Genomic DNA, 72,089 nt, shown 5'->3' on the forward strand with positions numbered 1-72,089 from the left:
GTCAGTCCTAGTTTTCCTCCTGACCTGCTTCTATTTTGCACTGTGTGCTGGATGTGTTCATGGGGAAGCATTCAAATATGTAAGGTCATTTCATGCCATACACTTACAGCACTATGATTTCACTTGAACTGCCATAGTTTCATCTTATGGAATCCTAAAATCTGCAGTTTAGGGAGGGCTATTTTCAATCAGATAGTGCTGTAGGACCTTTCCAGACTACATATCCCAGGATTCCATAAAATGTAGACAAAGCAATTAAAGTACAATGTAGCACTTTAATTGTGTAATGTGTAGAGCCTGTAGTCTGTCTTCCCATTTCTGTACCTGATGTAATACAGTTGAAAATCCTGCTTGCTACAGTTCTTCTGAGGGCATAAATTGCACTCTCTCTTGTCTTTTTATTTTTAAAAGGGCTGGCTGTACAATTTCTTGCTGATCTGTGGTAAGTAGGCTTGGCTCAGAAGACCAGATATAGCTGTTTTCATAGTAATTGCCTCTTTTATCACCTCCACCTTTCTTCTTTGGGAGCAGACAGTTCTGTACAAAACACAGTTTCCCATTGTCACTGTCTGCAATGAGTAAAACAACCAGGATGTCCTAGTTTCATGTCCCTAATTTACACCTCATGCCCCAGGTTAAACTAGGTTGCACTGTGTGTGATCTGTTTGTTCGGTATTTGCTGACTGCAATGAGAATTCCAATGTATTGCCTGGTATAAAAATGTCCAAAAAAGTGTTTATGTGAGCAGAATCATGTGTGTCTCATTCAAGCACTGAGAGCCAGAAAATGCAAATTAGAATACACAATTAAAATTAGTAACAATTTTCTGGGACCATGGTCTTCACTTCCTAGACAGAAGACCATTGGCTACAGATGGGCTGCACTTCACAAAGACTAGGAAGAATGTCTTTGGTAGTGACATGGCAGGTTTGATCAAGAGGACTTTAAACTAAGGAGACAGCTCCATGCCCAGATCATTACCATCCCATCTTTCTCTCGTCCCTGGCTAAAAATACTTCTTTTCCATCACTGGAAGCACTCCCATTGGGGACAGGATGATAACGATCTGGGCACAGAGCTGTGCAATAGCACATCTTCACAGTCCTGTCTCAACCCGTGTCCAGATCGGGAAAAAGGCAATGCAATAATCTCCTAAATCTGTTTAGTATTTCAGTGTTTGAAAAGACTGAAATTCTGGACCATGTCAACAACTATCAGGTCAGAATGCACAGGGAAGCCATTGAAAGCCACAAACACCTGGACAACATCAACAGGAAAGAAGAAACCCTTAACGTGAACAAAGTTTGGCTACCAGTCCTGAGAAACAGCAAAATTAAGACTCCGCAAATGCAAATGAAAAACCACCCAAGGTCAGGGGTTTCTCAGCAGACAATGATCACTAGTTAGACAGTAATCCTCTTTGCATCTCCTCCCACCCTGAGGCCTTACCATCAACAACAGAACAATACACAGATTAACATGGAAATCACTCCTCCTTACCCAGGGTCACACAGTGTGTGTGTGTGCGCGCACACACACAAACAAACACAAACACCCTACTTTCTTCCATGCCAGTCTGCTCTGAAGATGCCAGCCACAGATGCTGGTAAAACGTCAGGAATAAACTCTTCTAGAGCATGGCCACATAGCTTGAAAACCCCACAAAAATATATCTCCTAAATCCTTGAGGGGTTGGAGATGATAGCTTAAACATCAGCTCAAAGGCAAGTTCTAAACACAAAGATGTGAATTCTAGAGGAGAAGCTGAAAGAGAGATATGATCCACAAAAATGACAGTAAATTAATAGGTGAGGACAAACAAAGCTTTGAATGTCTATCCACCAATGCACACGGTAAGGGAAACAAACAAGATGAGCTTAAGTCCTAGTGCAGGAAGGTAAATACAGTATGACTTTATAGGCATAACAGAGACTTGGTAGGGTGACTTGGTGGAATGTTACAGTTGAAGGGTTTAACCTATTCAAGAACAATAGATGTGGCAGAAAAGAGGGAAGTAGCGTTATATGTCAAAGTTAAATTCAGTTGTACAGAAATCCATCATAGTGATCAGAGTGGATGAGCAGAGAACATTTGGGTAAAAATAAATAGAGCAATAAAATAAATACATTCAGTATTCTGGCAAGAGTTTACTACAGGACACAAAACCAAGAAGAGGTGGTAGATGATGCTTTTCAGAAACAAATATAAAAAATCTCAAAGATGCAAGAATCAGTAGTTATGGCAAACTTCAGTTACCCTGACATCTGTTGGGAGATTAACTCTGTTAAGTATGGGCTCTCCCAACAAATTCCTGATGTGACTTGCAGATAGTTTCCTGTTTTAAAAACTGGAAGAACAAACCAGGAGATCAGCAATCCTGGATTTGATTTTAACCAACAGGGAGGGGTTGTTCACTGGAATCAAAATAGTTGGTAGTGGCTATGTGGAAAATGACCATGTGAAGTTAGAATTCACAATTGTGGGATAGGACAAAAAAAGTGTATAGTTAAACATGGACCCTGGATTTCAAGAAAGCAATACATGTTCAAGAAATACAAGTTCATGTGGAACTCCATGGCTAGACATGCTAAAGGAAAAAGGCACCCGACAAGGTGCTTTTCCTTTTTCCAGAGAACAGCTACAAAGATGATAAGAGGTATGGAGGAAATATAGGAGGAAAGGCTGAAGGAATTAGGCATGTTCAGCTTGGTGAAGAGAAGATTGAGGGTTGACACAATGGTACTCTTTAAATACCTCATGGCCAGGCACAGAGAGGAGGGGGCAGGCCTATTCTCTGCTGTCTCAGAAGGTAGAACCTGGTCTAATGGTTTGAAATTACACTATGGTAGATTTTGTTGGAACATTAGAAGAAACATCTTGACATTAAGAGCAGCTTGACAATGGAACCAACTGCCTAAAGAGGTGGTGGGGGTCTCCTTTGGTCTTGGATGTCTTCGAAAAGAGGTTGGATAGCTACCTGCTGATGATGATTTAGCTGAAGATCCTACATGAAGCAGAAGGTTGGATTTGATGGCCCATGCAGCCCTTCCAGGTCTATGATTCTATGGTTCTATAATACAATATATATTTCTTATTTTGTGCAGTATGTCCTTACTTCAATGAATTCTGGAACAAAAAAGGATGTTTTGCCCAATGACAAAAATCAACACAAGTTTTGAGGCATTGTTGATGGAGAGTATGGTGGGATACAGACCGCCCCTTTGTGCCATGTATTGGGGCCAGGGCAGCCACAGTGGCAGCCCAAAGGCCCCAATCTGGCACTTTTCAGGACCAGGGAGAGCGGCAAAATGCAGCTTCTCTCTGGTCCCAAAAAGGGGTGTCCTTGAGGCTTCATGCCCCAGGACACCCTGGGAAGCCGAAGCCAGGAAAGAAAGGGGCTGCTTGGCCCCTTTCCCCGGCTTCATTCCTGCACCTGTTTGGTGACTGTGGGAACGAGGCGCTCCCCAAGAAGGAGCTCAGTTTCAGAGCTCCTTCCGGCACCAGTATTAGGCCGCCAAAAGCGGCCTGATGCGGTGCAAAGACATCATGCCTGCGCTGTTTGGACACGGCGTGGCCATGATGTCATAATGGCGGTACCTGTGTACATAGGGCACCACCATTATGGCGGTGGCAGTACGTATTAGGGTTAGGGAGCATGTAGATGGTGCGTGCTCCCTAACCCTAATATTGGCGCTGGTGCACCGCTTTTTGGCAGTCTGTACCACACCTATGTTTCTGCTAGCAATTCTGATTAAGGGGAAAAGACACCACTGGCTAAAGAAACAAACTTAAGCTTTTATTGTAAAAATTCCATTAAGGATAGAAATGCTCTCTAAGGGTGCTAAGCGAACATTGGACTAAGCTAGTTTTTGCAGTTTTGATAGAAGGGAGAGAATAAGGGGAAGAGAGGTGGAAAGATTAGTTTGCAGAAAAGTTAAACCTCTCCAAGGATTGTTGAATAAGTGATGAGGGGATTTTGGATCCCTGGAAAATACTTGACACTGCTGCTCTTGTTTATACACTTTAAAGTCTTTAAATGCTGAGATGTTGTTGTATTTCAAACAATTATTTGTCTCTGGTAGTTTTTTTCTTTTTTCTTTTTTGGCTGTTTATTTAATTTAATTTTTTAAAAAACAGAATACAAGGCAAGTGACTTTGGAGACATCCTTTACCACTGAGCAAGTGACCTATATTGTAGATCCATGTCTGGACATATTCTCTGACAAAATGGAACTCTGGGTGACTAAAACGTTCCCTGAGGGCCAGTAGTATTGTGAATGGACCTTTGAATGGCCAGGTGTATTAGCAGAGAAGGAAAGATAACATTCAGTTGGGTGTCTTGTATTTGCAAGTCTTGAACTGACTCATTGAAATATAGCCATTAACAAAGGGTTCAGAAATGGTATATAAATGCAGGGCTAACAACACAAACAAGAAGATCCTCCTTCAGTCTTCCTTCAGCAAGAATTCAATGAGCAGGTAACAATGTCGGGATCAATGGAGGCTGATTGCTGTGATGCCATTGGAATTGCGAATCTGCTCTAGATTTTTGTCTGCACTCTAAAGGAAGTTTTCTAGATGGGGAAATAGTTTTAGGTTCAGCAGATTAGATAACTCCTTTAAAGTCAGGGCTGGGAATCATGACTGGATTTGCTGGCTCACAGAAATCAAAACCACCCTCCACTCTTTAGGATGTCTGTTCTTCGGAAATCTCTTTAAATCCTTCAAATTGACTACAGAAGCAAGATGTAAACAATGATGGTGTTGATGCTATAAATGCAACATGCATTTCATTTATACGCTAGCAGCTACAACATATCATGGCCAGTATGTTGTTAGTACCAGGCACAAGTATGAGTTCACCTTATGCATGCATGTCTTTTTTAATCATTGAGATGGTTGGTATTCTTTTTCATTCTTCACAACAATGAAAGCCTCCTCCTCAGTTTTGCTATGATAGACCCCTGAATGGCCATTCTATGGCTAGTGGAAAACATGGGGAATCAAAGAAGCATCTGATAGATCTCAACAGAAGATGTCATTGGTCTGCATCTGTTTATGGGGCATAGCCAGATGCTCTTCTGATCACCAGTACGCTCTACCATTCATGGAATACCACTGTGAATCCTGGTGAGGAGGGAACCACAACAGAGCTCTACCTGTGGAACTCGTATGCCACACTACAAGGAGCCTGGTATTTTCCACATGTTCAGATTGGAAGACTCTCATAATGCGACTTGTAATCCAATATTTCACCAGATTGAGAAAGGCTGATTTAACTTGAGACATTTCTATCAAAATCCCACTGAATATAGTTAACTGAGGCCTGATACAGACAGCCAAAATAAAGCTGCTTCGTCACGCTCCAGTCCTAAGGACTGGAGTGCAGCTTTGGTGCAGCTTCCAGACTCTTAGGACGCATGCATCATTGAAACACCATACCTCCAAAGTGACTCGAAGAAGCTTTATTTTGGCTGTCTGTACAGGGCCATATAAAATATGTAAGTTAGCAGTTAAATGTACAAGCACAATCAGGAGCCAATGTGCTATACTGATTAGAGTGTTGGTTTTTGACTGGGAGATCCAGGTAAAGCTTTTGAGGCTGACTAAATCAGTAAACTCACTTCTTGGACCAGTCACTCTTTCTCATTCTTACTCATCTCTCAGGTGGTAGAATTCAAAGAGATAGCTGTGTTAGTCTGTAGAATCAGTATGTAGAGAGATCTTGTAGCACCTTTGAGACTAACTGAAAGAAAGAAATTGGCAGCATGAGATTTTGTATACTTCAGTCTACTTCCTCAGATGCATTAATGTATAAATGTATCTGAGGAAGTAGATTGAAGTCTACTAAAGTTCATGCTGCCAATTTCTTTTTTTCAGTTAGTCTCAAAGGTGCTACATCATCTCACAGGATCATTGTAAGAACAAAGATGGGGAGGAAAAGAGCAATTAAACGAAAAGTGGGATATAAATTTAACAAAAACTAATAAATAAAACTAACTAGTAAATGTAATTTGCAATATACATTAAGAGTATGTTAAATGCTGATAGTGAGGGTTGTCATAAGTCAGAAAGACTTAAAGGCAAACAAAAAGAACAAATGGGAGACTAACAAACCTGCTAGAAGCATTTGAGGGCAATATCTTGTGGGTTTTTTTCCTCAGTGGGGGAATGTTTTGAGAACCCTTGGGGGCACAAAATAACATTTGAAAAACTGTATTTTTCCTTATGAATCTGTCCATGTTTTGAGATATGAGTTTTGAGAGTGTGTGATCAAAATGGTGAAAGGACTGGAGATCATGCCCTGTGAGGAGTGGCTTTGGGAGGGGAGCTGGGTATGTTTAGCCTGGAGAAGAGAATGTTAAGGAATGACATGATAGCCCTGTTTAAATATTTAAACAGATGTCATATTAAGGATGGAGCAAGCTTGTTTTCTGCCACTCCAGAGGCTAGTACACGGAGCAATGGATTCAAGCTACAGGAAAAGAGATTCCAGCTAAACATTAGGAAGAACTTCCTGACAGTAAGAACTACTTGTTGTGGAAGTTTTTAAACAGAGGCTGGATGGCCATCTATTGGACGTGCTTTGATTGTGGCTTCCTGCACTGCAGCGAGTTGGACTGGATGGCTCTTGTGGTTTCTTTCAACTCTATGATTCTATGAGTCCCAAACTGGGAAAAATAAGAGAAACAATAACAGCAAAAGTAACATCACTAACAATAAAGAGGGTATATGTGGCCTCTGAAGCACACTTTCCTCACTCCTGTTGTAGGGAAAGTGTGGGCAATCTCCTTCAGCCTGAGGACCATATTCAATGGATTCAAGCTACAGAAAACATTATCTTTAAAAGAAGTTCATAGGGGCCACATTGCAGTGATGGCAAAGCAAAATTTAACTGAGAGTTCTTATGAGAACCAATAACTAACCTGAGGAGAGGCATTTCAACCTTTTAGAAGGGCAGTGGAGGGAGGGAGAACATACAAAAGCTGAGAAAACACTAAACCATAGTGTCATATGGAAGAAAACTGGCTAGGACATGAAGCAATGGATTCAAGCTACAGGAAAAGAGGTTACACATAAACGTTTTTGGAGAAGATCAAGTGTAGGCCTCCAGACACCACTGTTGCTCACTTTAGCAGCCTTTGGACTTTATCACACATGGTTTTAAAACTGCTGTACAAGTTGAATAATAGCACCTTTGGTGATCCCTGTCATATGATGCTGTCTCCCTCTTGGTGCTGCTTTGTCCTCCAAGCATGGTTAGTCCACATCTTGCCATTGACAGGGAAAATCTGTCAATAAGCTCCCAATTGGACTGATATACAATATAGTCTTCCAGTGTGGAAAGTTGTTCCTGTGGCAATTCTGGCATTGGACTGTCAGGTGGTGCCAGTGTCGTCTCCTTTCCTCTGTCTGAGTCCCCTTGACTATTCAACAACAGTTTGTTTTGTTTTTGTATTTTTCTTTTATTTCTTGTTTTTTCCCCTTAAACTGCTTTAGCATAACTCCAGAAGTGTGTTAAAAAAAATACAGAGACACAAATGGAAGGTATGCTGGGCAGAGAGGCAGGGCTGAGGCTGGAAGAGAGTCAGCAACAAGTCGGTTGTGCTATTGGAGGGAAGTGCAATAGGAAGTGTTCCCAAATGGTATGTATGCACTTCCTTTCATTAATATGATCATGGCAAGAATGGGGGTCATATGATAATTTCTTTTGTGTTCTTGAGTCTCCTGCTTACTCCATTCCACAGGTGAAAGTAACCCACTGATAACCTTAACAGTTTTAGCTAGCTTCCTTCTGGCCTCCCTATGTTCCTTTGGTCCCTCTGGTAGCAGGATATCTGGAAAGCCAATGTTATCCCATCAGCTTTCCTGGAGGCTGTGTGTTTGCATGTGATTCATGCAGCTTTAGCAGACTCCAGGATGTTGCTTGCCATTTTCCACATAAAGGAGATACATTGCATTACGGAAATCCTGACAGAACCCCATGATGTACAAAATACCTCTCTGATATGTGATAATACCTCTATAAGCGTTCCCTAATAACTCTTTCTCCATCCCATTTAAGCAACACAGAGATGTACTGTCCAGCAACTTGACAACAGACCTATTGCCACATAATCAAATCCAAAAACACTTTCTTTGTCAGCCTAATCCTTTCCGGGTACATTTGGTTTGTGGGTACTGGCATGCTTCTCTCCAATGTTTCCAAATGATTGAAACAGTTTCAGTGCAGGAGAAGATGGGTGGGGTGCTAGGAGGCCAGTGTGTGGGAAACCTGGAAGATATCTGGTGGAAAGGAAAGGTAAATAATCAAAGAGGCAACACAGGTTGGTAGAGACTAATTTGTATGTAATACGGGATGAGTCTCCCTTAACCGAAATGCTTGAGACCAGAAGTGTTTGGAATTTCATATTTGTTTGAATTATGGAAGATTTGCATGTTTATAATGAGATATCTTGGAGATGGTACCCAAGTTTTAACGTGAAACTCATTTATGTTCATTTATATTTTGTGTACACCTTATATGCATACCATAAAGGCAATTTTGTACATAATATTTTAAATAATTTTGTGCATGAAACAAAGTTTGTGTAAACTGAACCATCAGAAAGCAAAGGTGTGACAATAATAATAATAATAATAATAATAATAATAATAATAATAATAATTTTTATTTATATACCGCTTTTCCACTATCTCAGCCACCCATGTGGACAATTTTGCATTTTGGAGTATTTCAGATTTTGGAATTCCAGATAATGATAGAATCATAGAGTTGGAAGAGACTACAAGGGCCATCCAGTCCAACCCCCTGTCATGCAGGAAATCTCAATCAAAGCATCCCCAACAGATGTCCATCCTGCCTCTGTTTAAAGTTCTCCAAAGAAGGAGACTCCACAACTCTCCGAGGGAGTGTCTTACACTGTTGAACAGCTCTCACTGTCAAGAGGTTCCTCCTAATGTAGAAGTAAAGGAGACAGCTTTTATCTAAAGCATCACCTGTCTTCATGTTCATTTTTTAGATCTTTCAATTTTTACAAGAGACCTTTTCCCCCTCAAATGGCCACTCACCAGGCCAGATGTGGTGGGTGGTTACTGGAGAAGGAGTCTTTTCAGTGGTGGAACATTGTGTTGGGTCCAAAACACACTGCAGAAATAATCCAGTCTGAGACCACTTTAACTGCCCTGGCTCAGTGCTAGGGAATCCTGGGAACTATAGTTTATTGTGGCACCAGTGTTCTCTGCCAGATAAAGCTAAATGAAACAAAACTAAATGAAACAAAACTGCAATTCCCAGAATTCCCTAACATTGAGCCAGGGCAGTTTAAGTGGTGTCATACTGGAATATTTATGCAGTATATTTTGGACCTTGGAACTGCTTTTTCTGCAAAGAGGCTAATATGGGGGCAGGGTGGTATAATGATTAGATTGCTAGGTTGGGATTTGGGAGATCCAGGTTATCTGTTGGGTAATCTTGGATCAGTAGGGTTGCCAAAGTGAAAACTGGATATGCTTTCTGTCTCTTTAACAGATGTGTAGAAGAAGGAGTTTCAGGTGTTGCTTGTCATGCAGCCAGGTAACAAGGAACATCTGTTCAATTTCCCTCTTTTATAGTCATTAAAGGGGCAAGAGTTGTCTCCAGTTTTCATACCAGCAACTCTCTGGGACAGACACATTATCTGTCAAACTGACCTTGGCCTGTTCCGCATGGACATATAGTACGCGCTCTGCGTGTACTAGGGTTAGAAAGGGGCGTCACTTCCGGATGCCCCTAACCCTAATATGGACCGAATCCGTACAAAATGGTGGCGCCCATTCCACACAGGCGCCGCCATCTTGACGTAGCGGACGTGTTGTGTCCACACGTCGCGTGGCACATATGATGCCACGAGTGTGCCATTGGCGCCTCGTGGCGTCATTAGCACGCCACAAAGAGAAGCACCATTTTGGCGCTTCTTTTTTGCAGTGCGGGGGCGTGCAGTTTGGCTGCTGCAGCTTCCTCATGGAGCAACTGGCAGCGCTGGTAGACCGCCGCTTCTCGGAGCTCTGTAACGCGCCATACTCTCACAGGTGAAGGTGAAGGAGAGCCCTGTATGCTGAGCTGAGCTCAATGGAAGAAAGATAGGATAAAAATGGGATTTTAAAACAGATTTTGATTGAGCACGAGTTACAAGATACCCCTGACCAGGCTTGTAATATGTTTTAGCTTCAAATCTGTTTTTCATCTCTGTCACTGTGCGGTTTTTATGATGCTTGAATGTATTTTGTTGTTAATATATTTTTATTTTTAAAAATATACTTTAAGCATTTTTGCATTCCTTGGTGGTGGAATAATTAGTTGGATGGTGGGAGAGAGAAAAAGAATATGATGGTTGAGGAGGAAACTCAATGGCAGAAGAGGAAAAATTTGGTGTGCTTCAGGCTTTAAATTTTTGCAAATTTATTTGTTCATTTAGGTTGTTCAAGCTAATATGTGGAGGCCTTAATCCCAACCAGTCCCCTTCAGTTTATAACCAAATACCCCCTCCTGCACTCCCAGTATATAACTCAGACAACATTTTCTACTCAAAATTAAATGTCAGAGTTCTGAAGCAGTATCATAGACTGTGTCACATCTTATTTTTGCTGGAGAATTACATTTTTGTAAGCTTCTTATGTTATAAATTTTCCACTAGTACAGAACTAATGGGGAAATAGAATGAGATGGGGGTAGAATCATTCTCCTGAATGTATATTTGGATTTTTTTCCCTTGCAAGGTGTTTTGATTTACACAGCCAAACATTCAAAAATTGTACCTCACACTTCCAGTATTGTGATACAGTTCATTCTGTCTCCCTTCAGCATTCTGCCACACCCTCTTCTGCTGCTTTTGTAGGATCAATCTAATTTGGCATTACACATACGTGTGTGTGTTCCTCAAACCCTGTGCCAGATAGTAAACAACCCCTTTGCCCAAGAGGGGAGCTGCTAAAGACAGCTTTGTTTGTTGTTTAAACTCTTTTATTTGAAGATTTTGCAATCTAAAAAGAGCAGTACTCTAACCTGCATTTCATTCACTGTTTAGTTCAAACATAGCCACAATCTTTTACTTACATATTCTGTTTTACAAGAAATCAGGTTCATTGAGAGTATAATACACAATACGTTATATAATTTTAATCAACTTTCTCAAGAACATTTCAGCCTAGTTACTTAAAAAAAGATTTTGTCATGGAATTCTCCATCTCAGAGTGTCTAAAGTACTTATTTGGATCATGACAATGTGAGTTTAGGGCAGAAGCATCCCCTTGCACGAGATTATTTTAAGATTTCACTTCATTATTCTCCACTTAAAATTTCAGGGATTATTGCCATTTTGTTTCATTGAAAGGATAATACATATTGTAAAATTACTATAAGTACAAAATAGATCCATTTTATTTCTTCTGAAACATACACACTGAGGTTATTCACTTCCACCTTCTCCCTGTGTGAAAGAAATAAAACAAAATAAGAAAATGCTCACAATAATTACTGCAGGCAAGATTGTTCCAAATTTGAATCAGAGGGCACAGTCCTATATGTGTATATCCAAAAAGAAGTCACACTGAGCTCAGCAAATTTCAGTGATTTAGACTTGAGCTAATGCCCTGACTGGACTCAACTTGAGACTTGAATATTTTTAGTTATTGTTGTGGTGGCCCAGTTTCGTCTAGAAACAGTAAATGTGTTAGACAATGGTATGAAGGCTACTCAGCAGTCTGTCCCTGATGCATATCAGAGGAGCATTCTAAAGCTTTTCAGATGCTTTTGAAGGATCCTTCCACCTCAAGCCCATTGCCCAATGCATCTGCTGTTTCCCTCTGAGAATTTTTTAAACTTAACTTTATGCACATCTTCTTGATTTTCTAGTTATTGAATCTCCACATCCTTTTTTCCCCTGTTATAGTTGGCTCCCAGACTTGAGATTCAATTTGAAACTTGATTTGAAAATATCTTGCAAGGACTTGAAGGTAGAGACTTGAGATTTGACTTGAGATTTGGAGTAAAAAAGTTGAATATATCACTGGTGAGATTACTCTCCTGTTAAAGGTTTGAAGATTGCAGTCGCAGGTATTTTAACTTTCCTTTTTTGGATATGCCTCTCTACCACTTCTAGTTTTGTATGAAAAGTGTCTTTGGGCATTAGAAGTGGCAGCAAGTAGATGATGTGAATTTCTACATTATGTTGTATTCATAGCTGCCTTTGAAAACAATCTGGAAATTTCATTTAGTCCAGGAACTATGAAACTGCTAACTGGGGCCAGGTGGTATGAACTTATTATATTGGTACTTTGTCATGATTGCTCTCTTGCACTCTTTTTCTTGACCCATTTAAAATGCTGTACTTTATTTAGTTCACTTTAGATCATGTTGTAAAATCATCTTGAAATATTCCTTCTTGTCCCTGCTCCTATTCCCTCCAAGGGAGTATCTTACAGGCATATAACAGTAGTTTGCACTAGCTGCCAATTTACTTCCGGTCAAAATTCAAGGTGCTGGTGATAACATTCAAAGCCTGAAATAGCTTGGGATCTCAGTATTTGAAGGAACACCTGCCTCAGAACTGAGATCTACTGTTAGTGCCACTAGTGAGAAGGGTGCATTGCATGGGGACAAAAACCTATCAATGGTCCAAAGAAGTTTATCTTATTTTAATTTTGGCCCCTTCCTACTGCCACATTGTGAAGGTCTGATGTAGATAAATAAGTACTGTAAATAATCAATCTCTCATTTTCTCAATCTAATGTAGCCCCTGTTATATTCTAAAGCAGGGTTGGAATCATGTGGCCCTCTGATGTTGTTGAATTGCAGGTCCCAGCCAGCATAGGTAAGGCATTCTGGGAGTTGCAATCTGCCAACAACTGGAGGCCTGATTCCCCACTCTTGCTTTAAATGTTTGTGATACGTATCAGGGCAGTGAAACCTCTCTAGTTTCAACAATGCATGATTTTATAAATCTCTAACATATCCCCTCATTAGTTCTTTTTTCCAAAATAAATTCACAAGTTGTAGCCTTTCTAGATAAAAGGATATTCTAGACTCCAGATAGATATTCCTGCGTGTGACACTTTCATCTATACAGGAATGTCTGCGTTACTATCCAGATTTTCTTTACAATTCTCAGTGGTTTTGATTTATGCATTTCTGTTTCCTCTGTTTCCAGTTAATCATATGTCAGTCTGCTTCTCTATGCTAGAATGTCCCTCTCACCGCTAAACAACAATTGTGCTTGCTAAGCAACTAATGTTAAAATCTTCATCAGTGGCTGTACCCTTTGGATTTTTATGCCTGCTTTATACTTCCCTCCATTGATATGTATATGAACCAATACTCCATGGTTGCGTGAAGGAGTGGTCTGTGTGTGTGCATGCACATGTGCCTTCAAGTCACCCGTTGACTTATGGTGACCCCATGAATTATGTTGGGTGTTCTTAAGCAAGGAGTACTCAGAGGTGGTTTTGCCAGTTCCCTCCTACAGCATCTGGTTTTCATTTGCAGTCTCCCTTGCAAATACTAACCAGACAGGACCTTGCTTAACTTCCAAGATCAGACTGCAGCTCACTAATTCAATAAACTATGCAATATTTAAGGTGCTGCTGGACTCTCTTGTTGATTTGTGCTTGCTTTTATGCTGCTGCTGCTGTGTTTGTCAATTATATCTTCCCTAGGGCACCAAAATATCCAAAGAGCATCCTGGTATTCTCTGGAAAACATTCCCCACTGGAGCCAGGCCTATTCAACTGCTGTGCAAAGATAGGAATTAGGTGGCTGGAGCATGGATGGTTAGACAAATTATGGACTGCCTTAATTCTGCATTTACTAATCCGATGGGATCTGCTCCATCATCATCATCATCATCACCACCACCACCACCACCACCACCACCACCACCACCAGAAGCAAGACAACCCTACTATTAGGCACAGTGAGACAGCTGCTACAAGTGACATATGTTGGGATGCAGTGGCAGCAACACTGACCTCCCTGTTGTTATCCTGTCTTCAGGGAGATAGCTGTGTATGCCATGTGGCTTGACCTGCCTCTTAAATTAGCCTGCTGCCCAAGCATATGGTGGAAGCCTTTAATCCAATTCCTACAGTTGCAATAAGATTCAACTGCCATTCCAGTTGGCTCCCACTGCATCCAGTGGATTTCCTTATGAGTTGATTCACCATTTAACAATTGATTGAATAGGTCTACTCTAGATGGAACTGACCCATAGGATTCCAGTTAATATGTTTTTTGTATCCTGTCAATTTTCCATAATATTCTTGTCAAGATGTGCGTATAGAAATGTTATACGCCATCAACTACCTAAGCCTGACCTGTTCTTCAAATACTCAGATGTTTAATGAGTCTGATATTTTCTTGTTCTGTTTCCTTAGTATTTGCAGTTTTATAAGAATAGAACAACTTCATTTTTTAAAAAAGGAAACTATTACATAAATTGTAGCTATTCATCCACTAACTTATCAAATGTGAAAGCTTTTCCACAATGAAATTACCATATAATCGCTGTATTCCTCGTCTGTCATCTGCTGGAAGGCGAAAGGTTTCTGGGTTCGTATAGGAATAAGTAGGATACATCAAAGCACCAAGGACGTTTGAGTGACCCAGTCCCAAGGAATGACCAAACTCATGTGCAGCAACCAGGAAAAGGTTGACTTCTAAAACATAGAAAGCAAAGGTGACAAGTCATGACTATGGCTTATCTCATGTCTCACATGTTCTATAAGTTTTACAAAATTCAGAAATAATAGGAAGTAAAGGGAGAGATTGATTACTGCAGATAATACATCACATAGAATACAGTCACCCCTCCGTTCTCATGGACATGAGATCCGTGGTCTTGAATATTCACGGAGAGGTGACTCCATTATTTTCAATGGGGCACACCCCTGTAGAGCACAGCCCATGTGTGCTGACAGGCATGCACCCCATTCAAGCCTATGGGGCTTGAATATTGGCCAGTGTCTGTTTTCACAGGGTGGTGGTGGTGTCCAGAATGGATCCCCCATGAAACTGGAGGGCTGACTATATTTTCATAAGTACAGTTGGCCGTCAGTATCTGTGGACTTGCCATCTATGGATCCAAACATCTCTGGATGGTGAGCCCACATTGTCCCCAATAGTGGCACATGCACATGGCCGTACCACCATTAGAGACAGCCCTCTGCTGTCCGGTGGTGGTGCATGCATGCAGCTGCATTGCCATTTAGTTCTGTCTTTCCAAATGTCAACATGGCTGCATGCACATGCCACCATAGGACAAGAGGGCTGTCCCTAATGCTGGTGTGGCTGTGTGCCATTGGGGGCAACATGGTCTTGAGCATCTATGGCTTTTGGAATCTGCGGTGTGTGTATGTGTCCAGAATGGATTATTTATTATTATAGTTTATTTCCATAGCGCTGTAAATGTACACAACGCTGTACATACAAATGATCAAATCAATAAAAATTAAACCTGCCAATGCTTACAATCTACAAAATACGTATAAAACAATAGGTAAAAATATAAGATAGAACTGGTTAAAATAAGCAGGCAACAATTAAAACATCAACATCAGCTATCCATTAAAACATCAGATAGATAATCTGCCTGGGAATGCTTCACTGAACAGGTTTTCTTCAACTCAGATTTAAAAGTGGTCAAAGAAGTGATGACCCATGTTCATGGGGGAAGAAAGTTCCAGGAGTGAGGGGCAGCAAGTGAAAAGGGACAAATCCGGGATGGGGCAGTGGAGATCCTAGGCTGGGACAGCAGACTTTGACTACTAGAATGGAAGGCCTAAGTGGAAAGGTGAGGAGAAAGAAGTTCAGATAAATAAGGGGGGGCCAGCCCATGCAGGGCTTTAAAGGTCAGCAACAGAAGCTTATACTGAATATGGAAGGGAAAGGAGAGCCAGTGAAGGGATGATAATAAAGGAGAAACATGGTCAAAGCGGCAAGTGAATGTAATGATGCGTGCCGCTGAATGCTGAACGGAAATTAAAGGACAAAGATGAGAGAGAGGAAGCCCTGCCAGAAGGAGGTTGCAGTAATCTAGTCAGGAGACCACCAGGGCATGGACCAGAGTCTTGGCAGTGGAGGCTGAGAGAAATGGGTGGATTTTGGCAATGTTGTAAAGAAAGAATCTACAGGCTTTGGCTGTGGCCTGGATGTGAGGGATAAAAGACAGAGAGGAATCAAAAGTGAAACCAAGACTGCGGGCTTCTTGGACTGGTCGAATAGAGGTGTTGTCGACAGAAACAGAAAAGAAGTATTGAAGGGAGGACTTAGGTGGAAAGACAACAAGCTCCGTCTTGGACATGTTGAGCTTCAAATGCCAATGATGCATCCACTAAGAGACAGCTGTAAGACAAGAGGAAACTTGCAGTTCAAGACTTGGAGAAAGGTCAGGTGAGAAAAGATACAGCTGAGTGTCATCGGTGTACAGATGATAGGAAAAACCAAAAAAGCTGATAAGTTTTCTTAGGGACAATGTGTAAAGAGAGAACAGTAGGGGCCCCAAAACAGAGCCCTGGGGAACTCCAACAGATAGGAGAACAGAGGATGAAGTCTGACCACTTGTGACCACTGCAAAAGATCTATCTGACAAATAAGATTTAAACCAATCAAGAAAAGAGTTTGAGAACCCGAGGTCAGAAAGTATATCAGCTAAAAGACAGTGATCTACGGTGATCCAACAAATCAACGAGAATAATAACAGAGTAAAGGCCATTTGCCTTGGTCCATAAAAGATCGTTAGTGATCTTTGTGAGGCTGTCTCTGTGGAATGCCAAGGGCGGAAACCGGACTGAAAGGGATCTAGAATAGAGTTGGCTTCGAGAAATTCAGGACAGCGGGAATAAACGACCTGTTCCAAAACCTTAAAAAGAAAAGGAAAAAGAGAAATTGGATGATAGCTGGACAAAGAAGGGTCAAGAGAAGATTTTTTCAAAATTAATGAAACAAGAGCATGTTTAAAGTCTGAAGGAAAGGAGCTCATAGAAAGAGAGAGATTAAAGATAGAGAAGCGAGGGGAGGGGAGGGGAGGAAAGAAGGGGCTATAGAGATTAGGAGTCGAGAGGGAATTGGATCAAGAGAACAGATTACAGGTTTGGAAGAGTTCAGCAGCATAGAGAGTTTGTCCAAAGCGACAGGAGGAAACACAGAGAATTTTTCAGTTGAAGGTACTAGAAGATTAGCAATAGAAGACAAGTCAGGAAGAACTATCTCAGATAGGATAGTAATGATCTTAGTAATGAAGTAGTTGGCAAAGGCGGTAGGAGAAAATAATGAAGAGACAGGGGAGAGGAAGGTTTTAGCAAGGTGTTGAAACAGGAAAACAAACTCTGCGGGCGCCTCTCATCGGCGCACATCAATGATTTATAGTAATTCTGTTTTGCCATAGATAGGGCGCGTGAGAAGGATAAAAGAACAAATTTATAATGAATAAAATCAGTCCACTCCAGGGACTTTTTCCAAAAACATTCGGCCACTTGAGAGCAGGGCCAGAGGAACCTAACAACGGGAGTAAGCCAGGGTTGAGGCCTATTCATAGAGGAAGACACGCATACAGAAACAGGGGCAAAGCTGTCAAGAATTGAAGAAAGAGTAGAGCTAAATAAACACATTGCTGAGTCAGCAGAGTCCCCAACAGATAGAGAAGAAAGAGATGAATCCAAAGACTGACTGAGATGGTCACAGGTGACAGACTGAAGATCACGAAAATAGCACTGAGTAGTATGACGAGGAGGTGGGGTATAAGTAAGAGTAAAAGAAATAATGATGATCAGACAAAGGAAAATCTGATGCCAAGTAGTCAGAAATGACACACTTAGCAGCAAGAACTAAGTCAAGGCAGTGACCGAGAGAATGGATTCAAGAGTTGGAATGAGGTTGAAGACCAAAAGAAGCTAAAAGGGAGCTAAAGCGAGAGGTTGGAGGATTCTTGGGATCATCAAGGTGGATATAAAAGTCACCTAGGATCAAAGTGGGTACTGCATCTGATAGAAAAAATGTCAGCCAAGACTCAAAGTCTGAAAGGAACTGGGAGGCTGGGCCAAGGAGGCAATAAATTATTGCCACCCGCAGCTGTTGAGGAAAAAAGAGTCTAATAGAGTGAGTCTCAAGCGAAGAGAAGCAATAGCTAGGGGGATCCTCTGCAGATATCGGGGGCTGAATGTATAATGCACAGGTATTTACAATTCCTATAGTGTCTGTCTAAGGCAGTGGTTACCAAACTGTACCCTTTAAGAGATTTTGGAATTCAGCTCCCAGAAGCCTCAGCCATGTTGGCCAATAGTCTGGGATTCTGGGAGCTGAAGTCCAAAATCCCTTAATAAACACAGTTTGGTCTAGGGCACACAGAACCTTATATGCTGTTGCTGTAATAACATCTAATTGCTGGACAATATAATGTATGACAGACAGCTATGAGGTCTACCCGCTCTTCAAGATCTACAGTTGGATTTTGTTGCTAAACTATAGATGTACTTGGTGATACCCCATTAAGCATAGAGTAACAGTTCTCAGCTTTTGGTCCTCCAGAAGTTTTGGATCTCAACTCCCAAAAGTTCTAGCCAATGTAGCTAACAGACAGGGATTCTGAAATGCCAAGTCACAAAACATCTAGAGAAGTGGTTCCCAAACTTGGGTCCTCCAGGTGTTTTGAACTTCTACTCCTAGAAGCCTCAGCCAGCTTGGTCAACAGTTGAGAATTCTGGGAGTTTGATGTCCAAAGCATCTGGAGGACTAAAGTTTGGAAACCATTGATAAAGGACCAAAAATTGAGAACCACTGTCATAGAGCAATTGATGGAGTAAAGGAGTCCCACATGTTTGCCTGCCCAGAATGAGAAATAGTTAATTATAGTTTATATTTCCATGTAATAATATAATCTCCTCATGAACATCTGTATTTTAATAAAATGACATTACCTCTATTGGTTTCTGACCAGGACTCATCCTCATCAAAGTGGGCATCTCCCCCTGTGTCCGATCCAGGAGCAAAAGCATGGGCCAGTGTTCCACTTCTCCCATCAAAAGGATAGAAGTCACCATGGGCTGAATAGGAAGAGAAAACCATAATATTACCAGCAAAGCAAGGGATTCCCAAGTCTCATTCATATTGTGCCCAACATCTTGAAGCTTGTTCATATTTAGGTTAGAGATTAGAAAAATAACTTTTTAAGATTAATGGCCCCCGATTCCTCAGTCACCATGGCCAGTGGTCATACTGGTTGGGGTTCTATAAATTGATGTCCAAAAAATATCATTTTTAAATTCTGGGACTGGATGAGTTTATATAATATATGGATTGTGGTGTTATTGCATTAAAATCTAGCATCTCCCACCTTTTGCTTTTGAATGGGACTTCTGGTGCAAGCAGTCTTTCGGTTCAGCCCCTATGTGCTGGTTGAAATATATTTTGGAGTATGTATACTGGAAATATATTCCTTCCCCTTTAGAACAGATTTTGAAGGCATGGTGTGTGTGTGTGATTATGTAGATACTATCAGTAGATGCTAAACCAATGCCTCCCAAACATATCTTCCTGGATGTTTTTGTACTCCATCTCACAGAGAAGTCTCAGCCAGCTTTGGCAATGAATGACCAGTGATTCCAGAAGCCGTAGTCCAGCAGCATTTGAGAACACAAATTGGAAACCTCTAGGTTAAAAGTATAGCTTGCCCATTAGTACTCGGCTTTAATATAATAAAAAAGACATGCACACATATCTAGTTTATTATGCTTCATGAGTGGCTAAGCATAGACTAAATCATCCCATGCTATTTACTGGCAGCTAGTGGCTTTCACATTTCCAGTAATTTTAATCTCTGTTAGTAGAGGACTGTTGTAAACCTCATTCAAAATCATTCCACCCCAAGGTTCTTTGGATTACAACAGAAAATAGTTTATAACAATATATTGTTGCTGGGGAAATCCATTTCCCCTCCAGCTAATGCAGAGACTACAGCTAAATTCAGAGGAAACAGGAGTATTCTAAGGGAGTGTCTACTGGTGTCGTAGGTCCAATCCATACTGCAAAAATAATCTAGTTCGACACCATTTTAGCTGCCCTGGATCAGTGCAAGGGGATCCTGGAAATTGTAGTTGTTGTGACACCATAGCTGACAGAGATGGCTAAATGTCCCACAAACTAGAATTCCCAGAATTCCCTAGTATTGAGCCAGGGCAGTTAAAGTGGTGTCAGACTGGATTATTTCTGCAGTGTGGATTGGGCCACAGCCTCTGCTAATTAAAAAGTCCTGGGACTTGAACCCCTTGGGCCTTGACTTTCCTACACCACTGGTCTTTTAAAAACCAATTCCTCATGTTCAAAGTGAGCAAGTGTTGCATTGTTCTATACAATTCTGATTTCAAGTACAAAACTGTAAATTCATTTTAGAGTTTTGCAAGTTTATATTCCAGCTCACTCCCATGGAACCCACATAGGCTGGGAGGTCATAAATTTCCTGTGAGATTCCTTGAAACCAAACGTTACAAATTATCTCAATTATTTATGATCTCCCCCCCCCCAATTGATCATCTTTTGAATGGGAAATATGGGACAATTAATCAGACTTGCTTTCAGGACCACAACTCCCAGATCAGCCTAGGAACCACAATTTTGTGTCTGAGGGTTCTGGGAGCTGTGGTCCAGAAAGTAACGTTTCCATGCCCTGCAATCAATAATCAAAACACGGCAGCCTTACCACCAGATGCAAACCAAATTTCAATATCAGCAGGCTTTGTTGTTCTTGTGAACTGGAGAGGGGTCACATCACTCCAAACCTTAAGGGCCTTTGCTATGGCTGCTTCCACCTTGTCTTTAGGCATGTCAGGGGTGTAGTTATTAATCCTTTGAGCAATGAAGATACACAATGTATTAGTAATGAGAAAATAGCTGCTTGTTTAATCACCTCTTAAAAGATGGAACACAACTTACCTGTAAGTCAATGAATACTTATTCCATTTTGGTGTTCTTGGAAAGGTACTGTATTCCAAGATATCAGGAACTCCGCATCTGGGCTGTTCCATTATTTTTACAGTTTCTGTATCAATTGTTCCCGTTATAGTCAAATGGAAGAACTCCTGCAGTTTTCTTATACGTTCCTCCAGGGTCTCCTTGATTGCTTTATTCACAATGGGAAAGAACCTGTCAAGGTAAGTCTGGTTACGCAAAGGGGGAGGGAGGTCAGTTGAATTTGTGTCTGTGGTGATACAGGTGAAATATAAACACTTGAACAAACAGTATCTCAATAAATTTAATCTAGAGTTTGGAACAGTTACATTATAAACTACATTTCTCAGAATCCTCCAGGATATCTACTACACTATGGATACAGAAACTGTGGTCCTCAAGATATTTCTGGTTTGCAACTCAACATTGCAACTCGCCATCTCTCACTACTGGCCATGCTGACAGGAGACTCTGGGAGTTGTAGTCTAAAAATAGTAATGTTTCTAAGCTCTAGGTTTTCTACACCCCTTTAATGGAGATCAATATTAGTGAATCCACAGGTGAAGCAAGATGTGAATGAAGGACTGCTTGCAATGTAACTGTTGTACACATCAATTCCCATGTTCCTGTTTATTTGTAAAATTTTCTACACTCTCATTCTCTTCCTCCAGATACTTTCATTCATTTTTATGGGCTGGATCCACACTTTGACATGCTGTGAACATTTAAAATGGGGTGTAAATTAGTTATCATTATTAACTTATCACATTGATTTCAGTGGGTCTAAGCTTTGCCTGCAGTTGCAAATATATGGGAAGAAGCCACACACTGCAAAAATATCACTTAATGAATCTTGAAAACAAATGCCATTCTCAAAATGCAACAGCACACAACTGACACAGTTCTATGCAATAGCAGACAAAATTTTGTGGCATTACGTACCTCTATGAATTTAAGATCCTTGAGCTTTGATACTACAGATCTGTGAGCTACTGGAAGGGCAAAACTGCAAGGGAGCAGCATCAGAGAGCATAGCAGCATCACATGCCTCATGGTGGATGTTGTCTGTGTCTGCTGAATGCAGCTTGCCTTAGACCATCAATGTCTCACAGCCTGAGAGGCCAGAGTTTATATAAGCCTAACTGGTGACATGTTGTAAAAGTCTAGATGACTCACTTTATGGCATTTGCCTGCTTTTTTGTTCATGTTTCTAAACTTTTTTTTCAAGTGTCATGATTCCAAAATGATTAGGAGGAAGCATTAAATGATATCTCACCCCCCCCCTTCTACTCCTTGTTGACATTTCCATTGATGTCATACCTGAGCAGGAGGTGTTTTGTTTCCCTTCTCTTCCATCCCCATCTCTTCTTTCATCTGCAAAAACCACAGAATATAGGGAAGTTGGCTCCTCTAAACTCAGCCAATACATCTCCTATACAACTCCACCTTTTTTCACTTGCCCAATCCTCCCTTGTTTGCCACTGAGACTCATTGCAACATTTTGCTTCTGAAGAAACACTTGGACAGGTAGAAAAATGCAAAGCCACGACTCATTCACAATTTAGCTGTATAATTAAAACGGTGAAGTAGTGCACTTTTAAAAAAAGTGTCTGTACATCAGTACTGGGGAACTCTTGTATGTTGCTGGATCTGTCAATCAAGCATGGCCAGCATACTTTTCAAAATTTCACAGAATGAAACTGGGACACATGTAGCCAAGCAACATCAAAGTGTGGTCAAAAGTTATTTCTGAGAAATAACACACAAATTAGGAGACACTGCTGCAGTTTGCTTTTGCCTGAGCCTACAGGGAAGAGCAAGATTAAGCCCCTTTCTCCCCTCTCTCCATTGCTGAACTGATCACAAAATACTTCTGTACTTTGAACTTATTTTGCACTAACTTAAGTAAGCTAAGGACAAAGGGAGAAAGTGGGAGGAGAGAGAAACTGGGACATTTTAAAAGCAACTGTAAAAGAGGAGCAGAGGATCAATCGGGTCCTTTCCAGCTGAATTGGGACATGGATATGAAATCAGATAGTATCTACTTTACAATTTTAAATGCACTAATTTCTTTTTACAGGAATGTTGTTTAGTCAGTTACTTCCATTCAAGTTTTAAATTCATTGGAAGGACAAGAATCTGCCCCTCCTCTTTCTACTTTTGGCTGAGCTAACTGACTGAGAACTATTTCTGTACACTCATCCCTCCATATTTGCAGCTTTGATATTTGCGGTTTTGATTATTCACAGATTGTACTAATATGTTCTCTCTAGGAATATCTAGGTCCTCCAGTGCAACTCTGTGGTCAACTTTAACTAAAGGTTGCACTGAAAGACCTAGAGATTCCTAGAGAGACTACTCTACAAGGCATTTGTAGCTCCTCCAGTGCGGTTCTATGGTCAGTGTCTGTTGGATGTTGACCACAGAGTAGCACTGGAGGACCTAGAGATTCCTAGAGAGGTGTTCTCTCAGGTAAAAACAGTGTTTTTGTTATTTGCGGTTTTTCCATATTCACAGGGGTCTTGTGCCCCTAACCCTAGGGAATATGGAGGGACAAGTGTACTTTGAATTCAGTTCACAGCAACTGAGGTAAACTAAGGATGAAGTAGGAAAGTGAGAGGAGGAGAGAGAAACAGAAATTTTAAAACCAGCTGCAAAAGTGGGATGCCAGAGGATTACAGGAAGACACATGGATGCCCCTGTCAGACTGGGATCAATTTCTTGCAGGTCCATTGCCTCTTTAAGTGTTTGGATTGGCTAAAGTGGTTGGAACATAGGCTTTCTCCCAGATCAACCGCACTGAGTCCCAGTCCTGGGAAAAGAGTGGGATACAAATAAATATAATCTTGTGGTGCAGCATTCACAGTGGGATTTTTATTGGTTGTTCTTACTTTTTCACTGTTGGAATTTGTTCATCCTGTTCTCTGAAAGATCAGTGTTAAGCATTCCAAAAAAAGAAACAGATTTTTATCTATCAAATTTGCTTTGGGAGTCTCCTTGTAGCGTAAATTTACAACTCTGGAGGCGTAGATTATACCAAACAATGTTAAAAATAAGGAGAGCCCTGCTCAATGAGATCAAAAGTCTATAATGCCCAGTAATGGACTTCCTATGTTGAAAAATCACATTAGAATCATAGAATTATAGATTTGGAAGACAATCCAATGGGCATCTAGTTCAACACACAAACTGGATATGATCAATACACATTCTAATCCTAAAGATAGGGGACAAAAATGATTGTAGCAGTTACAGAACCATTGCATAAATTTACTATGCAAGCAAAGTGATACTGAAAATTCTACAATAAAGATTTTACCATATATGGAAAGAGAAATGCTAGCTGTCCAAGCTAGATTTAGGAAAGGAAGAAGTACTAGAGATCATATTTCAAACATACATTGGATAATGGAGTACACCAAAGAATTCCAAAAGAAAATCAGCTTATAGTTTCTAGATTACAGCAAAGCCTTTGATTGTATATATCATGAAAAGCTATGGACTGTTCTTAAAAAAAATTGGGTTGTCACAGCATTTTTATTGTCCCGATGCATAATCTTTACTAAGGACAAGAGGCTACTGTTAGAACAGAATGGAGAAAGAAAATGGTTTCCAATCAGAAAGGGGGTCAGGCAAGGCTGCATTCTTTCACCATATTTCTTCAATTTGCGTGCTGAAAATATCATACACAAAGCAAGATTAGAGGAAGGAAGTGTGAAAACTGGAGGAAGGAACATTAACAGTTTAAGATATGTGGATATCACCATACTACTAGGAGAAAATAGCAAAGACTTGGAACAGTTACTGAATAAAGTCAAGTATGAAAGTGTTAAGACAGGTTTACAGCTGAACATTAAGAAAACCAAAATAATGACTACAGATGATTAACATAACTTTGAAGTAGATAAAGTAGACACTGAAATAAAGATTTTCCATACCTTGGCTCAGTCCTTAATCAGAATGGAGACTGCAGTCAAGAAATCAGCAGAAGACTAGGGCTGGTTACAAACAGGCACCCTAGGACGGACTCAATCCATGCTAGGGTTAGAAAGGGGCGTCTCTTCCAGACGTCCCTAACCCTAGCACGGACTGAGTCCGTAACAAATGGTGGCGGCCGTTCCACACGGCCACCGCCATTTTGACGTAACGGACGCTCTGTATCCGCATGTTGCGTGGCGGAAATGATGCCGCAAGTGCACGACTAGCGCCTCGCGGCGTCTCTTCCGGGCTGCAAGAAGGAGCGTGATTTTCGTGCTCCTTCTTTGCTGCGTCCGGGAACCGCGCTTTTTGGCTGCTGCGGTTCCCGGACGCAGCAACCGGTGGCGGCAGCAGACCACTGCAATCCAGCGGTCTGTAACGCACCTAGGACTTGCAAAGGCAGCTGTGAAAGAACTAACCAGTTCTTGAAGTCCAAAGGTATTTCAATAAATACTAAATTTAGGATTGTCCATGCCATCATGTTTCCCATCATTATGTATGCATGTGAGAGCTGACCAGTGACCACTGAAGAAAGCTGATAGGAATAAAATCAACTCATTTGAGCTGTGGTGTTGGAGAAGAGTTCTGCAGATACTGTGGACTACTAAAAGGACAAATAAATGAGTCAGTTATAGAACATATCAATCCTGAACTCTCTCCAGAAGCCAAAATGACTAAACTGAGGCTGTTGTGCTTTGTTCATATCATGAGAAGGCATGACTCACTAAAACGAAAAATAATGCTAGGTAAGGTAGAAGGCAACAGGAAAAGAGGAAGACTGCATTCCAGATGGATAGACTCAATCAAGGAAGCCATCACCCTGAGTCTGCAAGAACTGACTAGGGCTATTGAGGGCAGGGTGTCCTGGAGATGTCTCATTCATAGAGTCGGTTGAAGCCTACTTGAAACACACAACACACACATTTATTTTTTAAATTTAATTTTATTATTATAAAAATATACAAACAAATGGACAAGTTGCAGACATAAGAACATAATACAATCCAATATATTACATACACACAATTAGACAAACATAAAAAGATATCATAGAAGATATTCATCTTCTTTTATGAATCTTCCTAAACCAGTTAAAGTCACCTTATCTTAACCAAATTTGCTGAATTCCTTTATATTCCATTAACTTCTAAAATGTAGCTCCTGTATCTTTCAAATCTTCTTATTTCAAAATATTTCATAATTATTTCAAAGCTTAATCCTAAATAAGTGCTTTTAAAAAAGATTTAATCTGCAGTATCTCTTCCATCAGTTCTTGACTTTTCTTCCAGTATATTTTAGCCTTTGGGCATCCCCATCATTGGTGAAAGAAAGTTCCCTCAGGCTTATGACATTTCTAACACTTTATATCACCTGTTTTATAAACTGCATTTAATTTGGAGGGAGTCATGTAGCATCTATACATCATTTTAAAGAGGTTTTCCTTGAAATCTTGACACAAGGTAAATTTGTTAGTAGCCTTCCAAGTTTTTCCCCATGTTTCTAGTTCATTGGGTTCATCAAAATCCTGTGCCCATTTGACAATTACATGTTTTACAGTTTCATTTTCCAAATTTCTGACAACACACACATTTATGTCTTGATTTCATTTCAGCATAAGAAGTATGTGTGTATAAGTGTCTGAGTGTACAGTGATAGCAACAACATTGGGCCCCTAGCTACTTGGGTCCCTAATGCATTTCCTCCAAGTGTATAATTTATAATCCAGTTTTGCCCATCTCCTGGTGAGATTTCCCCAAAATAATGTAGGCCTGTTAGATCAGTTAGCGGGAGTGAAATGGAGGCAGCCAGCATATTTAAATGAAAAGTACGTGAAGAATGATATTTGCACATGTGTCACATGTAATGTCAATGTGACAGAACACATCTGCCACCCGGAAATAAATATGCATCAGAGGGACGTAGCTATGAGGAGGGAAAAAAATGAAGGTACCGCCCATTCCAAAATGAGAATTCTGCTCTTCCCAATGAAATGTTCATTCGGGCTCCAAATTTCTAGCATCATAGTAGTTTAAAACCACAGTACAATATTTAGAAAAAGAATTAAGGCATCCAAAGAAAAGGAGCAAAGTTACCAAGGGAATGCAGAAGAATCAATGCTTTCCAAACTTTTACTCTCTGTAATGCTAGATATTTGGGGACTGGTTGAAAAATTCACTGGGGGTTGAATTCCCAGCAATGCTCTTGTTCCATCCCCCATAGCTACCCAAAGGCAAAAGCACCCCCCCCCCCCCCGGAACAAATCTTGCCAAGAGAACCCTGTGATAAATTTGTCTTAGGGTTACCACAAGTCAGAAATTAACAACGATGAACTCTTCCTATTGATTTCAAGGGGCTTCTGCATGACCACCTATAACTGAACAGTGAAATACAGAAAGCTGGTCCAGTGTTGCAGTCTCCCAAGTCAATTATGATAGTTCTCAGGTCTTAAACAACTGAAGGAATAAGGATGATTTAGGTATGATGTTCCTTCTGCCAGCCTTTATCTCTGCCCTGACTCAGGTTAGGCTCCTAATTTAGATAAACCCAAATGGTGACTGTCTCTTTCTGATGTATAACAACCTTTGAACAACCTTGTGGGAACCAGACTGTTTTTTTCTACCCAGAAAGTCTGGAAAATCCCTCAGTCAGGAGGAAGTTCTGGTGATTAAGTGACAACAAAAAGCCTAACAATGCACCCTTCAGCTCTATCTATTTTTGGAAAGCCTAACATTTTAATTGTTAATGATCATGCTCTTTATTGATTTGTATGCTATTGAATCTCCTTAACAATGGCTTGGATCACCACTTAGTCATGCTTAGAAGAGTCCTACTGAAATCAGTAGGACTACCTAGTAGTACTGAAATCAGTAGGATTACCTAGGCATGGCTAATGTGAATCCCATTAATTTCAGAGGGCCTACTGTAAGAATGATGAAGTCTGGCTCTCAAATTCAATACAATGTGTACAAGTCAGTTATCCTGTTTCACAAAACACACTAATACAGTGGCCCCAAACTGTGCCCTTTAAGAGATGTTGGACTTCAGTCCCAGAAGCCTCAGCCATGTTGGCCAATAGTTTGGGAATCTTTGAACTGAAGTCCAAAATCCCTTAAAGAGCACAGTTTGGGGACCACTGCACTAATAGATAATTCTAATAGATAATTTCTTCAAAAGAGTAATATACTTATGGCCACTATATATATATATATTTTAAAAAATCTTATCTTCTGTTCAGATTACTGTGATTTGCTGTTATTTTTTAAGGTTGTGGTGGTTTAGTATTATGCACCCAATAAAAGGGTGGGAAAGATGGGATAAAAATGGCAAAAATAAAAATAATTATAGTCGATACTCCACATTTGTGGGTTAGACCTTTGCAGATTTCATTGTGCATGGATTTGATTAATATGTTCTCTAGGAATTTCTAGGTTCTCCAGCATGATGCTGTAGGATGTTGACTATAGAGTTACACTGGAGGACCTAGAGATTCCTAGAGAAAACAGTTCACTAGTCATTTGTAAGTCGTCCAGCACAATTTTTTTCTACCCATAGCTTCTGGAATATGTGAACCATAGAGTTGTGCTGGAGGACCTAGTGATTCTTAGAGAGATGTTCTGTCAGGTTAAAAAAAATAGTTTTTTTATTTGCACCCCCTCCCCCTCCGCTTCTTTCACAGTCCCTAATCCTAGCAAATATGTAATGACATGTTCTTGGTGAAGTCAACCCAGAAACACAGGAAGCTGACTCAAATTGTATTAAACCATTGCTTTGGTTTATCTACCCCAGTACTGTCTACTTTGATTGACACCAAGAGTGCCCCAGGAGATGTTCAGGACTGGACCTGAGGCAGTCATGTTAGGAGTTTATCAGACAAAGAAATAAGCTGGCTTGCCTCTTCCGCAGTCAATTCAGGATCCAGGATGCCCCTGGATGTTATTAGACCTAAATTGTTGTCGATCTAGCCTCAATGCTGCTGCCTAGATGTGTCCCGGGTCAAAGACTTGCACTTCAAAAAAGTGCTGGCTGAATGAGGCTTTGATCCGGATTCATCCGGGTGGTGGTATTGTGGCTAGATCAGTGGCAATTTAGATCTGATAACATCAGAGGGCATCCCGGATCCTGAATTGAATGCAGAAGAGGTAAGCTGGCTTATTTCTTCGCCAAAGGAACACCGAAAAGTTGTAGCACTGGCAGCTATGGTGCCCTTTCTGCAGTGCAAAAAGCCACTTTCTGCAGCTCCTTTTTAAACTGTGGAAAGGTCAGATTAGGGATGCAGCGTGTGGCTGCTGTGGCCCCAATCCGGTAAGGAAAGGGGTGGCGTCCCACCACCCCTTATGGGTTGTCTGTACAGCGCCTTAGTTCCATAAGGTAAATTGACACTCCTGCAAGAAGCAACTGGGGATCTCTTTACCACTACTGCATTAATGCAGTTAGTTGGGATTTAGGTCTATTACACAGTGACAGTGGGCAGAGAAATGTTCCCATTTAAGGATTTATAATTTCTGTGGTTTACAGTATTAAAAGAGAGAGAGAGAGAGAGAGAGAACCAGGTTTTCTACAGCATTTTCAATGAATATGTCCAGCAGAGATGGACAAGGCATTATTATGTGGCCTTTTGGATTCACTGCCACTTCTGCAGGCTGTAGTGTACATACACAACCAATGTTGAAGGAAGCTGGGGCTTGAAGCTCCCCAATATCAGAGGACCACATGATTCCCATCCTGGTCTATAGTATCATCTTAGCTGAAATTCAAACAGATGCCGGCATTGCAACACCAACATGACAGCATGTCCTCCCCTGTCCCTGCTGTCTGTCTGTCTGCATGCCTCATATTTGTTAAAAAACAAGTTTGAAGGATTTCCCAGCTGTTTGGAGCTGCTTCTTGATCTGCCCCAGGCGATGGTGTCTACAGTGAAAAAGCAGGAGATTGTCCCCTATCCCACTTCCTCTGAATCCGACTGTGTTCCTCTCAGAAGCTGAGATTTGGATCTTGCCCTTTATGAGCTATATTCTGATAAAGAAGGAGCAAAACTGTCAATGCCATATTGGTCTTTCATGCCTGCATTAGCTTTATAGCACTTTATCTTAGAAGTAAAAAAATTCAAGATTTAGGAACAGAAAGTTGACATGTGAATGTATGTTGGATGATTAATAAAGGCTTGATAAGGATAATGTAATGTAATGAACAGGATTGTTTCTATTTTTTCCTTTCTTGTTCCTTTTTTTTCTTTTGTTCTTTCTTGCTTTCACTTTTTATTCTTTTTTTGTCTTGGTCTTTTTTCTTTTTCCTTGTTTTGTTTTTTCTAATTTTGCCTTTGTGGCCTTTATTGCTTGTTTATGTACGTTCTTTTAGTAATTTATGTTATGTATATTAATATATGTTTTTTAAGTTTTGGAAAATAAATAAATTTAACATAACACTTTAGCTTTCTGCAAAGAAACTTGAGGATCTGGGGGAACATTTCCTGCGAATTCTCTGTTAAGATGTCTAAGGCTCCTGCTTCTAAAAGGTCTATCTGGTTTTTTTTGGGGGGGTGGGGGGTGGTGATTATTAAGACAAAGCATTGAAGAAGAAATAATACCAGTTCCTTGTCTTTTCTTGCTCCTCCTGACTGTGACTAGCACTGACTCTATCCATGTTTGTTTTACATTACCTATTAACACATAAACATAACCTTACTTCCTTGACCTCTGATGAAGCTGAAACTGAACTTTTATTTTGTATTTAAAACTTGACAAGAAGACTTGGTGGATGCCCGTTGTTTTGCTTAGAGTAAATGTATGCTTCACACTTTATCCAGGAAGCTCTGGGGTGAGAACACAGATCTCCCTTGCCCTGAAGCTCTATATGAATGAAAGGGACCATTTGTTATCAGCCCTGGTTGTGAGATTATAACCTCTTTCTGGATGTTTAATTACGTTGCATAATGTCACAGCAGGCAATTTATCTAAATCTGTTTTGTGATAGTGATGAACAGATAGAATGAGGAATTGTTGTTGGTGTTTTCTTAAATAGGAAAGGATAAAAATATAACACTGTTAACAGAAGTTTGATACCACTTTAACTGCCACAGCTCCATCCTATATAATCTGGGATTTATAGTTTGATTGAGGTATTTTGAATTCTCTGCCAGACAGGTCTAGTGCTCTTGTTCAAGAGAGTATACTAGCAGGGTCTCTTGCATCAAGTGTAGTACAGATACACTCATGGAAAACTTTAGGATGAGAATGACATCTTAATTGCTGTTGGAACTTTGGTAATGAAGAATAAATTTTGCCAGTGAACAACTTCAGATCAAAAAGTAAAATAAGACAGTGACTTCGGAAACCTGTCAGCTAAGAATAGATAACAAGCTGATGACTTGTAAATACAGCTTTTAGAAAAGTCAATGTAAAAAGCTTAGTTGCATTATGTTTTGTTTGTTGTTGCTGTGTGCCTTCAAGTCATTTCTGATTTATGACAACCCTAAGGCGAACTATCATGGGATTTTCTTGCCAAGTTTCATCAGAGAGGTTTTGCCATTGCCATCCTCTGAGACTGTGTGTCTTGGCTAAGGTCACCAGTGGGTTCACATGGTTGAGTTGGGATTTGAACCCTGGTCTTCATAGTCATAGTCCAGTGCTCCATCCACTACACCACCTTGGTCTCTAGCAAGTCACAAAGTCTCCATCATTTCACAGACGAAAACTGGGACACAAGAAACATCAGGGTGTGGTCAAGATTTCAAAAGGTATCAATGAAGACAAAGCTGGAAGAGGCTGCAGAAGTTTGCTTTTGCCTGAGCCTACTGGGAAGGAAAAGATTTTGCCCCCATTTCTTCCCACTGTTGAATGCAAACCTCTTCTGCATTTTGAAATCATTTTGCAACAACTAAAGTAAGCAAAGAGGGAAAGTAGGATGAGGGGAGACAAACTGGGATTTTTAAAAAACATCCCAAAAGTGAGACAACAAAGGGTTAATCAGGACCATTCCTCACAAATTAAGACAGTTCGGGGTTATGAAATTGTTACTGTGTTTCAGTTTTAATGCATTAATTCCTGTTCATAGGAATGTTTAGATAATTAGTTCAAAGTACTGTATGTTTTTTGACAGTGGATTGAATATGATGTGGTAATGCGAAGTCCTCAGTACAATACAATAATGAAATACCTAGGCGTGGCTTGGAAGGTAGAAAATCTTCCCTTGAAGAGGTAGATTCTAAAACACTGAACTGCATACAAATTGTTCATCTAACAAAAGATAGCCTGAAACTGAAAACAGCTTCTCTTTGCTCTGAGCTGCATGAAATCTAATTATGTAGACTCAGCTTCTTTTGCAGAACAATAAGCTTCTTTTGCAGAACAGTCACTTATAACAACAGTTCTGCACTGACTTCTTCTGGATTACATTTCTCGCAACTGCAATCTCATTCTGTTAAAAACATAACACACGTTAGGAGCAGCACAAAGACAGTCCAGCAGTATACGACTATTGATTTTTGTTGTTGTTGTTGTTGTTTCCGATTTAACATGATCTTAAGATGATCCTATTGGGTTTTTCTTAGCAAGAGTTGTTCAAAGGAGGTTTTTCCATTGCCTTGCCCTCAGGCTGAGAGCATGTGACTTGCCCACTATTACACAAATGCAAACAAGCTCATTGGTTTGTGGTAGATTGTGATCCATTGAACAGGCCTGCCAATCTTTCCTTCCTCCCTACCTTTAATTCTCTCACCTCATTGCTTTATGGACATTGCTTTATGGACAAAGGAAATATGTGTTCTTATATCTGTAAGGCAAAAATATGTGTGTGTGTATGCACTTTTTCTACAGAAGGATGAATCTGCTAAGTTGTGCAAAGATAAGACTCACACACAGTATATTCATGCAACTAGGGTTGCCATAACTGTCAACCTCCAAACTAGGACAAATGTAGGACAAAATTTACCCCAAAATGTAGGACATATTTTGAAAATGGAGGACATGCGAAAAAATTTAATAATTAAAAAAACATTAATATAAACACATGTTTCTTAGGCATGCTCAAAATGGAGGACATTTTGGCATTATTCCTAGACAGATGGCAGAAATGTACTTCCCTTTCTGGCCAAACCACTCCCCTTCCATTCCAAAACACACACAACAGCACATTTGGGCATTTAACATATCTTCATTGAACATGGCCTCTTGCATATTTCAGACTTGTTAGCATTAAAAGCACAAAAAATACACAAAAAACACACTTTGGAAAGTCACAGTCTCCCAGCTTCAGAAACAGTGGGCACGTGGCGCAGAAGCTGACTGATATCAATATCACTATCATCATCATCATCATCATCACCATCATCATTGTCAAAACAATGTCAAAACATTTTTAATAATAAAAATTAATAGAATAAAATAAAAACCAAGGCAGACTTGTATATTTTTAATAATAAAAATTAATAAAATAAAATAAAAAACCAAGGCAGACTTGTATATTTTTAATAATATAAATATGAATTGAGACTATTAGCCGCTCTGATAGCCTTTTTGGCTGAAGGGTGGGGTATAAATACCATAAATAAATAAAAATAACAAACAAATAAATAAATAAAACCCAAGGCAGACCTGAAATGGCCACTCACCTCCCCGCCTCCTCCTCCTCTTCATCATCATTGGCTGCATTTGGTGCCAGGAAATGACACTTTTCCCTCCCCCTGGCCAAAGGCCTATCCTCCTCCTCCTCCTCCAAAGCTCCTGACACTGGCCAATGGCAGACTGGGGCTGGAAACAGTCCAGCCCCCACTCTTCGGCCATTGGCCAGACAGCTTAGGGGACGAGCGCTCCTTTTTAAGCCCCGCGCACGGGCGCGCAAGAGGGGCGAGCGCACGCTGCTGTCGGCTGTGACCCGGGCAAATGCTGCCGGGCAGCACAGCAGCTGTGCGGAAGGAGGAGGAGGAGGAGCGGAGGAGGAGGAGGAGGGCGGCACAGCCGAGGAGGAGGAGGAGGTGGGTGGCCGGCCAGCTGCATTAGTGGCAATGGCTGCAGAACCGGGACGGGACGGGCCGGTTCCTCCAAAAACGGGACTGTCCTGGAAGCCGCTGGAATATGGCATCCCTACATGCAACACAACGATAGAACTTTGATACTGCTTTAACTGTCATGTTTTCATCGTATGGAATCCTGGAATTTGTAATTTGGTAAGGTAGTTAATAAGGAAATCAAAATAGTTAAAAATTTCCATACTTTGAATCAAACACCATTAAAAACAGAAACTGCAGTAAAAATATGAAGACTAGGGATGGGAAGGGCAGCCATGAAAGAACTAAATAAGATCCTAAAGTGTAAAGATAATATCCTAAAGCTGAGCACTAATGTTACAGACGTCCAAGCCATTATATTTCCCATCACCATGTAAGGATGTGAGAGCTGGACAGTCAAGGCAGCAGAAAGAAAGAAAATCAACTCATTTGAGATGTGGTGTTGGAAAAGAGTGTTGAGGATATCATGGACAGCCAAAAGGATAAACAAATGGCTCCTAGAACAGATCAAACCTGAGCAATTCCTGGAAGCCAGAATGACTAAACTGAGGCTGTTGTACTTTGGCCACAGCATGAGAAGGCACAGTTCATTAGGAAAGACAATAATGTAGCAAGCAGTAGAATAATAGAATCACTATTTTATCATACTGGGGGCAAACAGGATTTAAATGAGAGTTAAACTAGAGAAAACCAGGAAATGCCTGATGTTTATCACACAACATTTCCTGGTTTTCTCTACTTTAACTCTCATTTAAATCCTGTTTGCCCCCAGTATGATAAAGCAGATAAAGTTGGAAGAGACTTCAAGGGCCATCAAGTCTAAATCCCTGCTATGCAGTAACACAGAATCAAAGCATTTCCAAGAGATGGCCATGCACCCTTTATTTGCAAACCTCCAAAGAAAGAGACTCCACCATACTCTGAGGGAGTGTGTTTCATTGTCAAACAAATCTTACTGTCATGACGTTCCTCCTAATGTTGAGGTGGAATCTCTTTTCCTGTAGCTTGCATTCAATGTTCCATGTCCTATTCTTGGAGTAGCAGAAGCTTGCTCCCTCCTCAATATGACATCCCTTCAAATATTCAAATATTTCATCTTGTCACCTTCTCTTCCCCAGGCAAAATATATCTACCTCCCTTGCTAACGCCTCATAGGGCATGGCTTCCAGACATTTCATCATTTTTGTCACCCTCCTCTGGACATGCTCCAGCTTGTCAACATCCGTTCTGAATTGTGATGCCCAGTATTGTGCCCAGAAGTGGACACAATATTCCAGGTGAGGCCTGGAAGAAAGGAAGACTGCACACTAGATGGATAGATTCAGTCAGGGAAGCTAAGTTCTAAATTCGATTCTATCACACCTATTCTAAAATCCCTTCACTGGCTACCTATTAGCTTCCGGGCATAGTATAAGGTGTTGGTCATTACTTATAAAGCCCTACATGGCCTGGGTCCAGCTTACCTGATGGAACACCTCCTCCCATATAATCCTTTCCGCACTCACAGGTCCTCAGGGAAGAACCTATTGCAGTCACAGAGAACTAGACTGACAACTACTTCCCAGAGGATGTTCTCTGTTGCCGCTCCAAAAATCTGGAACGATCTGCTGGACGAGATCCGCCAATTAACATCTTTGGAGGCCTTTAAGAAGGCAATAAAAACGGAACTCTTCTGGTGGGCCTTCCCAAACTGACCCCCTATCTCACTCTCCACTTGCTCAAACTTGTTCCCCTCGAACTGATCTGTTTTCTGACTGATTTTATCGCCCAATGTTTGGGAATTGCTTTTAATGTTAATTTTAAGGGGGCAGGGGTGAAGGGGGAATTGGGAGTTCATTGTATTTTTATCTATTGTCTGTGTTCTTGATTTTATTGTTCTTTTTTGTATGCTGTTACCCACCTTAATCCAATACAGGGAGAGGCAGGATAATAATAATAATAATAATAATAATAATAATAAGGGCCTCAATCTACTTGACCTAAGCAGAGTAATTGAGGATAGAGGGTCTTAGAGATATCTCATCATGAGTTGGGACTGAATCAAAGACAGTTAACAACAACAAGGTACAGTATTATCTGAATGCTGCTATAATTCTGCAGTGTGGAGATTTACTAAGAGGTTAGCTAGCTTTAAATTGGAGTACGTGCTTATATGCCTTTTACTTGCCTCTACTCAACAGGGACCCCATGAATTTCAAAGTGTTTTCTTATGCAAGAAATACTCAGAGGTGATTTTGCCAGTTCCTTGAGCATTCACGTCCCACAGGGGAATTCGAGAACATTTATGAACATGTAGAAAAACGTTGGTCCCTGGGGGACCCCAAATATTTGGGCTTCTGTACCCTGGCCATGGTAAAATGTCACGGTTGACTGGTTTGCATTCAACCTTTGCTGATTTGTTCCAAGCCCAGCTATATGTAAAGGTAATAATTTGTATTTTCCCACGGTAGGAAAATACAAATAAAAATTATTATTATTATCCTGGCACTCCATCTTTTTCCTTAAAATGCACACGTTCTTTACCTTTACATATAGCTGGGCTTGGAACAAATCAGCAAATGTTGAATGCAAACCAGTCAACCATTACATGATGATACTTCCTTCTTGCTCCCCCCAAACAGGCAGATCACCGCATCCCAAAAGCATGGCTACTGCACCACCATTGTATATGGAATTAAATAGAGTAGGAAAGTCCAGCTGACAGAAAACATCAGGTAAGGACATTTTATAGAATCCTATAGCTGTCCCTTAGAAAGCAGCATGTGTGAGGTCTGTATGGCCACTGTGTAAAGAGACATACACAGAAAGAATAACCTTTTTTTCCATTTTGCTTTATTATTATTTCTCCCTTCCAAAATAGATATCACAAGCACAAAACAGAAATAATTTATGTTTGCTGAAAGACATAATGAAGTTCTTCAAGGGGTTCATTTTTTCTTTCCTGAAACAGAAACAGAAGGATATTGTTTAGGAGATTGGAGATCAGTAGTTGTTCTTCTCAAAGGCATAAAACAAATAGATCTACATCAATATCTTCAGACAAGATTAGTTCCAGGTTGCTACTCCCATAGTAATAGCCCATTGCAGCAAAAGAACAGCGTTGTAGCATCCTGATGGCCATGCTGAATCTGACTAAAAGCCTGACTAGTCCACAATGGGCAACCTGATGTCTGTGGGAAATCCACCAGCCAGACATGAGAGGAATAACATACTTCCATTGAGTTACCACAAAAACTTTACATGTAATTCAGGAATCAGTGTCTAGTTCATTAAATATACACTTATCCTTCCACATTCGGTGGGGTTAGGGGCACAAGACCTCCCATGAATGTGGAAAAAAACCACAGATTAAAAAAAAAACATTAAGTTTTTACTTGAGATAACAGCTCACTAGAAATCTGTAGGTTCTCCAGTACAACTCTATGGTCAACATCTGCCAGACACTGACCATAGAATTGCGTTGGAGGAGCTGCAAATGCCTAGTGGAGTGTTTTCTCTAGGAATATCTAGGCCCTTAGTGCAACCTTTGGATAAAGTTGACCACAGAGTTGCACTGGAGGACCTAGATATTTCTAGAGAGAACATGTTAATAAAATCTATGAATAATCAATCTGCAAGAGTCAAAACCACAAACTTATTACTCCCTTATTCAGCAAAACCTGTTGTTGTTTTTCAGGTTGTAACTTCCTCTTCATCCTCTGCATTGACAATTAATTTGATTTTAAGAGCCAGTTTGATTGTTTCACTTATTTACCTCCAGTATAATCCTAAAGGCCTGATCCAGACTTTTTAGTATGTTTTATGCATTCACCCCAGCATGGGTATATGTGAAAACACTCATTCTGAAAATTAAATGCACTTTAAAGCCAGTGCACTAATCTCTTATGACACCTAGAATGGCAGAGGTATTTTTCAAGCTTTACTGTTGTTCTACTGTAGAGAGATATTGTAGCACATTTGAGACTAACTGAAAGAAAGAAGTTGGCAGTATGACCTTTCGTAGACTTAAGTCTGCTTCCTCAGATGCATTTGTTGTTCTACTGTACATGGAAAGCCACAATTAAGCTACAGTGACTTTAATCTCATCAGAAACAGACACAGCACAAGAAATTACCATATAATCTCTGAATCCTGTTCACATCATCATATGGAAGAGAGAAGGTATTTGGGTTCCTGTAGGAATAGTTAGGGTACATCAGGGCTCCAAGGACATTTGAATGATCCAGTCCCAAGGAATGGCCAAATTCATGTGCAGCAACAAGGAACAGGTTAGTCTCTAAACCACAGAGCACAAGAGAGAGAGGGGGAGGGAGGGAGGGAGAGAGAGAGAGAGAGAGAGAGAGAAGAGGGAGGGAGAGAGAGGTGTTTGTCAAATGAATGTTAAAGATATATGCTAGAATCCTGTATGAGCTACATAGGGGCAATCCAGACCACCCCAAAGGGACAGACTGGAGGCACCTAGTTTAACTCCAGAGGGACGCCACAGCAGCCAAACTGTGTGGTGTCCCTCTGGACCAAAAAGAACCCGCAAAAAACTGGGGTTTTTTTTGGCACTCTGGGATGACGTCACCAGTGCGCCACTGCATTTGTATCATGCACGCACACCATGTATGGACGGCATCATGTAAAGATAGTGCTGTCCATATGTATTAGAGTTCCAGAGCATGCAGTTGCCGTGTGCTCTGGAACCCTAATTTTGGCACCAGCATGGCACTTTTACCCTGTTTGTTTTGGGCCTCTGTTAAGTATCAGCTACTTAAGTAAGTAATCTTTCCTGGCCTGACTCCCCAAAATCTGACTGTAACTTCATTGATTCAAGTGTTAACAGAATGGACCTACCTCTCCCCATACAACTGATGCCTAGTAAAGTAGTTTTGGTAAGGACTTATGATTGTGGCTATAGTGTCACAATCATGGCTAAGTAGTGATCATTAATACAAAACAGTTACGCACGAATAACTGTTTTGTATTCTCGATAATGGATGTATGGATGCATGGATGATACCCTTCTTCCTAAACGTATAGATATGAAAATTTCTGCTGATTTTTAAGGCACAAAGTGAGAAGAATATTATGTGGGTAATACACTTTAAAAACTAGCTTCTGTTGTTGATTGCTGCTTTTAATATCTGTTTGACATTTATCATCATGGTTGCTATTTTATTACGGATTATTAAAGTTTGTAAAAGAAAGAGTTTCCCCTTGACACGAATGTCTAATCATAGCTGACTGTAGGGGCCAACGCTAATCTCCACTACTAAGCTGAAGAGCCAGCATTGTCAAAGATTTTATCAATGACTTGGATGACAGAATTGGGGGCATACTTATCAAATTTGCAGATGACACCAAATTAGGAGGAGTAGCTAATACCCCAAAGGACAGGATCAAAACTCACAACGACCTGAATAGACTAGAAAGCTGGGCCAATGCTAACAAAATGAAATTCAACATGGAGAAATGTAAGGTACTACACTTAAGGCAGAAAAATGAAATGGACAGATATAGGATGGGGGACACCTGGCTGAACGAGACTATGACCTTTATCGCATTGGCTCCTTCCGTTCCGTTCTGAGCATGGAACGGAAGGAGCAGGGACGAGTGCGGAATGAGTGGGGGATGGATTTTACCACACACACCCGTCCCTCATTCGTTCCGTTCCCCCTCTCTTCCGTTCTTAATCCGTTCCAGAGGGGGCAGTTTTTGAGAACTGTTCTGAACAGTTCTCAAAAAGTGTTCCCTCTGCAACAGAATGGGAACAGAAGAGAGGGGAAACAGAACGAATGAGGGACGGGTGTGTGCGGTAAAATCCGTCCCTCACTCGTTCTGTTTCCTGCCGGGCCGTTCCTAAAGCCCAATGCGATAAAGCTCTATGTGTGAAAGGGATTGCAATTTTAGGCTGCATCAATGTTTAGTGTTTAGATCAAGAGAAGTAATAGTGCCACTGTATTCTGCTCTGGTCAGGCCGCACCTGGAATATTATGTCCACTTCTGGGTGTCACAATTCAAAAAGGACATTGAGAAACTGGAGAGTGTCCAAAGGAGGGCGACTAAAATGGTGAAGGGTCTGGAAGCCATGTCCTATGAGGAACGACTTAGGGAGCTGGGGATGTTTAGCCTGGAGAAGAGAAAGTTAAGAGATGATATGATAGCCTTGTTTAAATACTTGAAGGGATGTCATATTGAGGAGGGAATAAGCTTGTTTTCTGCTGCTCCAGAGAACAGGACCCAGAACAATGGATGCAAGCTCCAGGAAAAGAGATTCCATCTCAACATTAGGAGGAACTTCCTGTCAATAAGGGCTGTTCGACAGTGGAACACACTCCCTCGGAGTGTGGCGGAGTCTCCCTCCTTGGAGGTGTTTAAACAGAGAATGGATGGCCATCTGTTGGGGATGCTTTGATTGAGATTTCCTGCATGGCAGGGGGTTGGACTGGATGGCCCTTGTGGTCTCTTCCAGTTCTATGATCCCATGGTCATATGGCCAGCATGACTGCACAGAATGCTGTTACCTTTCCACCAAAGTGGTACCTATTTATCTACTTGCATTTGCATGCTTTCAAACTGCTAGGTTGGCTGAAGCTGGAACTAGTGATGGCAGCTCACTCTGTCATGCGGCACTTGGGCCTCAAACTGCCAACCTTCTGATCTTACGATCATCAGAATTAGCATTTTAATCACTAATCCACTGCGTCCCAGCTTAAGTTAGTAACCTATCATGTTATCGTAGGTGGCTCATGACAGTACTATGGGGGTGCTCCTCTGAAATCTGGGGGTAAACTCTTCTCCCTATTCATCCCCTGATCTACTCAGTACACGGTACACTGAAAGAAAGCATGGAAATACCTATAATAGTCCATCAATGCTTCTGAAGGAATACCTTACCTCTGTTGTATTCTGACCATTGCTCACTCTCATCAAAGTGAGCATCTCCTCCTAGGCCTGGTGCAGGAAAGTAAGCATGAGCCAAAGTTCCTCCTCTTCCATCAAAAGAGTTGCCATCTCCATGGGCTAATTTTGAAAGGAAATATAACTATCGTAAATGGAAAGAGAATAATTGTAAGAGTAAGCATAAGAGCACCATCATGGTGCAGTGGTTTGAGCATTGGAGTACAACTTTGGAGACCAGGATTTGAATGCCTGCTCAGTCATAGAAAATCCATTGGGTGACTTTGGGAAAGTCACAGTCTTTTATTCTTAGAGGAAGACAAAGACAAATTGAACAAATCTTGTTGAGAAAACCCTGTTTACCTTAAGGTTGCCATAAGTCAGAGATTAGTTAAAGGAAAACAATATCAACAAAATGGAAAAAAATTAGTGACATTAGATAGAGAATCATAAAGTGTAGCAAGTAGCAAGTAGCAAGTACATTTCTATACTGCTTATCAGTGCACTAAAGCACTCCCTAAGCAGTTTAAAAAGTGTAAGCTATTTGCCCCCAACAATCTGGGTACTCATTTTAGCGACCTCAGAAGGATTCAAGTCTGAGTTGAGCTTGAGCCCTTTTGCTGGTATTGAACTTGCAACCTTATGGTTTTGGGCGAGTGGCTTCAGTACAGGCATTTAACCACTGTGCCATCAGGGTGCAGGGTATGGGAGTGTATGCTCCCTTTATGGCATAGACCCTCTGTACACATCATCTGAATGGTCCAAGACATTTTTTTCCACTAACAACAAGATGACTCTCCCCATGTATTCTATCTGCATAAAACAAAAGAGCTGACAGTTGAATTTTAGGAGATTATCGCATAGGCCCTGGGGAATGGGCCTGGTGCAGAACAGAAGGGGACAGGAAGATAACAGAATGGCATGGGGATATCACTTATTTTACTGCATTTACTCTGTTCCCTTCCCTTCCCACCCCCTTCCGTTCTGTGTCAGGCCTGTTCCCCAAGGCTCATGTGACAGGCTCCTTACTTTGATACAGAGCTTGCATGTGGTACTTTTCAATAATCACTTAGACAACATGGCCTCAGAGAGGAGGTGGAACTAAGGCAAGGTATGGAAGAGAAGGGAAGGGGTGCATCTTCACTGTAGTGCAATTTGATACCACTTTAACTGCCATGGCTCCATCCTACAGAGTCGTGGGATTTGTAATCTTATGAGGCACCATCATTCTTTGGCAGAGAAGGCTAAAGACTTTATTAAACAACAGATCCCAAGATTCCTTAGGTATGGAAATACAGCACATAAATTGAGGTCAAACTGCATTATTTCTGCAGTGTAAATCTACTGTAACAGGAGAATAATGGTTGCTGATAGACCAAGTTGGAAGTAATATGAGCAGCTTAACCAGAGCTTGGATTACAGCTCCCAGAATCCTTCAGCTAACAAGGCTAACCTATCCCCTGCCAGCTTGGCTGAAATCATTAGTTATTTGTTCATTTAAATATACATTTAAATGAATTTCAAAAGATACCTTCTTTCTAATTTTCCCTCAAATTTTGAATGCATATGATTGCCAGAATCAAAGCTGGAGATGTGTCTTTTTTCCTGTAATGGTTGTGTAGAAGCAGGCATTTCAGTAGATGTTGCTTGTCATTCAACCAAGTAACAAGCAGAAGATGCTGAAATTCCCTCTTCAAGACAATTGCTAAAGTTACAACAGCCTTCTTCAATCTGGCAACCTCAATTGGAACGAAAAGTGGGAAACATGAAAGCTATTAGGTAACTAGTTTCTGAATTAGAGGTACAGATTAAGTACATTTGTATCAGAACTCATGAAGACTGAATTATATCCCCCTTTTCTTATGTAATTAGCTGAGACAATTCTGTGATGATTCCCACACACTTCCAAATCATGCATTAGAAAAAGCTACACTCTCAATCTCACTGTGAACTGTGCTGTTGTTTTTTCATAAACAGTTGGTAAACAAGGAGAGACTTACCACCATATGCAAACCAAATTTCAATATCAGCAGGCCTTGATGTTCTCCTGAACTGCAATGGAGTGACATCACTCCATACCTTGAAGGCTTTAGCTATCACCTCACGCACCTTAGCTGGCTGCATATCTGGGGTGTAGTTATTAATCCTTCGAGGAAAATGTTAAAAAAGAGAATATTCAGTGACTGGGACTTTTGGTATTTCACAAACAAAGAGGCAAACCAAAAAGAGTTGAAATACAACTAACCTGTAAGTGAGCACATTTTTCGTCCATCTTACTGTACCTCTGCGGTTTTCTGCGACATCTGGTACTCCACACCGAGGTTGCTTCATGACATTGAGAGTTTCTTTGTCCATTTTCCCTGTGACTTTCAAATGGAAGAATTTTTGCATGTCCCTGACCCGTTCTTCCAGGCTATGGTGGGACGCCTTATCAACTGATGGGAAAAACCTGTCAAGGTAATCCTAAACAAGGAAAAAAGAGGTCACTTTATATAATTTCCCCTAATCTCTTGAAAGGGATGCTTCAATGACGTGGAGATTGGGAAGAGGTCCGGGATACTGCTATTATTAATATTTAAATTTAAATAGTATGTTTGCTTAATTTATATATCACGTCAAGGGACCTAATGCAGCTCATAGCAATGATTAAAAAGTTGAAAAAACAATTGAGCTACCCTATTAAAATGCCACTAATTTAAAATACACCAAAGGAAAGCGTTAGGATATGATTTACATCGAAAAGTACAGTATTGATATTACATACCTGTAGGAGCTTCCAAACCTCAGTAGTTGTTTCTGCAGCTATTGGAATGGCAAAGCTGTAAGGCAGGAGAAGTACAGAGCAGATTAGGAAGTAGTTCATTGTGAACCTTCTTGAAAATAACTTATTAACTAATGGAGGAGTAAATTTTCCACCTCTGATATCTACCCAACAGAGACGGCATGTTTATATACAGCCATCTAGCATGTAGTGGTATCCCCCTTATGACTCATTGGTCACATTGCTTGTATGTGCTTTTGGAAATTTGTGTAATATTTTCAGTGTTATAATCCTGTAATGTGTGGAAAAAATGTGAAGTGGTGCATTTTCAAAATTTACTCATGTCAGTTTAGTATAGGAAGTAGTCTACATCATTTTCCTTCAGTGTCATCTGCTAAAGCCACAGAATATTGAGAAGGCAACTTCCTTAAATTTTGCTGCACATCATTCATTTGCTAGAAAGACTGGTTGCTATTTCCTTAATGAGAACTAATGATGTGGGAATTGTAGAGGTGATAGGGTTTATGATTTTTCCATTGTGTTTGAATGTGATACCCATCTGAGATTGGGGAATGGGACACACAGACACACACTTGCCATATAAGTCTTCACCTTTGAAATAATTTCATAAGGTTTTTCCTGAGAATAGAAGAAATCACAAGAGTTTTGTGCACTTTTTAATGGCTCATGGAGGAGGAATTGTCTACACTTGCTCTTAGCCAAAAGACCGAGAAGCAATAGGGAAGAATTTTCAATTAAACATTCATTTGCGGCAGAAAACTTTTCATGCAAACTCTCAACATTTTGTGCAGATGGGTTTCTTTTTTGCACAGTCTTGAAATACAAATAAAAAAACAAAACAAATCCAAATATGTACAGTATGTGGTCATTATGCTGAGATGTCCCAATTTCTTGAAACACTCTTTCTTGTCAATGACAAGAAAACTGGTGTCTTTGACACTTGCAGACACAATTACAAGGAGACACAGATGGAAGAGATGTGATTCATATGCGTGTGTGTGCCTGCTTTACAGATTCTAGCTTGCTTTGGCTCAGAATCTAACAATAGCTACACATTTTTGATTTGAAGAATTTACCCAAATTTGAACATTTCATATTTTTAGTGGAAAGAATTCAAGATTTTAAGAAGTTGAATGTGGGAGAAACACAGACGAAAGTCTGGAGGCCCAGTCACACCACACAATTATAGTGTTATGATTACATTTTAACTGCCACGGAATCCTGGAACAGCCAGTTTAGGGAGGAGCATTTAGAAATCTCAGCCATAGCGCTCTAGTGCCTCACTAAACTACAAAATCCTGGATTCCATAGGATGTTGCTGTGGCAAATGATGTATTGTAGAATATAGCATTGTGTTTGTGCATTGCAAATGGGCCCTAGATTTCAGTCCCCAGGCATTTCCATACTGAGCTAAAATCACCACCTCTCTCTCTCTCTCTCTCTCTCTCTTTTCCACCCTGGAGAGCCCTCTCATCTTTAACACCTTTAACAGGTCTTTTCCATGCCAAGAACAGCAGTACTTGCTGAATTTGGCTGATGGAGACAGAAGCAAGAGTTGTTTTAATTAACTTTTTTTGGTCAAGTTTACTAAATTTGCAGATTTGAAGCACACAAGCCTTCCAGTTGAGATTTATGTAATATGAAGGCAGAAGACACAAGAATTAACATATGATATTTAACCATGTCTAATTCTTTTTGGGTTTAGAACAGACCAAGGTTGAGGAAAGTGCAGCCTTTTAACCTCGCTTTTGGATGGTTTTTGGCCCCAAACCATATAGCCAATGCAGAAATATGGAAAATAAATTGCCAAAAAAAAAAAAAAAACAAAAAAAAAGGGAGGGGGGGAATATCACATCCAGTTGCAATTTTGAAAATGACTTTGAAGAAAAAGGGAAGTATTTTGGGATGAATCTGCATTATAGGAATAATGCCATTTGACACAATTTTAACTGCCAGGGCTCTGTCCTACACAAACATGGGATTTGTAGTTTGGTGAGCCACCAGCTGTCTTTGACAGAGAAGGTTAAAGACTTTTTAAAATGAAAAATCCCAGGATTCCATAAGGATGGAGATATAGTGCTCAAAGTGGTGTAAAACTGCATTATTTCTAGAGTGTAGATACACACTTGGTCTGCTGAGATGTATCTGGCCTGCAGGGAGGAGATTGGCCCTTTTTACATTTTACATCCACCCTCAAACAGGTCAAATTGTTGCCTAACAGGGCTACATTAAATTGGGACCAAAACAGTTCCTAAACTTATCCTAATGTAAAACCATGGAGGCTTCTCTTGAGAGATTCAGTGTTCACTACCTAACACGGTGGGTTGTGACCACACAAGTAGCAGAGGCATCTTGGACCTCAGAAGAAGTACCTTTGTCTGTGACTAATGTCATAATTTTTAATTTTTCCCCTCCTGTATGATTTTTAATACCTTTGCCTGATGAAGAAGCCAATGGAGCTTTGAAAGCTTGCCCCATATATTTTCTGCATCTTGGTTGTCAGAAGAAAGGTATCACTGGCCCAAGACAGATGGGTGCTTTGTGGTGTGGCGACAGCGATTCTAGGGTTAGGGACCACGCACCAATGGCATGGTCCCTAACCCTAGAATGTCAGGGCGATGGCTTCTTGGTGGCCTCCCGTTCACACGGGAGCCGCCATGATGACTCTGCCGCTGCGCAGAATCCCCATGGCTGCGCGGGGAAGTGACGTCATAAGGGCTGCAACACAGCCCTTATGACATCACAGGAAGGAGCTGCATTTCTCAGCTCCTTCCTAGAGTGGACCATTCTCACAGCAACCACATGGCCATGGGAATGAATCTGAGGAGAAAGCGGCCACCCCTTTCTCCTCTGCTTCTCAGTGGCCCAGAAAAACACTGGATTGGGGCCGCAGGGCTGCCGATGAGGCTGCCCTGGTCCCAATGCAGTGTGAAAATGGGCAGCTGCAAGCTGCCTCTTTGGTGCTTGTCTGTACAGCACCACTGTTTTGTAGATTTAGAGCCACCTTATGTTTGCTTCCAAATGTCATGCTGAAGGACCTAGAGATTCCTAGACAGAACACTTCTCTAGGCATTTGTAGGTCTTCCAGTGCAATTTTATGGTCAACCTCCAGCAGATATTGACCATAGAGTTGCCCTGCAAACCTAAATGAAGCACTGACTAACTGACCTACATAAGAAAACTCCCTGGAAGAATTGCACATTAAAAGTCTGCTTAAGCAAAAAAGACTTTGCCTGATGGTGAAAGGAGAATGGGAAGGTGCCAGGCTAGTCTCTTGGGAAGGGGCTTTTTTAAAAATGTAGCTGAGTGATTATTTTAGTTGCTTCTAAGAAATTAAAGATTTACTTTTAAAAACCACACCCATCTCTCTTGATACTCTAACAATGAGAACCAGTAACATCTCACGCTCTATTCCTTCTCCCCATTCAGTCTATCAGCGGTATGTGTAAAGTCCAATCGGAAAATTAGTAATGAGAATTTCATTATGCACTTTAGCACAACATACAGTTTAAAATCAGAATTATTTGGATCTGGGGACACAATAAAGGATCGGCCAATGTAAAGCATGGATGAAGATCAGGTTACTGAAAGCATAACACTATATTGATTGCAAAATTTTGGAAGAAGCAGAAGTTACCATCTAAAGAAGAATGGACAAGGAAATGGTGGCAAAGAATGTGAATGACTAACTCTACGTGATTATAAAAGACAATAGGGAAATATAAGAAGAATGGGGATCAAGCTTGGAGAAATAGTGTTCTTTTTTAATATTTGGAAAAGGTGAAATTTTGAGAATATAAAACAGACATTATAATACTGTAAAAGAGAAATTATAAGAAGGAGAATTTGGACACAGTTTTCTTTTACAATTTTTGTTTCCAAAAGAAATGGAGCTGATAGATGTATTATAATTTATTCCTGTGTAGCAGGGAAGCAATGCAATTGTTTTAATGTTTGAGAAAGCTTCCTTGGGCCCCTGCTACGAGAAAGGTGGCATATAAAATAAATACATTTTTGCTCTGTGAATACATTTGTGACTGTTTCACAGCCCCATTATAGTAATAGTTCAGAACCAAAATAACCTTAAAAAAACAAGCAAGCATACTTCTTCTTGTTGTTGTTGTGTGCTTTCAAGTTGTTTCTGACTCATGGTGACCCTATCATGGGGTTTTCTTGGCAAGATTTGTTCAGAGGAGGTTTGCCATTGCCTTCCCCTGAGAATGAGAGTATGTCACTTGCCCAAGGTCATCCAGTGGATTTCATAGCTGAGCTGAGAATCAAACCCCGATTTCCAGAGTCATAATCCAATACTCTTTACTGCATCAATTAAATAATTTTACATTCTCTTACTAGAATTTGTCTCTACCAGCATGATTGATTCAAATTTTCAGTGACTGAACTTCAACTGAATCTAGACATGATATAGGAGTTCTTCTATTCAGCATCTCTTTCTATTTATAAAAAGGGAGTGAGGGGGATTTGGATTGGGACTAGCATGCCCAGTGGGGCCTTCCTCCCCTGTGCTGTGACTCTTATGCTGTTGGCCTTCCCCTGCCCCTGAGCTACTATCAGATGCCAAATAAAAGGAAGTAAATGGCAACAAGATAGGGTCTTTACAATGGTGGCACCTCTTTTATGGAATGCCCTTGCCAGAGAGACTCACTCTGGTATTTTTTTCAGGGCCAGATAAAGCCCTTTTTATTCTACCAGGCAATTGAAAAAGTGCTTCTCAGCACTTTTTTGTTTGTTTGTTGTTAACCACCCTTGAGTCAATCTCGACTCATGGCGGATGACACATCTCCTATGGGTGAGAATCTCCAAGATTCCCTGTCCTCCACTGCTCTGCTTAATTCCTGCAAAGTCATATCCTTGACCTCCTTAATAGAGTCCATCCATCTAGTATGTAGCCTTCCTCTCTTTCTACTTTCCTCCATCTTTCCTAGCATTATTTCTTTTTCAATGAGTCTTCCCTTCTCATGATGTGTCCAAAGTACAACAGCCTAAGTTCTGTCCTCTTGGCTTCCAGGGAGATTTTTGGCTTGATCTGCTCTAGGGCCCATTTGTTTGTCTTTTTGGCCATCCATGGGATCTTCAGCACTCTTCTCCATCTCAAATGAATTGATTTCCTTCCTATCTTCTTTCCTAACTGTCCAGCTCTCACATCTATACATGGTAATAGAGAATACAATAGCTTGTATGATTCTAACTTTTGTGCTCAGTTGTATATCTTTGCATTATAGGATCTTTACTAGTTCTTTCATAGCTTCTCTCTGATTTCCTTGTTGCAGTCCCCATTCCTATCAATATTTGATCCCAGGTAAGAGAACTCTTTTACTATTTTTATTTCCTCATTTTCTAGTTTGAATGTGTGTAAGCCATTCAGTCAAAACCACAAGGTTGCGAGTTCAAGACCAACAAAAGGGCCCAAGCTCGATTCAGGCTTGCATCCTTCCGAGGTCGCTAAAATGAGTACCCAGACTGTTGGAGGCAAATTAGCTTACTTGCTAATTAGCGTACTTGCTGTTCACCTCTATGATCTTTGGAATAGCGGTATATAAATAAAACAAATTATTATTATTATTATTATTATTATTATTATTATTATTATTAAGTTATCTGTGGTCATTCTTTTTGTTTTCTTTATCTTCAACGGTAAGCCTGCCTTAGCACTTTCTTCCTTGATCTTCATTAGTAATAGTTCCGGGTTTGTGAGGTTTTCTGCTAGTATTATGGTGTCATTTGCATATGTTAGATTGTTGATATGCCTTCCTCCTATTTTCACTCCTCCTTCTTCCATGTCCAATCCTGGTTTTCATATAATATGTTCAGCATATTAGGTGAATAAAGTAGGGTGATTAGATCTGTTTGACTCCTTTGCCAATTGGGAAACATTCTGTTTTTCTGTGTTCTGTTCTGACAGTAGCCTCTTGTCCTGAGTACAATTTTTTCATCAGGACTATCAGATGTCTTGGCACTCCAATGTCTTTAAGGGCAATCCATAGCCTTTCATAATCTATGCAGTCAAAAGCTTTGCTATAGTCTGTAAAGCACATGCTGATTTTTTTTAATTCCCTGGTGCACTACATTGGTCATGATATGTTTGTAATGTGGTCCCTAGTACCTCTTCCTTTCCCGAACTCTACTTGCATCTCTGGGAGTTCTCTCTCCATGTACGGTTGGAGTCTATGGGGCTAAACAGACTGCATAAAATGCCGACATTGGGATGGAGTGGTGGCGTGGCAACCACATGCCACATGCCCCAAATCTGCCCCAATGCCAGCATCATACTGCCTGCCCGAATGCACAGCAGGTGTCATCATGCCACTTCTTTGGTACAGCATTTAGACTCGCTGTGCCAAAGAAATGCAGAAAAGCCATGGTGGCAAGCCATGGTGGCACCCTTTTGCCTCTCTAAAAAGGAGCATCATTTTGCTGGTTCTTGTTGATGCAGCAAAGTGTCAGACTGGGCCTGCAGCGTGGAGTTGCTGTGGGCCCGATCCAGTGCTGAAAGGGGCAGTGTTAAGCTGCCACTTCAGGGCCATCTGTTTTGTCCCAAAATTGCAGAATTTTGAGCATAAGTTTGCTGATGTGGGAGATTAATTCTAAGGTCCTATAATTGCTGCTGTCTTTTGTGTCTCCTTTTTTTGTGGATGGGGATGTATATTGATAATTTCTAATCTGTTGGCCATCGTTTTGTTTTCCATGTCTATTGACATTTGTTGGTTAGCCCTGGTGTTGATTCTGCCAGTGTGGATTGGAGCAGTTCGATTGGAATATCATCTGTTCCTGGTGATGTGTTTTTTTGCCTTTTCTCTTATTGCAGCTTCCACCTCACTTTTTTTAATTTGGTGCTTAACTTCATATGGCTCTTTGTTCCATGTGTCATTTATTTTATAATCTCTTTTATATACATCTTCTGTGTATTGCATTCAATGTCTTTTTATTCCTTCTTTTTTTTTTAAATTAATTTCCCAGCTCTAGTCAAATGGAGAAAAAGGAAGATCCAGTTTATGGATCTAATTTGTATTTCCCCCCCTTCAATCGTATTTTGATGAGTTATATAAGTTTCCTTTTATCAGTCATTAAAATCCCAACCTTGTTTTTCCCTGTATTCTTTGACACAGTCCCAATTTTTTTTATAATCTCTTTTGTTGGCTCATTTTTCAGTAGACTTGTGAGTAGACCCATGTCCATATTTTCTCTGATCTTCAATATCCATTTTTCCTTAGTAGGTATTTGCGAATTTCCCCAATATTTGGCATACAGAATTCTCACTGATGTGACCATGTATATTATGAGTTTAGATAGTCTTCTATTATTAGTGTAAATCTTATCAAATATCATATTAAGTAGGAAGAGTTGAGGGTCTAGGGATAGGGTAATATGTAATATCTGGACCATCATTTCATGTATCATTTTTATTCCTTCTTGGTCTTAAATTATGTTATTTTTATTGTCATAAAGCATCCTGGTCCTTGGTTTGAAATGTCCTTTGATTTCCTGTACCTTGTGGAATGGGTCTCTTGCTCTCCACTTTTCATTGTTGTCTTCTATTTCTCTGCATTGGTTGTTGGAGTAGTTTTCTTTATCTTTTTGCACTAGCCATTGTACTGTTGCGTTCATAGTTCTTAGTTTGTTTCCTTTTGTTTTGCTTCTCTTCTTTCCTTTGTTGCTTATAACCTTTTATCTATCATTGATGGTTTCTTCTCTTTCTTTTGTCTACTAGGTGTGTCTGTCTACATTCTTGTTTTATTATGTCCCTGGCTTCACACCGTAGTTCTGTTTCTCAGTTGATGATGCTTAGTAGTGCAAATCTGTTCCTTTTATTGTTGATAAATTCTGATGAGATATTGTTTAGATCATATTTTGGTATGATCTGATTTTGTTTTCTTCTTGAGTTTTACTCTTATTTTTGATATGAGTAATTTGTGATCTGTGCCACAGTCGGCGCCTTGGCCACCAGTATGGAATTTCACCATATGGATTACAATACAGTAATAAACTATCTAAGGGTGGTTTGGAAGGGGGTGGTAGAAAATCTTCTCTTGAGGGTGTAGCTTCTAAAATAGTCAGCTGAATACAAATTGTTCATCTAACAATAGATAACCTAAGAGTTGAAAAAAGCTTGCCTTTGCTCTGAACTACTATTTGTTTCCTATTGGATGAATATGGAATCTAATTATGTACACACAACTTCTTTTGCAGAACAATAAGCTTCCTTTGCAGAACAGTCACTTATAACAACAAAGCAGAAGTCCAGTTCTGTGCCAAGTTCTTCTGGATTGCATTTCTTGCAACTGCAATCTCATTCTGTTAAAAACATAACACACAGTAGGAGCAGCACAAAGCTAGTCCAGCAATATGCCACTATTTATTGTGGTTGTTGTGTGTCTTAAAGTCAATCCAATTTATGATGACCCTAAGACGAAACTATTATGGAGTTTTATTGGCAAGAGTTGTTCAGAGGAGACAGATAAAAACAAGCTCATTGGCTTGGTAGACTATGATCCCCAGAATAGTCAATTAACTTATAATAATCCATTGAGCAAGTCTGCCAATCTTTCCCTCCTCCCTGCCTTTAATTCTCTCACTTCCTTGCTTCTTTAAGGACAAAGGAAATATGTGCTCTTATATCCATCCGTAAGCAAAAATATATGTGTGTGTATGAGCCTTTAAGTGGCAAAGTGGTTTGAGTGCTGGACTGTGATTCTGGAGACCAGGGTTTCATGACCAGCTTGGCCATGGAAACCCACTGGGTGACTTTGGGCAAGTCACACTCTCTCAGCTTCAGGGGAAGGCAATAGCAACCTCATCTGAACAAGTCTTGTGAAGAAAACCCCATGATGTTGCTGTAAATTGGAAACAACTTGAAGGCACACAACAAACAAAACAAACAAAAATAGAGGGATGAGTCTACTAAATTCTGCAAAGATAAGGCTTGCAGCATACCCATACTATACACATGTAGAACTTTGATACCACTTTAACATATATGTTTTCTTCCTATGGAATCCTGGGATTTGTAGTTTGATGAAATAGTAGAATTTTCTATCAGAGAGCTCTGGGGCTACACAAAATGACAAATTTCAGATTTCAGTTGATGGAGCCAAATACTAACCAGGGCTGACCTTTCTTAGCTTCCAAGATAACTAACCAGAGTCTTTCTTCTCGTCATCTTCCCATATTCTCCTCAACTGTTCTCTAGGGATGAAGCCATTCAGGTGTGAAAATGCAACCAGCTCCTCTTTGCAGTAAGAAACAGGTGGTAAAGTGTCTGAGAAATGACTAAAAACTGTTTGGTTTTTAATCAGTTAATCAATTAATGAATGAAAATCTGAAGATGCTGAAGGTCTCTTTCAAATCTAATGGGGGTCAGTGTATTACTGGCACCCAGTGGGGGGGCTTTGGGGGCAGGGGCTTTGGGGTGGAGCCAAAAGAGGCCCCTCTGTCCTTGCACCACATGGCTTTATCTAACAGTAAAGCCACGCAGGGCAAAGACTGGAACGTTGGGTCCTCTGCCTACCTGCCCTGTGAGGCTTGAAAATGACGCCTTCCAGGGCAGGGATGGGGAGCACCAGTCCTCTGCCTCTCTCTGCCTTCAGTGGTGTCACCCGGTGTGGCCTGCACTCCTCACCACCCTAGTGATGCTACTGGTGGATATCACTTTCACAGTGGCATCACTAGGTGGGTGCAGGGGATGCAGACTGCACCAGGTGCCACCATAAGGAAAAACGACACCACTGCTCCTCCCCAAATCTGCTTTTGGCAGAAACAGGCCATTTATGAACATGTAGAAAAACCTTTGTCCCCATATTTATCCTTGAGGGACCCCAGATATTTGGGCTTCTGTACCCTGGCCATGGTAAAATGTAATGGTAAATAGGAGTTTGCATACAACCTTTGCTAATTTGTTCCAGGCCCAGCTATATGTAAAGATAAAGAACTTGTGTGTTTTAAGGAAAAAGGTAGAGCAACAGGACGATCCTTCTTTCTTGCACCCCCCAAAGAGGCAACCCACCGCATCCCAAAAGCATGGCTACTGCACCACCATTATATCTGGAATTAAATGGAGGTTGAAGTCCAGCTGACAGAGGATAACATCAGGTAAGGACATCTTATAAAATCTTATAGCTGTCCCTTAGAAAGCAGCATGTGTGAGGTCTGTATGGCCACTGTGTAAAGAGACATACACAGAAAGAACTTTTTTTTCCATTTTGCTTTATTATGAAAAGAAGAGTTTTTTCTCCCTTCCAAAATAGATACCACAAGCACAAAACAGAAATAATTTATGTTTGCTGAAAGACATAATGAAGTTCTTCAAGGGGTTCATTTTTTCTTTCCTGAAACAGAAACAGAAACAGAAGGATATTGTTTAGGAGATTGGAAATCAGTAGTTGTTCTTCTCAAAGGCATAAAGCAAATAGATCTAAATCAATATCTTCAGACAAGATTAGTTCCAGGTTGCTACTCCCATAGTAATAGCCCATTGCAGCAAAAAGAACAGTCTTGTAGCATCTTGATGGTCATGTTGAATCTGACTAACAGCCTAGTTCACCATTTTCTTCATACAACCTGATGTCTGTGGGAAGTCCACCAGCTAGACACGAAAGGAATAGCACACTCCCATGGAGTTAGCACAAGAACTTTACACAGAGAGTTCATTATATATAGTTTGATTTATGCAAACTCATATAGTACAAATCATTTATTAATCACAGGTTCAACAAAAGCCTTTGTTGTTTTTCAGGTTACCTCCTCCTTCTCCTCAGCAATGACAATCAATTTGATTTTAAGAGCCAGTTTGTTTATTTCTACTTATTTCCCTCCAGCATAATCCTAAAGCCCTGATCCAGACCCATTAGTAAGTTTTATGTTGATATTAAGTAGCTTGGGGTTGAGGCATGCAATCTGTAAACATGCCTTGTACTCTCTATCTTGTGGACGTATATATGGTCTGGAAACCATGCCTTATCAGGAGGGACTTAGCAAGCTGGGAATGTTCAGCCTGGAAAACAGATGGTTAGGTGATGTGACAGCCTTGAATAAGTCTTTGAAGGCATGTAATATTGAGGATGCAGCAAGCTTGTTTTCTACTGCTTCAGAGAATAGGACCCAGAACAATGGATGCAAGCTACAAGAAAAGAGATTTAACCTAAACGTTAGGAGGAACCTCCTGACAGTAAGAGCTGATTGCAGTGGAACATGCTCCATTGGAGTGTGGTGGAGTCTCCTTTGGAGATCTATAAACAGAGAATGGATGTCCATCTGTCGGGTATGCTTTGATTGGGAGTTCCTGCATGGCAGGGGGGTTGGACTGGATGGCCTTTGAGGTCTCTTCCAACTCTATGATTCTAGGATTCTATAGAGATACAGTCCACTTATGTATGCATTATATTGTTCTGAATGAGGGTTCTTTCATATATTGGGTAGATTAATATGATGACAGTCATGTCTCAAAAATGACCTAGTTTGGAAAAAGACCCAAGTAACAAGGCAGCTTTAAGTCTCTTCTGCTCTTCCAAAGCAGAAAGAATTTAACTGAGGCTTGGTAAAGGACTGAAAAGTTACTTTTTGGACTATGGCACCTAGAAAGGCAGAGGGATTTTTCAAGCTTTACTGCTATTCTCCTGTAAATGGAAAGTAGACATCACCACTGAGGTACAGTGACTTTACTCTCATAAAAAACAGACACCGCACAGAGAAATTACCATATAATTTCTGAATCCTTTTCACATCATCATATGGAAGGGAGAAGGTATCTGGGTTCGTGTAGGAATAGCTAGGGTACATCAGGGCTCCAAGGACATTTGAATGTTCCAGTCCCAAGGAATGGCCAAATTCATGTGCAGCAACAAGGAACAGGTTAGTCTCTAAACCACAGAGCACAAGGGAGAGAGAAGGAGGGGGTAGGGGGTAGAAAGAGTGTCAAATGAATGTTAGATATATGCTCAAATCCTCTATCAGATGCTTAGTTATGTATCAGCTACTTAAGTGAGTAATCTCTCCTGACCAGACTCCCCAAAATCTGATGGAAGCATCATTGCTCCAATTGTTAACAGAATGGATCTCTTTCTCCCCATATAGCTGATGCCGAGTGAAATAGGGTGGGGAAGGACTTATGATCATGGCAACAAGGATTACAATTATGGCCAGGTAGTGATCATGAATATGAAACAGTTAAGGATGAATAACTTTGTATTCCCAATGATGGATGGATGATACCCTTCTTTCTAAAAGTATAGATATGAAAATTTTTGCTCCCTAATTTTATGCACAAATTAGAAGAGTATTTTGTGGGTAATACCCTTTAAAAACTGGCCTCTGTTGTTGATTGCTGCTTTTAATATTTGTTCGGCATTTATCATCATGGTTGCTATTTTATTATTGATTATTCATTATTAACTGATCGTGTTTATCATAAGTGGCTTATAACAGTATCATGGGGGGAGGGGCTCTAAAATTTGGGGGTAAAGTGCTTTATCCCTGATTTACTCTGTACACTGGAAGATGGCATGGAAATACCTATAAAGGTCCATCAATGCTTCTGAAGGAATGCCTTACCTCTGTCATATTCTGACCATTTTTCACTCTCATCGAAGTGAGCATCCCCTGCTAGGGATCCTAGGCGTCGTAGAGGATAGAAAGCATGAGCCAGAACATTGTCTTCTACAGTTCCTTTTCCATCAAAAGGGTAAGGATCTCCATGGGCTAAATTTTGAAAGGAAATATACAGTAACTATTGTAAGAGGAAAGAGCATAAGTGTAAGAGAGCCAGCATGATGTAGTGATCAGAACATTGGACACGACTCTGGAGACTGGCTCAGCCATAGAAAGCCATTTGGTGATCCTGAGAAAACCACACTCTCTCAGTCTCACAGGAAGGCAAAGACAAATCCCCGCTGAACAAATTTTGCCAAGAAAACCTTGTAATAGATATGCCCTATTTGCCTTAAATCAGAAATTACTTAAAGGTAAACAACATAAACAAAATGGGAAAAATATAGTGCTATTAGATGCAGAACCGTAAGGTGCATGCTCGCTTTATGGCATACATGCTCTGTATCTTTATCATCAGAATTCTCCAAGACATTTCTTTTGCCTGAGATGGAACAAGAAGATGACCCTCCACCTGCATTCCAGTTGCATAAACCAACAGAACTGCCTGTTGAATCTTCAGTAAAGAGCTTGGATACATTACTTTCCCAAAATTGCTTAGCCAACATGGCCTCAGAGAGGAGGTGGAGCTAAGGCAGGATACGGAAGAGCAATAGCAGCTTCATTTATATACCGCTTTAATAAGCAGTCTCTAAGCAGTTTACAACTGTAAGCTAATTGCCCCTAACAAGCTGAACAATTGAGGTCATTTTAGAGACCTCAGAAGGATGCAATGCTGAGTTGACCCTTTGCCCCTGGCTGGGACTGAACTCACAACCTTGTGGTTTGTGAGTGAGTGGCAGCAGTACTGTCATTTAACCACTGTGCCACCAGGGCTTCAAAGAGAACAGAAGAGATGCATCTACACTGTAGAAATAATGCCATTTGATACCACTTTAATTGCCATGGCTCCATCCTACAGAATCCTGGGATTTGTAGTTTGGCGGAGAGAGCTAAAGGTCTTGTAAATCTACAAATCCCAAGATTCCATAAGATGGAGTAACAGCACATAAAACGATCTCAAATGGCATTATTTCTACAGTGTAAATGCACCCTAGAATAAACAGAATGGTGGATGCTGACTGACTAAATTAGAAGTAGGATGAGCAGCTTAACTAGAGTTTGGACTACAGCTCCTAGAATCCTCCAGCTAACATGGCCAAGCTTGCTTGAAATATACAAGGATATATTTGTTTAATTAAATACACATTTAAATGAATTTTAAAACATACATTCTTTCAAATTTCTTTCAATCCTCCCCCTCAAATTTTGAACAAATATGATTGCCAGAATGAAAGCTGGAGAGGTCTCCTGTGCCTGTAATGGTTGTGTAGAAGCAAGCATTTATCAGATGTTGTGTGTCGTGCAACCAAGTAACAAGCAGAAGATGCTGAAATGCCTTCTTCTAGGCAAGAGCCCTCTCCAGTTTTCATTCTGGCAGCTGGTAACTAGTGTTTGAATTAAAGGTACAGATCAGTGGTGTTTGCACCAGAACTGATGAAGACTGAATTCCATCCTCCTTTTCTTATGTACTTAGCTGAGACAATTCTGTGATGATTCCCGCACACTTCCAAATTATGCTTTAGAAAAAGTTACACTCTCAATTTCACTGTGAAAAAAAAATGTGTGCTGTTATTTCTCCCCCAAACAGTTGGTAAACAAGGAGAGACTTACCACCACTTGCAAACCAAATTTCAATATCAGCAGGCCTTGATGTTCTCCTGAACTGCAATGGAGTGACATCACTCCATACCTTGAAGGCTTTAGCTATCACCTCACGCACCTTAGCTGGCTGCATATCTGGGGTGTAGTTATTAATCCTTCGAGGAAAATGTTAAAAAAGAATATTCAGTGACTGGGACTTTTGGTATTTAACAAACAAAGAGGCAAACCAAAAAGAGTTGAAATACAACTAACCTGTAAGTGAGCACATTTTTCGTCCATCTTACTGTACCTCTGCGGTTTTCTGCGACATCTGGTACTCCACACCGAGGTTGCTTCATGACATTGAGAGTTTCTTTGTCCATTTTCCCTGTGACTTTCAAATGGAAGAATTTTTGCATGTCCCTGAGCCGTTCTTCCAGGCTATGGTGGGACGCCTTATCAACTGATGGGAAAAACTTGTCAAGGTAATCCTAGATCAGGAATTAAAAAAAGAGTTCACTTTATATACTTTCCCTCAGTCTCTTGAAAGGGATGTTTCAATAATGTCGAGAATGGGAAGAGGTCTGGGATATTGCTATTATTAATATTTATATTTAAAATAGTATGTTTGCTTAATTTATATATCACTTCAAGAGACCTAATGCAACTCACAGCAATGATTAAAAACGTTGGAATTCAGCAACTATGTTAAAATGTCACTAATTTAAAACAGTCCAAAGGGGAGCAAAAGCATAGCCATGATATGATTTACAGCTAAAAGTATTGATATTACATACCTGTAGGAGCTTCCAAACCTCAGTAGTTGTTTCTGCAGCTATTGGAATGGCAAAGCTGTAAGGCAGGAGAAGTACAGAGCAGATTAGGAAGTAGTTCATTGTGAACCTTCTTTAACACTCTGTATTATCTCTAATGGAGGAGTAATCTTTCCACCTCTGATGTCTACCAAGCTGAGACGGCATATTTATATACAACCAGCTAGCATCTAGTGGTAGTCCCTTGGTGACTCATTTGGTCACATTGTATATAATTTTGAGAATTTGTGTAATATTTTAAGAATTGGGATTTTGTAATGTGTGGAAAAATGTGAAGTGGTGCGTTTTCAAAGATTTATTCATGTCAGTTTATTATAGAAAATAGCCAACATCATTCTTCTTTGATGTCATCCACTAACCCAGAAAACATCGAGAAGACAACTTCCTTAAATTGTTATCAGCTTCGGCTGATACGCCAGCTGTGTCCTTTCGTGGAACTGGGGAACCTGGAAACTGTGGTATATACGCTGGTAACCTCATGATTCAACTTCTGCAATGCGCCGTACATGGCCTACTCTTGTGCCTAGTCTGGAAATTTCAGGGAGTTCAAAATATGGCAGCCAGGTTGGTGACTGGTAAAACCAGAAGTGACCATATAAAACATATTTTCAAATCATTCCACTGGCTCCCCAGTAGTTTCTGGGCACAGTACAAGGAGTTGGTAATGACCTTTAAAGCCCTTAATGGCTTTGGTCCAACCTATATATGGGATCACCTGCTTCCATACAATCCACCCCGCACACTCCTCAGGTCCTCCAGGAAGAATCTACTGCAGCCTATGAAAAGCAGGTTGGCTGCAGTTACCCAGAGGACCTTTTCTTCAACTGCTCCCAAATTATGGAATGGCCTGTCAGAGAAGATTCATCATATTACCTGTCTGGACAGCTTTAAAAAGGCTGTCAAGACAGATCTTTTTCAGCAAGTCTTTCCTGAATAGCGAACCCAGCCACCCATCAAAACGACCATCATATTGAATACCCTGTAACCTCGTTCTCCCTTCTCTGATTATTTAATGTTTTATTTAATTATTAATTAATTATTTAATAATTATTTAATTATTAAGTTATCCTCCCTCCCTAACTGTCATCTTTTGGCCTTTGAGGGAGAGAGAAGGCTGGCCCAGTACCATCAGGGGCTAGCCTGAAGACAGAGGCTCCTCCCTCCCTAACTGTCATCTTTTGGCCTCTGAGGGAGAGAGAAGGCTGGCCCAGTTCCATCAGGGGCTGGCCTGAAGACAGAGGCTCCTCCCTCCCTAACTGTCATCGTTCGGCCTCTGAGGGAGGGAGAAGGCTGGCCCAGTTCCATCAGGGGCTAGCCTGAAGAAGAAGAGCCCTCCCTCCGGTCCATCTGCCTTGGTCCAGGCCTCAGAGGGAGAGAAGAATGCTGGACCTGATTCCCTCCCCCCCCCTCACCATTCCCTTCTCCTTTTGTGTCGTGTCTTTTAGATTGTAAGCCTGTGGGCAGGGAACTGTCTGTTATCCCCTCTATTGTAAACCGCTCGGATTCCCAGTGATTGGGCGGTATATAAATAAAACCTATTATTATTATTATTATTAATTGATGTTTTAGGGGATAGAGGGAACAATTGGGATTACTGTTGTACTGTATGGATTTTTATTGTAAACTGCCTCCATCCTGACAGAGTGGCGGGGTAAAAATAAATTATTATTATTATTATTATTATTATTATTATTATTATTATTATTGAATTCAGTTGTACATCATTAATTTGCTGAAAATACTTGTTGATGTTTCCTTAAGGAAAACTTATGGGAGTGGGAATTGCAGAGGGGACAGGGTTCATGATTTCTCCCTTGTGTTTGAAGAAAATACAATAACCATTCAATAGCACAATTTCTCCCTTGTGTTTGGATACAATACAATAGCCACTTGAGATTTAGGGATGAGATACAGATACACACAAGTGGCATATTTATCTTCACCTCTGAAATAATTTCATAAGGTTTCTCCTGAGAATGGAAGAGTTTTTGTGCACTTTTTAGTGCCTTGTGGGGGAGGAATTTTCAGTGAAAAAATCATTTGCTCAAGAAAACTTTTCATGCAAACTCTCAACATTTTGTGCAGAATGGGCTTCTTTTTTGCACTGTCCTGAAATGCAAATCAAGATGAAAACAACCAAAAAAACCAAACCAAACCAAAACTCTCACATCATGTGGCCATTATACTATGTCCATCTGTGTTGAAAGACTCTGTCTTGTCAGTGACAAGAAAATTTGTGTCTTTTAACACTGACACATTCAATTGCAAGGAGAGACAGATGGGAAAAAGTGTGGTTTGTAAATGTGTGTGTGTGTGCTTTATAGATTCCAGCTTGCTTTGGATCAGAATTTAACAAAGTCTACACATTTCATTTGAAGAATTTACCAAAATTTGAACATTTCTTCCAGTGGGAAGAACAAGCTGCCCCTACTGCATCTTGTAGAGGGGTAGGATATAAATAAATTACATTATTATTATTATTATTATTATTATTATTATTATTTGCTGAATGTGGGAGAAACCCAGAATGAATGTCTGGAGGCCCATACATACCACCCAATTATAGTGTTAAAATTCCATTTTAACTGCTATGGCAATATCCCATGGAATCCTGGGATAGGTTATTTAGGGAGGAGCATTTAGAAATCTCATCCATAGCACTCTAGTGCTTCATTTGTTGTTGTTGTTGTGGTTGTGTGCCTTCAAATCATTTCCAACTTATGACGACCCTCATAGGGTTTTCTTGGGGTTTTTTTAAACTCCATTATAGGGTTGCCTTACAGTCAACATAAGTTGGAAATGATTTGAAGTTATGCACTGATGAAAGGCAGCAAAGAACTAACTCCCCCAAACAACAACAACAACAAATTGTTGCCTAAAAGGATTACATTAAAGTGGGGCTACATTTGACATGTTTTACCAAACCAGTACCTAAAATTTTCCTAATTCCAAAACATGGAGGCTTGTCTTGAGAGACTCAGTGTTAACTTAGCAAAGAGGGGTGTGACCTTACAAGGAATGGGAACATCTTGAATCTCAGAGGAAGTACCTTTAACTATTGCCTGTGACTAACACTGCATTTTTAAAAAAAATTCCTTGAATGTAGGACATTCAAGAAAGATGTAAGACATTACAAAAATAAAAGTTAAAAACTTTCATAGAAATATAAATTCATACTTCTTAGTTATGCTCTGCATGGAGGACATTTGGGAATTCCTCCTGGACAGAAGGTTGAAATGTTGGACATTTCCAGGAAAAGGAGGACTTTTAGTCCCCCGGTTCCTATAGGAAAACTCCTGTACAAGTCAGAACAGCTCAGAGCAGAGGCCATAAGATCAGGAGTGGATTCATGGTCCACACAGCAACAGATTCTCCAGCTATCCCTAGTCTGTTGTGATTTACTTGCTTCTAATTTCCTGGAAGAACAAAAAATCTGTGTGGAACAACATTTCCCATCATTCTGGTACTCTAAAGTGAATAACCGCATCTGTGACTTCTCTCATCCCCCACCCTCTTTTTTGAAGCAGCGCATGGAGCTGAGCTTTGTACATGTGGCCCATCTATAACCATTACTTTGAATGTTTTGTAAGATTTTAAATAGTACAATAATTTGTTTGAACTATAGAGCCAGGGCTGCCCAGGCTAGCTACCGTCCATTATAATTTAAATGTTAAGAAATAACTCTTTTGTTTCCTTAATTCTCACAAGTAACTATAATAGTTACTGATTAATTTTTTTTTTAAAAAAAACTTATTTGAATGCCAAAAGCCACTGCTCTTTATTACAAAACATACCTCCTTTTCTATACCTCATTGCCATCTCAATTCAAACAACAGAGCATGAGCCAGCACTGGAATTATGTAATATTCCTCCTCTCTCATTTAGTGAGAACACATGCAACATAAAAATAACTTTAAAAATTGCAAGTACAATGTGAAAGGAGTGAGGTTATCTCTAGCTACGTTATGGAAGTCCTTATACTTTGGGAAAAGAGAATTCATTACAAGCAAGTTTTTATTTGAAAGTGATTATTTCTAAGCCCTCTGTTTTATTAGATGATTTTTACAAAGTATTGGATGTGTTTAAAAACATTTAATGTAAATATTACATTTAAATTTGTGGTGACTTATAACAATTGAATAATTTATGCTTATAAGTGTGTTGTTTTAGCGTGATGATACTTTTAAGCTTACATCATCTAACAGCATAATATTGTAGATCTCTAGTAAGAAGTAAGTACCACTGAGTTCAATGATCTTTATTCACAAGATAACATGTATAATATGCAGAGCCTGGAAATGCTTGTAATTGTAATCCAAATAAATAAATAAATAAATAACTTTTATGATCTCTTTCATAAAGTCAACATGTAACATGACAGACTAGGATTTATTGTGAGGCACCTTTTGAGAGCCTTTTGTGGAAAGTCAGATTAAATGTAATAAACAGAAATGATCAAGAAAACTTTATTTACCATCATGCCCTGAAATTTAAAACCCCCAAACATCACCATGACTAAACCTTCACCTTTACATGGTCTCTTTGTTTAAGGTTGTGCAAGTGCACCTACCTCTTGGCCACAAACCAGGAAAGAAAAATCCTATCCTTTTGTTCTCTTAGGTCTAGAATAGATTCCTGCCTGGATGTTTCATTAAAAAAACAACCCTCAAGTTGACTTTATTATACCCTTCCCCATATCCTTGTAACAGATCTCATTCCTCATCACATGTTTCTAGTTGTAAGCTAACTGAAACAAGGAAAAAAACACTGCACATACTTTATATTTTTAAACCTTGTTTATAGTCTGGATTGTGAACTGCTTTAAGAGGAGTTTTGCTTTGAAAGGTACTAAAATACTGAAAGGAGAGGAAAAGGGAATGAATGAAGCAAAAATTCTCTTCATGCACCAGAACAGGGCATATTAGGTTGGAGCCAGATTTAAGCACATGAAGTTTAGTTGCTGAAGGTGAACCATTGCCCCACTCTTTGCTTCCCACCAGGTAAAGAGCTCTGATGAATGAGATGATCTGTCATTTTTGGGGGGTGGGGTGGGGCAGGGGAGGAATCACATCATCTAAATCATATGGTGTCACTTAAATCACAGCTTGGGAAAACTACCTTCTAGACTACATTGCTAAGAACCTGCTCCATTGATGGGTGGCTGGGTGGGAACCAGTATGTAGTCCAAAAACCAAAAATCAGTATGTAGTCCAAAAACCTACAGTTGGAGGGTTTTTGGGAGAGACTGGATTTTTTCACATGTGGCTTTAATACTGCCATAAAAGTTTGATAATGGCACCTTTGTCAATATTTATCTCACAATGTCATCTCTCACTCATTGCTGCCTTGTCCTTGAATCATTGTTAGCCTGCACTTTTCCACTGATGAAAAACTTGTCCATAAACTCCCAATTGTGTTGATATAGAGATAGCCCTCAGGTGTGTTAAATTATGGCAATTCTGGGATTGCGCAGTCATGTGATGTCAGTGTCTCCTCCTCTTCCCTCTTCCCCTCTGCTATTCCAGAACTGCCTTTTTTCTTTTTTTGTTAAACCACATTCACATAGCTCTGGTATTGCATTTAAAACACATACACACATACAAATGAAAGGCACACTGGATAGGCCACAGGGCAGGAAAGTGGGGTTAAAGAGAGAGTGGAAGAAAGTGCAAGGGGCCAGCAACAGCTTGGTGAAGCCAATGATGAGATGTGCAGTAGGAAGTGCTCCCAAATTGGTAAGCAAGTACGTTAACAAGTTTAACATGACTGTGGTGAGAATGGAGGTGGTGCGATAAACTCTGTAATCAAAAGGTATGGAGTTGGAGGAAGGTTCCTTTTTGTTCTATAATTATCTGGAATCCCTGAGATGCTTATGCTGGCTAGGAGAATTTGGGAGTGGTAATCTAAATGTAACTTTTCCAAGGTCTGCTTTTCCAAGCCATCATTTCCCATGTACATAAATTTTGCTAGTTGTTTTTGTCACAACTATTACCATTATACTAACTGATATATGGGAGTTACAATTTATAAGTACATTAGTACAAAAAACATTACTAAAGATTCTGTATGGTGTGGTATAGGAGGAGGTCAATGTGGGTGTGTGTGTGACACCATGAGTTACCACACTGCGTGACACCAACCCTAGTGTCTGGTGGGGGTTGGTGGTATTCCGTTCCTTCCTCTACAGTGCCCAAAGCCCCTTACTGAAAAGCTCTTGAAGCCACCCTGTATGGCCATTGCATGCTTTATGAGAGTAGGCAGGGTCTGAGAAACATCTGGCTATGTCCTCACAGTGAGGAATGAAATAATGACATGAGTGCTGAATTCTGCTGGGGTCATCCATAGGTCTCAGTGCTACTGTAGTCATTTCACATTTGGCTGTGGCTACATGGGTATGTAGCCAGATGTTCCTCCAATCTGCCTGCTCACCATGAAACCTGGAATAACCATATATGCAATGGCATAATAAAATGATGTTTCTTATTTAAAATGGCAAGACCAAGGTTTGCTTTTAGGAATTTTTAAAATAATATTTATTATTATACTTATTTATATTTTTGGATTATTTTTAGTGGGGAGATATTTTCAAGCTGTGGATGGTTGAATCTGTAGATGGCTGCTCCATGTTTATGATCTCTGCATAGCTCCTTGTTTAGGGTTTTATGTAAGGAGTCTGAAAGTCCCCTGACATCATGACTCTGTTACGTCTGGGAACCTAGAAACCACAGTCTATTCAGCACAGCCAAATTAGTTCAACCGAAACCTCACCAGCTACCTATGAAGCTATAGCACCCAGAAGGAACTTGGCTCCTTGCATCACACTGTGTCTGTTTCTCTTGCTGGTAAGCTGTTCTGCATTTGTTTTCACTGTTATATGACTCAGCTGCCTTTACAGAAGCAATCTATGTAGTGTCCTTCCTTGCTCAAACCAGGAATCAGATGGAGATGAAGAAATTATATCTTTTTTTTGCAGTCATGTGCTCTCTAGCAGCCTCTATTGTAGTACAGGAAAATGTAGCTCAGGTTTTATGTAAAACAGAATTTTAAATTTTATTTAGTTTATATAATAAAGAGCCTACCTACTCCCCCCAAAAATGGAACTTGGAACAGTTACTTTTGGAGACTACAGTATAGCTCCTAGAATCCCCACAACAATCCCCTGGCTGCAGGGGATACTTCTAACTGTAGTCCAAGGCCAAGATCCTATAGTGTAGAGATGGACAAAGTGTGTCCACGTAGACCTTTAAAGCCATTTTTGTGGCCCCTAGGAACCACCAGGCGTCAACATTTGTTTTATCCTCAAATGCTCTCTAGGGGGGTATGGATGATATTCTTTTTCCTAAGGGCTGCAGTGAGGAGATGCATCCTCCAAAGTCTTCTACTGCAATGTACAAATTAACTCTACTCCAGGAACACAAGCCTTCAGCAGATTCAGAAAAGCTTTATTCAGTAAGCAGAGTTGATCACAGTACAGAATTGTCAGCAACTCAAAACACACTGCTTTTGCAGGTCTCACCTCTCCCCCCCCCCCCACCTAGTTACAGCCTCCCACAAGAACAACCTTGGGATTTGTAGCTCATACTTCCTTCCCATGCATCTGCTATTATCCCAGGCTGTAAATGATACACATTTTTTCTTTTCCCAGCATCACTGATAGGATAGCATACCCCATCATCCAGCATTACCACACATAATCAAGCACGCTATTAAATATGGCAGGGCCATATCTGGACCATTATCCTGACACCTAGGGGCCACCAATGTGGGCCCCTAGCTTTTCATAGTTACCCACCCTTGCTGTAGTGGCACACAACTAGCATAATGGCTACACATGCTGTGTTTCCTTCCTGCATTCATGTATGAAGCAGTAATAGTGATAGTTAAGAAAGCTACATTGAGCTCCATATTTGTTGAATGTCTAACTGCTACCAGTGGTTTTTGTCTCCTTTCCTAGCACCAGATTTTCTTGCTCACTATTCTTGGCACGTCTATGCTTGTACTGTCATTGGGGGGCGGGTATCCACACTACACAATTATAGTGCTTTGGCATCACTTTAAATGCTGTGGCATCATCATATGGAATCATGGGGATTTGCAGTTTGGCACTCAGAATTCTCTGCCAGAGAGCTCTAATTCTGTATTTTAGGGGAGTTCAGAATTTTAAACCCCTCTACAAATCCCAGAATGCTACATTATGGAGCTATGGCAGTTAAACTTGTGTGTGTTGTGTGCCTTCATGTCATTTCCACATGGTGGAAGCTAAGGCAAATCTATGGAGGCATTCACACTTATGTTTTTGTCCCGTGGAGATCCAGATCTCTGCGGTGACACAATACAGAATCGATGTTCCCACTATTTTTAATGTGACCCAATCTCTCAGAGACATTTAAATCCAGCATTCACACATGTGCTGCTTCACCTTAAACATGGAAGTGTCTCGATGTCTGGAACAATCCTCATGATCCAGATCGATTCGGTAGCATTCTCACACTACCGAAGATGTGGATCGCTCCAGAACTTTAAAAAATGAATACACTGGGTTAAGTGGGTCTTTCTGTGCTCCTCCCCCTGCAAACAGCGCCAGGTGCATTTGTGGCCAGTGGGAACGTTGTGAAAATAATCTGCTTTCATACTGGGTTATTTCTGTAGTGTGAATGGGGCTATCATGGGGTTTCTTGGCAAGATTGGTTCAGAGGAGGTTTGTCATTGCCTTCCTCTGAGGCTGAGAGCATGTCACTTGCCCATGGTCACCCAGTGGATTTTATGGCCTACCAGGAATTGTACACACCTCACAAAGCAACCTTACAAAGCATTGGTTCAGAATTATATGAAACATTTAATAAATTATTATTGAAGAATGTGTATTGCATTGCATTGTATATACAAGTGTCTTTTAAACTGGATGTATGGCTCTCGGGTAAATTTATTTCCCATGCTAGAAACAGTAGCATGGTCCAGATGGGGTAAACATGTCAGACAGTTGCAATATTTATTGCTATAGTTCTCAGGAAAAAAATTCAAATAAAATTTCTGTTGTCCTCATCTATTTTCAAGCAGTTCCTGGCATCAGAAGCAACTTTATATTTCCACTCTTGAGTGGATTTCCTTTTAATTCTGAGACATAATGGAACCAAAGGGTATCCTTTTAACTCTCTTTTAAACGTTTCTTTGGCAGTATAGCACTATATGTTTGAAGATATAGCAAAAACAACTTGAAGGCACCCAGTGACAATGGTGCTATGGTCATGAGAGAATGAATGTGGTGTAGTGGTTTGAACTACAGACCAGAGTTAAAGTTCCCACTTGTCTATGGAAACCTACTGGGTGAGCATGGGCAAGTCACATCCTCTCAGCCTCAGAGGAAGGCGAGAGCAAACCCCCTCTGAACAAAGTCTGCCCCAAAAACCTGTGATAAGTTCACTTTAGGATTGTCATAATTCAGATATAACTTGAAGATACACAAGAACACAAAGCTTCTTCCGAATAAATCTTTCCAGGAAAACAATGTAATAGCATCACCATAAGTCAGAGCTGAAGGATCATAACAGCAACAGCAAAGTTTCTCACTGGTGCACAAATAACACTACTGTGTTATTGAAAGGCTTGTCCCAGTTGCCCTCTGTTTTCCTGGCCTGTTTCAGTTTGATGGTTGTAACCTTTTAAAGCCCAAAGCAGCCCAGGGTCTGGCAATCTGAAGGTCTGGCAACCTGTTTAAATGTCAGGCACTCAGTGGTGAGTGTAGAAGATTTTTCTTTTTCCTGTGGTGCTCCCAAATTGTGGAACTCTTTTAGTGTATAATGAAACACAGGAGGAAACTAGAATAAGAATTAAAATGGCAGGGCATCAGTGGGATTCCATTTCATCTCTTATAAACCTCACTTTTTATTTATTTATTGAAAGTATATCCTGCCTTTCTCCCAAAATGGGATTCAAGGAGGCTCAGATGCTACATCACTTCAGTGTAGCATAATTATCCCCTTGTGGAGTAACATTAAAAAATGCTTCTATAAAATACATCATAACGAATCAATGCACATGGCTAACAACCAACTGTGTAATTACCATGCACAATATGCAGAGACAATGCACATTCACATGTTTCTCTGCGTTACCACTTACATCCTGGTTGGATTGTTCCAACACACACTACATGGGCTGCCTTTCGAAACAGTTTGGAACCTTAGTGACTTTCAATTTGTTTCCAGGAAGAATTCAAAGTGCTGGTTATGACCTTTAAAGTCCTATATGGCTAAGATCCAGACTGTCTGAAAGACTGCGGCTGCATCCACACTGGAGAAATAATCTACTTTGACACCACTTCCACTGCAATGGATCAATGATATGGAATTCTGAAAACTACATTTTGTGAGACATTTAGCCTTCTCTGTCAGAGAGCTTTGGTACCACAACAAACTACATTCCCCAGAATTCCATAGTATAGAGCCATGGCAGTTAAAGTGGTGTCAAACTGGATTATTTCTGCAGTACAGATGCAGCCTGTATCTTCCTCTGTGAACATGTCTGATTTTTGAGATCTCTGGAGGAAAGCTTTTTGTCTATCCACCACCATCACAGAGACAGGAGAAAACCTTCTTGGTAACTGCTCTCAGGCTGTGAACCTTCCTCCCATGGGAGATTCAGTTGGTCCCTTCTCTCCTTTCCTTTTGCTGGCAGAAAAAAATTATCTTCGTACTCAAGAAAGTCTTTGGCTTATCATTAATAGGCTTTTAATTGAGTTGCACTTTTGTCTTTTGTTGTTGTCATTGTGTGACTTCAAGTAATTTCTGATATGTGAGGACCCCAATTCACAGGATTTTCTTGGCGGCATTTGTTCAGACTGGGTTTGCCCTTCCCTTTCTCTGTGGCTGAGAGAGTGTGACTTGCTGAAGGGCACCCAGTAGGTTTCCATGGCTGAGAGGAAATTTGACCCCTATTTTCCCAGAGTCCTAGCCCAACACTCAAACCACTATACCACACAAGCTTGTTACCTTTTTTCAACTATGTTTTCATTGTGTTTTATATTATTTTAATTTTGGGTTTATAACACAATTGTGTTTACAGTAATTGTTTTTCTAACTTTTGTACAAATATACTGTATATTTTTAGCTGTATCCTGTTTTTAGTTGCTTGTAGATCCTGGATCCTTTACAAGGGGAAATACAGGATATAAATTAACTACTAAATATGGCTTGCACAACTCCACCTATACTACGATTGTTGTGCATTGTCAATCCCCACCCCCCTGAAACTACTCTGCATGCATAGCCCAACCTGTGGTTGTGTATGTCATTAACAGGATGTTGACTGAAATGTGTTTTTTAAAAAATCACAGCAATCTCCTGTTATCACAAAAGTAGCAGTCTGGTTTATTCCAACATCTTGCTGAAGCTTGTCTGAAATGCAGAGGAGTGTGAAAAACAATGAGATCACTAGACATTTTTCTGAGGTTCCGCCGGGTAAATTGCTGTTTATATGTCTGCATTTGGAATATACCCCAGAGAACCTGATGGTTTCTGCTGGCGTTAGGTCAATGAGGAGAGTTCAGAACCAAATATAAACATTGATAGAGGCAGCTTTTAATACCTGGGTTGAAATAGTAAACTGTGAGGGATGTACAGAAAGCATTTTAATAGTCTTGCATTTGGGTAGTCTCCTCTCTCTCTCTCTCGGTATGTGTGTATTTTTCCCCCTTCTGGAATTTACATACATACTGCAATAAAGTGGTGTCTGAAACCCACAGAAGTTTTAAAAGCTGTCATTTGTTTTTCAGTGCTCAATCAAAGCAGAGCACACTTGGAAAAACTGTTACTATTGGCAAGTAGATTTGTGGTTGAATATGATGCTGCATAGACAAGTTAAAACCATGAGACAAGCTTTTTGGTTATGGGTCCTTTACTTCTATCTGTCTTCCATAGATGTAGCCTAGCTCTTTGGCCAATTAGGATTTCTCCTTCTGCATTACAGTCTGACTCAGCAGCAGCAAATAGATTGGAAGCTTTCTCAGTGAGCAAACCTGAAGCAGCTTCCCCGTTGGAAGGATAATTGGAAAGGAGGGTGATATATGAGTACATATGCATGTCTGTTTGTAGGGAGTCATGGCTCCTAGCCAATTTAAGATGTACTCCTTGAAGCTGAAAAATATTGTCTACACTTGCTTTAGAACAACAGTTCTCCATGTCATCTCAAAAATACTTTGGAAACTGTTCCACTGTCAATGCTCAAAAACATGTTTACAATATCCTTGTTGGGAGCATGAGCTTCACTGCTACTGTAGGCCTAACTGTTAAAATTAGCACATACCCTCCAATTGTCCTGATTTGGCAGGGACAGTCCCATGTTGTCTTCTGTCAGTCCACTTTTTTCAGCAGTTATTAAAATGGCCCAGGAGCATCTGGGAAGTAATAATATTAGCTCTGAAACATTCCTGTCCTAAGTTCCAGTCATTCATATGCCTAGGTTAAGAAACAGGGATCTCTGCCTGTAGACAGTGCAATTTAATAGTTTCACAGTTGGGTAGCCTTGAGAGCCCAGAATAGCATTTGTGGGTTTCTAAACATTTTCCAACATTTTATGTTATTGTACATTAGGATTTTTATTGTGCATAATGAGTAAATAGACCACTTCACCCTACAATTTAAAATATTTTAAAATTAATTTTACAAACAAACCTTAATTATAAAACAAAACTAACATCAACATATATAATCTTGCTTCTTACATAATTTTCCTTCTGTGTATTCTACATAATCTATCCTCTTAACTCTTCATTATATCATACAGTACATAACACTCTGTCATTTCCTTCACATTGCTAACACATGTTAATTTATGTACTATAGCATGTTATATATCTTATCTTATTGTTATTTGCTATTTCTAACCTTACGTTTGTGAAGCTATTTATTTCCCCATATGATGTATGGCCCCCTACAAATTATTTTAATGCACAGCACAGATTTGAAGGATTACACGGAGTCTGCTTTTCCAACTGTAACACTGTTATTCCACTTAAACTGCCATGGTTCCATCCTCTGAAATCCTGGGATTTGCAGTTTAGGGAGGAGCATAAAGAATTCTCAGACAGAGTTCTAATATTTCACAAAACTACAAATCCCAAGATTCCTTGAGGTAGAACCATGGCCGTTAAAGTAGATTAAATATGGTGTATACATATAAGTAGACTGTGTAACTGTGTATTGTGAAAGGCCCCTAGCTAGGTGAGGCACCTTTTGCTACTGCGAGAGTTGCCACAAAATCCAATTGCTAAGACTTGAGTCCCTATATTGGAAGAAAGTTGGGATATAAGAAAACAACAACAACAACAACGACTGAATAACATGT

At 40.3% G+C, this 72,089-nt stretch overlaps 3 protein-coding genes across 5 annotated transcripts; all 3 read right to left on the reverse strand.

Moving 5' to 3' along the window:
- Positions 1-10,996: 10,996 nt before the first annotated feature.
- Positions 10,997-33,584, reverse strand: LOC121924691 (matrix metalloproteinase-18-like). 3 transcript variants are annotated; one of them, XM_042456028.1, is made up of 6 exons: positions 21,914-22,119; positions 20,957-21,180; positions 20,724-20,869; positions 18,946-19,071; positions 14,530-14,691; positions 10,997-11,468 (listed from the first exon to the last, which is right to left on the reverse strand). In XM_042456028.1, exons 1-6 carry the CDS (start codon positions 22,022-22,024, stop codon positions 11,452-11,454), a joined length of 786 nt encoding a protein of 261 aa, XP_042311962.1. In that variant the 5' UTR covers positions 22,025-22,119; the 3' UTR covers positions 10,997-11,451. The 3 variants fall into 3 exon arrangements, with proteins under 3 accessions (XP_042311962.1, XP_042311963.1, XP_042311961.1); XM_042456029.1 differs by lacking the exons at positions 10,997-11,468; positions 21,914-22,119 and adding exons at positions 22,292-22,345; positions 33,555-33,584 and having other exon boundaries at positions 14,421-14,691; XM_042456027.1 differs by lacking the exon at positions 10,997-11,468 and having other exon boundaries at positions 14,421-14,691.
- A 3,184-nt stretch (positions 33,585-36,768) lies between these two features.
- LOC121926769 (macrophage metalloelastase-like) lies at positions 36,769-43,736 on the reverse strand. The gene is made up of 6 exons (XM_042460030.1): positions 43,600-43,736; positions 43,081-43,298; positions 42,836-42,981; positions 40,833-40,958; positions 38,065-38,226; positions 36,769-36,891 (listed from the first exon to the last, which is right to left on the reverse strand). The coding sequence occupies exons 1-6, from the start codon at positions 43,696-43,698 to the stop codon at positions 36,878-36,880; spliced, it is 765 nt and encodes a 254-aa protein (XP_042315964.1). The 5' UTR covers positions 43,699-43,736; the 3' UTR covers positions 36,769-36,877.
- Positions 43,737-53,913: 10,177 nt separating this feature from the next.
- On the reverse strand, positions 53,914-59,567 carry LOC121927245 (macrophage metalloelastase-like; the record flags this gene model as incomplete). Its single annotated transcript, XM_042460935.1, has 7 exons — positions 53,914-53,957; positions 55,326-55,487; positions 56,179-56,325; positions 57,946-58,091; positions 58,189-58,406; positions 58,713-58,767; positions 59,464-59,567. Coding segments are annotated over 7 exons (846 nt in total), but the record flags the coding sequence as incomplete, so codon positions are not given.
- Between the last annotated feature and the right edge of the window lie 12,522 nt (positions 59,568-72,089).

The sequence above is a fragment of the Sceloporus undulatus genome, chromosome 3, assembly GCF_019175285.1.
Source record: "Sceloporus undulatus isolate JIND9_A2432 ecotype Alabama chromosome 3, SceUnd_v1.1, whole genome shotgun sequence".
NCBI classification, from domain to species: domain Eukaryota; kingdom Metazoa; phylum Chordata; class Lepidosauria; order Squamata; family Phrynosomatidae; genus Sceloporus; species Sceloporus undulatus.

Bases quoted from the DNA above. Each gene is read 5' to 3' on its own strand.
- LOC121924691 (XM_042456027.1), bottom strand. From the start codon at position 22,024: ATGAGGCATGTGATGCTGCTATGCTCTCTGATGCTGCTCCCTTGCAGT. The intron at 21,181-21,913 runs GTACGTAATGCC...TTGCGTAACCAG, and splicing joins AGGATCTTAAATTCATAGAG to ACTTACCTTGACAGGTTCTT. The intron at 20,870-20,956 runs GTAAGTTGTGTT...CATTGCTCAAAG, and splicing joins AAGTATTCATTGACTTACAG to GATTAATAACTACACCCCTG.
- LOC121926769 (XM_042460030.1), bottom strand. From the start codon at position 43,698: ATGAACTACTTCCTAATCTGCTCTGTACTTCTCCTGCCTTACAGCTTT. The intron at 40,959-42,835 runs GTAAGTCTCTCC...TTTCAAAATTAG, and splicing joins AATTTGGTTTGCATATGGTG to CCCATGGAGATGGCAACTCT. The intron at 38,227-40,832 runs GTAAGGTATTCC...TCTGTGGTTTAG, and splicing joins ATGGTCAGAATACAACAGAG to AGACTAACCTGTTCCTTGTT.